Here is a 72,089-nt window from a genome sequence, read left to right as displayed (position 1 = left end):
TTTCTATTTGAACGTTATTAGTATAATGAAAAGAAAAATTTCACCCTAACATTTAATTATGTATTATTTAAATTTTCTTTTTTATATGGGTATGAAATAATAATATGAATAATAGCATTAACAATAATAATAATAATAATAATAGGACTTAAAGGTAAAAAATTCAAGCTAAAAATTGTTAAGAGTTTTTCATCTGAAAATATTATTCCATTTAGCTATAGCTAGTAAATGTTTAGTTGGAATACAGTAAAACTTCGACGAATTAATAGCATTGGGACCAAAGAAAATTATTATTTTAACGAAATTGTTAATTTATCGAGTTAAAATTTAGTTTATCCAAGCCTAGTTGGCATGGTTTTTAAAAGCATATGCTTTATGCTTCGCTTCAAATTTTTTTCAGAAACGCTCTGAAGCGTACCTATGAAGCGTTCTGACTGTGAAGCGTGTAGCCAATGATTTTGACCAAAGTCAAAAGCTCAAAATGGTCAAACATCAAGAAATAATGTTCTAAAAATTAAATGGTGGAATTCAAACCCACCACCTCATGTGTCGGATGTGAATACTCAACCACTGTTCTACATGGTTATTTAGGATAATATTTTGCTATATTTTATATTTATAAATATTTTCATACCTATTTATAATATATAAAATTTTATATTTTACGATTCACCGCCAATCATGAAGCACCCCTTTACGCTTCAACCTACGCATCGTTTCTTAATAATAGAAAACGAGTCACGCTCCATTTCACGCTTTCAATACCTTGCTAGTTGGAATCAGAAATTTTTATTATTTTAACGAAGTACTTAATTTATCGAGCATCAATTTATCGAAGTTGTACCGTAGTATTTATATTTGGCAACCATCATAACTCCCCTGTAGCATTTTGTAATTAATATTCTTAATACCCTTCCGAAAAACTGATATCCTAGTAGCAGCCTTGTTTATTTCAACATTATCCCTAAACAAACCAATAAAGATTAAATAAGAGCAGAGGGCAACACGATTTCAGAGGCCATAAGTACCCGTCTCATGATACATGAATGAGTGTGTCCTTTTCAAAGTCATGTATCTGGTTAGTTGGCTTTTCCTTATCTGACCCCTTTTGTGTAACTAGATTTTGATTGTCATGGCCACAAACAAGATGGAGAGAAGGAGAAACAGGGATATCTGGGGTGGTCAAACTGTAGAATGGCAGTAGTCAATGTTTTTCCAGAGAGAGAAAGGAATATCCCCATGGGATTAATAAGAGTAGGGTGGTTGGGTTAGAGAGAGAGCCTTATCCAGTTATCTTCCTGTCGGAGGGACCATATGAATGATATTTGGGATTAGGATCAATAACTTTCTTCTCTGACCGCTCACTTTCATAATCCCAAATACCATCAATTCTTCGTCAAAATAACTTCTATTCTCCCCAATGGAATCAAATTGGAAACTATTTTAAGGAAAAGAGGCCCGTTCAGTTGAGATTGCAGGCCACGTGGCATTATAGATGTTTCCTCTTTGCATGCATGTTGAGTTTTGCAGTATTATATACTCCAGAAAATAAATAAGAATAAAATGTACTGGTATTGTTACCTTTAAACCTCAAAGTGTATCAGTATCCTCCTATATCGAAATGGATGAACTCACTAAATCCTATCGACTATCCGGAAAGTCCTGGAAAAAGATGGTGTTTCTTCCTTTTTCTAGTCCCAGAAAAAGTGGGTGTTTTCATTTCTACGTGCCATTTTATACCTATTATTATCAATAATTAGAGGTGGGAACAGTTAAAAGCAAGTGTGTGCAACTCAAGCCTAAATTTACCTAATTTTTTTGAAATTTTGGAACCCTAAACCTATTTTCACTATCTTGCATCCCTAGACATACTTTGCTTCAGCTTAGTAGAGTTTCTAGCTCCGCCCATGTAAATAATGGTTAATTTATCCCCAATTTGATTGGTATTGATTATAGCGAATGACTAATTTAATTATGTTTAGTGTAAGGATATCAGGTCTCAACCCGTACCGTAACGACACAGATAAGTATATGTGTTTCAAATGTATCCATCGATTCATATATATCGTAATTGTCTGAGAAGAATCGAACCAATCGATCCAGGTCTAAATGTTTTGAGGAGTTGGTTAATAAACATGTCCTTATCCTCGAATCTTTTGATATTGTGTGTGTAAGTCATACAACCATTTGGGAGAAACATAGTTAATTGTTAGAGCAAATCCTATGGGTAGTAGAACATTACTTCGTTCACTACTTCAAAAAAATCATCAAAGGTCATTCTCCAAACTTGTAACAAAACTAAAAACACCTAAAATTACTTTAAAATCAATTAGATTAATCTTGCAAAAATTAGATTAATTTTTCTCTTTGATATAAATTGTTGGGTTCCCAATTTACATAGATTTGTGTTTATTCATTTTCCTAAAATTTATAATAATACTTAATTCTTGATCCATTTCTTTTCTTGTCTCTTTACCTATTTTCATGACAAAAACATAAATCATGACAAAAAAAGGAGAATAAAGAGAGATGTGGGAAACTGAATCGATTACAATTAATTCACGCTTAGCCTTGAGTAATCCCATGAAGTTGGAGAGAAATAATGACAGAAACAGAAACCATGACAAAAAAGGGGAATAAAGAGAAATGTGAGAAACTGAACCGATTACAATTAATTTTTGGTCAAATTATTTTATAGGTTTCATTTTTTGGTCAAATTGTTTTATAGGTTTCATTTTTTCTCCTTCCCCCTACTCGGCAAATCTTAAAATCACAACATCTTATTTTTTGGAAAAATCTAGCCTTTAAAAATTGTTTTAATTTAAATAAAAAAAAGTAATTTGAAAACTAAAATCAAATTAAAACAAAACAAAGAAAAATTAACCAAGGGTGACTAAATAATTTACCTATCTTATGACCCCTTTTCTCACCCCTACTACTACTTCTTCCACCGCGACATTATCGTCACCACTCCACCAGTCTCACCAATACCCACCACCATTATCCCCACCGCCGATCCACCACCACCACCCACCATCAAAACCACCATTAGTGCTTAATTTACCTATCTTAGAATCCTTTTTCTCACCCTACTACCACTACTTCTTCCACCACCACATTATCGTCACCACTCCACCAGTCTCATTAATATCCACCATCACAACCACCATTAATGCTTACTGATATAGTTATTATCAAATAAATTTATTATGTATCAACAAAAATATATTTATTTGATTAATTAAAGAAACATTTATTATGAAATATCAATTGAACGTTTATTATTAAATTTTAATTAAATGTGATCATTTATAGCGGTAGATTTATGTTCTGCAAGCATAAGTTGATCGTTCTTTATCTAGCCTAACTTGTCCAAACTTTGTTTCATATTCTGGAAATGTGATCAATTTTATTTTAATACTAAAAACCGTGATTTATTCGACCGGATACTATAAATTGCTAGGATCTCATTCGGGTGGCCCAGCGCTCATGATCATATTGTCTTATATAATTTAGTATCCTCCTCAAAATATTTGTGTCTTGTCCTTACCAGTTGTGCTAAAAATAGCCAACTACATCTATCACAATAAAATGTTGCCCATTTTGTCAACATTGCTAATAGGGGGTATCGAAAAGATATTTATTTTCTCTTCTATCTAAGCGTCGTCAGAATCTCATACTCTGTGTTATTGGTTAGGTCAAAGGAATATGACCCTTGAATCCAACAAACTGATAAGGTTTCATTATATCCTGAAAGTAATATTTCATTAACCAATTGTACTCGTCAATGTTTTTGGAAAAAGTCAAAATAATTACCGAAAAGAATCGCAACTCACGAAACCAGTGATACAACATTCTTTTCGTTCTCAGACTTTTCGACCACCAGTATCCAATTTCCAACGGATTAGAGGACTAAAATCCCATAATGGTAAGAATGAAGTATGCTGAGCATCATGCCAAGCAGGCAGCGCTGTAGAAACATCGGCAGGCATAGTAAAATTCCAATTAAGCTTACTTTTATTTGTCAAAGGGATTTCGTGATGCTTAAAGCAAAACAGTCGATAGCGATATCAATAAATTATGGCTGGAGGAGAAGTTTCTTGGTCCCACTTTTACATGATCCTGCATGTGTGGCCCATTGTCAATACCGACTTCACGTTAAAAATAAAAGTGGAAATAGAAGAAATGCCCGAAGGTTCGAACGATTAGCAAACGCTCACATCAAAATCAAATATGGGTGGTCACATGGTAACTACGTAGCTGTTGCTGTAGTAAGAGCAGTAATGTGAAGGCTCGCCGCATTCCAAAGGTCCCCCTGCTGCATGGAATTGGAGAAGGGGCGATTTGGAGGAAAAGATGAGGTATACTGTACTAAGATTTGCTTTTGTTCGGTTGTATCTAAGATAGATTATAAATCGAAAGCACTTTAATAATTTAGGAGTCTGTTAAAACTAATGCAAATTTTTTGTAAAAAGCAACTTATAGATAGATTATATTCTCTTTTCAATCTTTTTTTCTTCTTCTTTTTTCCTATTCGGTACATTTAAGATTATATAAAGAATATCTTTGCATGATAAATCTGATTTATATCGAAAGAGAATAGCATATGTTTTGACAAAAGTCATAACTAACGTGTTTAACTGGTTGGTATCTTTGGGTAGCTCTATTTTAGCTACTAAAAGGCTAACTGCTTTTGTAAGTTTGATCGTGGTTGAAGCATGCATGTTTCCACTAAATCCTGCTTTTGTTTGAATGAATGATAGTCATCTTAAGGCACATGACCTAATGAACCCACTAGAACTATTACTAGCATGGTTACAAAATTGGGACAATTCAAGATCATTGGACCTTTCCACAGGCTAAGAATAAAGATTTAGAAAGCTAGATAGATACAATATTTTTTGAAAAGTAAATTTTCTTCTTTGATACAAGTCGGATGGGAGGATATGACTAGTTAAAAGCAACACATTCCTCCAACTTGAGATTGAGTTCAGTTTTGAATTTGATTTGTCTTCAAATTAGTCACTAAATACAGATAAAATGTGGTCATTTTCATAATCACACAGGTTCAACTAATCAATCGACTCATATTATCCTTATCCAAATTAATGAATCTAATTAAAGAGGACTGTTTCTAGTGAAATTGACTTGATCAAATCTTAATATACATTAGTTTCAAATTCTTAAAGTATAGACCTACGGTTTTAAGAAAATTTAATTTTATTCTCTCGCCAAACACCATGGTGTGTCCCATTAGCTATAGCTTAATCGTGGTGAAATCCAACTGCTATTAATTTTTTCGCTTAGCTTTGATCGTTTGGCTTCGCTATAAAAAAGAATAAATTGCTCCTCGTTTAAGCTAAGCCATGCCTCGCGAAAACCCAGTTTCTGTGTTTTGATCAAAAAGGAAACTGAGTTCATCTGACGAATATCCAGCTCCAGTTTCCTATTTTCACTTTTTAACCAGCTTTTAGGTCGGTTTTTATGGGTGTGGAAAATCAATAGATCTTCCAGATTTGCACCCATTATGGAACTGCCAAACAAACAAACTGGCCTGGCTAAGTGGTAAATTTGCCACTTAGCCAGGTCAGGTCAAGTTTCCACCGACTCGACCGCTCAGTGTAGAGAAAACCGTAAGTTGTAGTTTTTACCGCCAACGGTCTAGACTCGACCGCTCATATCATCTCATTTAACGGTCACAATTTCATCATCCTATAAATACAATATCAAATTTCATTTCAACTCATACCATTTCTTCAATCCCCCATTCTTTCACTCCACAAATCCAATATGTCAGTTCGAGGTCGAGCTCGCAAATTTAGCATACTGAAGATGAATCCATTTACAGGCATTATGTTTTTGTTATGCAAGATATAGCCAATGATGGACAACATCAACATCAACAGATTGTATGGAGTCGCATATTTCATAGATTTTAAGAAGAAACATTGAACCTCAATAATCGAAATGCAAATGGATTGTGTCATCGCTTCGGAATAATCAACAAGAATGTGAAGTTGTTTGTTGCTGCACTTACTGAAGGCTATCTAAACCGACAAAATGGACAAAACGCGTTTGATGTGGAGCAAATATGTCGGCTCGAACGGCGCAACAGAGTCGGAAAAGATTTTCAATTTGATGGTTGTTATCTTATCTTGAGGGTGTTGCCCAAATATGATCAGTTTAGATTAGCTGCCCAAATATGATGCATCTATCATTTGTATCAAATTTTAATTTTAAGATATTATTAATATAAAACTAGTGCATCTTTCTTTAAAGGTTTAGAATTTTAATTTACATTAGTGCCTCTTTCATTCATCTTGATAATGGCATAACTTACAAAATTTGGGACGATGTTCTTCATCTTGTTTATCTTCTCCATTTCACCAAAGTTCAAATCAATCCGCTCATGAACGGAGTCTCCTTTGTTTATCTTCTTCTTTACCTTCAGATTTTCCTTCCCTTGAACTTTTCTTTGTCTTTTCTTAGTTGGAGGTTTGATTTGGTTAATATCCCAAACTTGTAGACTTCTTTAGTTTTTACCTATTTCTTTATAACCTTCACATATCTTATTAAGGGTGGCTTCAAGCACCACTCCAGAAAAATCAAATTGGGTAGCCAAGTCAAGTTGGGATTCAAACTTTGTCATTTTGAAAGATAAGATAGATAAAGATAGAAATTTTTTGTGTAAAAAAATTTGAGTGATTTTTGTGTGAATTTTTGCCATTTTTATAGCGTTGGAGAAAGAGCCGTTGGAGGTTTGAAATCAACCGAACGGTCGAGACTATACCGCTAGCGGTGGAGACTCGATCGCTTATCTTTTCTAGCGTAGTAGCGCCGGTTAGCCACCCCCAATAGGAACTAGCCTTACTCTTAATATTCTCTTTTAACTCATTTTATTTATTAAAGTTCTTTTTTATTTATTTATTATATCTTCTTTTTTTTGTCTTAGATATTTTTTAATCCATAACAAGCATTTATCCTAATTTAATTGGGGGCCATAAATATGGGGGCCATGACATTTTATTTATACCCCAAAATTTTCAGGGCGTATTAATCCGATCGTGAATATATTGTTTTATCCTTGGTTAATATTCTTTTTTTCCAAACAACGACCCTTCATAGACATTAACGACAGTTTAGAGTCGTCACTGAAAAAATTCCAATACCATGACGACTCTAAACTGTCGTACATTTCCACCATTAACGATGAAGATAACGACTTTTCTAAGAGACTAACGACTGTCTGTAACGACACTTCTAAAACATTAACGATTGTTTACGGTCGTCATACACGTAATCAAAACAATAACGACTCTTCCAAAGGGTCGTCAGGAAATTGATTATGTTTATGACGACTCAAAACTGTCGTACATTTATGCCATTAAAGAATCTTCGACAGTTTAGAGCCGTCACTGAAACAGTCGAAACATTAACGACTGTTTAGGGTCGTCACTGAAATTTTTTTATACCATAAGGACTTTTCATACAGATCTGGGCAAAAAAAAAATCAGTCAAAAAATTGCCGACAAAAAATCTGGATAAAAAAAAGAATTAATCTCTAATTAAATAAAATTATCACTAATTATTTAGGGGCATTTCAGCCATTTATAAAAAAAATTTATAAAGGATGACCCAAATTAGGGTGGGGTGATCTTTTTATCCTCTAGCACATGCCCCCATTTAATTTTTATGGCCCCCAATTAAATCAGGGTATTTATCCGTATTAGTTGGAGAAACTTTTTTCTAAAAAGAAGAAGAGGACGAAAACTCAGTTTCCATATTACACTATTTATATGGAAACACATTTTACTTCTCTATAAGCGACTGAAGTCTCTCAAAGTAAAGTGCACTTTCACTCTCACTTCGCTAGGTTATATTTAAGTTATAGCGAAATAAAGCACCCAACCATAATTCTTGGCCTCATAGGTACAGTATAAAAACAGTGAGGTTAAAATAAGTAGCTTTAACCTGGTTAGTTTGGGACATATTCCAATTATTTGGAGCCAAAAACTAACCGAAAATAAGTCGATACGAAGTAAACTCAGAATCTCTTAGCTGACTATAATGGCTAATTTATCTCTAATTAATTAGTGTTAATTCGTCAATCACTTTGATGTTAAATCTCATTAACTCAAACATCAACTAATGTTAATTAATCACGAAAACATGAATTTCTTTGATTCTTTTGTAAAACTATAAGCCAAGAATCCGTTGATGCTAGGAAAACATCTACTAAACCCTCTGATGGCCGGCTTATATTGGATAATGCCGTAAGCCTGTATTACACTAGGATGTAACCTGAAGGTTCACATCTGTCTAGTGGAATAATTGATGTCGCTGCAATAAATTCCTTTGGTTAGGTACACTTCTTGGAGATTGGAGCTTGGAAGTTATGTGTTAGTTGATGAAATAACAGGGTAACTGAAACAGAAGTTAAGGACATGCCACGTATAGTTAAACCGTATTTTGGATTTAAAGGAGAAGGTCGGTCTTATAGTTACTATGTGGGCCCCTCGTTCTCATGGGATTGGGATACAAAGGATAGATGCCCCATTTATAATGTTGGACTTTGATGGTAAGTGCCAGAATGACTACCACACGTGATGGACGTAGAGAAGACGGAGTTTCGAAGAAAGGATAGAAAATTTTGCTCCCACACTGGAGTATTTTTTGATCTAACAACGTCTATACCAACCATTGGAGAATATTTTTGATCTAACAACGTAAGTACCAACCATTCGATATATTGATAGTTGTAGTAATATATAAGTTAGAAAACTTGATAATTTAAGAAATTATCTAAGAACTAGAACTATGGTGCGCAATGCAGCTTCAACTAAACTCGTTTTACAGGTAAACATCAATTGAATCTATACAAATCATATTCAATCTGTTGGCAACAAATATAAATCATGTTCAGATGGGAGGAGTACAATAAAACCAATATTGAATAGAAAACAAGCCCTTTATATTTCGTGCAAAAAAGCAAGGCACACCTTCAACATCCAAAGGGTAGTTTTTTCTGTATACTTTATATAAATCCCAGACCGGATATTCCAGAGTCCCTAACTGGCCAGGTAAAGGTCAAACTTTGACTGGAGGCCAGCTACTCCAGTATTTAGTCAGCCGGAGAGGGCCAAGGCTTGTCTTAGAAGGGAGTAAAAAGTGGGAAAAGCACAGAACACAGTAGTTAAACACACCAGCAAGAAAACCTAAGCCAACAGACGACAATAATTATATGGAAAGTTGGCGACAATAATTTCGTGAACAGATTTATATATGTACAAAAGAGTAGATATATAACAGTTTCACTGACAAGCTCTAGTGCTCTCACACAAGGCAGGAGATATAATACATAACCAGAAAACAGACTTTACAGTAGCCTGTTTGTAACATGAAATAACTTATATGTTCTACAGAAAAAAGTTTAAAGAAAAACCAGAACACTAAACTATCAATCATTTGCAGAAGTTTTTGATCGGCTCGTTATACATTCTCGGATTGTCTGACCTCATCACCTCGAAAGGTTTCACGTTTATATATAATCCGGATCTCCGAAAGGTGCTAGATCAGGATGTGGTCCGGAAGGCCTCCTTGGGTTCCTAAACAGGTTTTCAAAAATAAGAAGTCAGTAAGCTAGAAGCTCATAGGAAACACCAAAAACTAAAAGATACATGTAATGAGCAGGAAGAATTCATACCCTCCAAAACGATTAGGTTCAAATCCTGGAACTTCAGGAGGACCATAGGGGTCGAACCGTGCACCTGGCGGAATCCCACTGTTTCAAAGAAATGTTTGACATTAGAATCTCTATTTATCAAGTAATCATGTTGTTTAATAAAAAAATTAGAGGGGTGAATTTACTCACAGAGGGCCAAGAAGATCAGGACGATCAGGATGTCCACCAGCAGGGCGAAACCAGCGTGGATCATTTGGTCCTGTCCATAAGAAATAATGTGAGCCAAACAGGAGATATAATTATGCCAAAAAGTTAAACGTAAAATAGACCGTCTAACAGACCTATAAGCATGGGGCCACCACCAATATCTGGATGCCTGATATGAATATATACGAAAATAGTTAGATAAAGAACTGCATATTATTCTTTTAACTGATAAACAACTGGAAAGTGAACACTGAAACGTAGATGTTTAGATGTAGATTAGAACCTGGGGTAGAATCCAGCTCCAGGACCGGGTAAACGATCATCGAATATACCAGGAGCAACAGGAGGGCCAATATACCCAACACGATCATCGACAATACCAGAAGCAACAGGAGGGACAGTAGAACTAGCAGATCAAGCAATAAAACACCAGTTCAATGTTACACATTATGGCTAAGATAAAACCTATTCTATCCCAATTCTGAACTGCTTGTGTGAACCATCTCTACACAGTTAAACACCAAGTCAAATACAGCTTGGCTGTCACAGATAATTGTGCCTACATGTATTTTGTCCCAACCATGAATGAGTTAAGTCTGGCATATATGTACACCAAATAATCCTTTGGAGCTTCTCACTGATATCATTAGTGCAATTGTTATGTGGATACAGGTCTTCGTGGATGGTCTACCATCAAGATTACTCGTATACATTAGATATATATTCACTTGCTGGATAAATCATTTGGGACTAACTTTATCCCCTGATTGACAAGTGGTTAAAGTTAAAGCTTCATGTTAGTGACACGTCGGTGTCACATCTTTGTTTTAGCATGTCATGCACGATCAAGTCTATAAATAGACCCTTCATATATTCAGTATCCAATTATCCGTATTCTTTGAAAACAATTACAGAAACTAATAAAACTCCCTTTCCACCCGAGTTTGCTACAACAGCTTTAATTAGACCATTGATGTACCAGCCAACATGATATGTATTATAAGCAGATAAACCATGTCATATGTATCCACTGAAGCTTAATCGAGCCTTGTACGGTTTTAAATGATATTCTAGAAGTGAAATCTTACAAATATTGGGATATGTGAACAATCTTAGATGCCCATGAGTTAGCATTAGAAAGCAAACTCTGAATTTGCTAGACTTGCCGAGACAACATGATATGTTAGTAGTATTAGTGACTCAGTGGAATTAGTTTAGCTAATACGTGCACTACTACTAGTTTTGTAAGATTAGCTAATATGTACTACTACCTTTGTAAGAGTAATCAGCTATTTATGAATTCTCAACTCAACATTTTTTTAATACAGATGAAGGCAGTAAAAACCATAGCAGGTACGCTTAAATCATGGTTGTCCGGAACTACCATTCTGCGGCAAGGCTACATACACATAAAGAAAGAAAGAATTGTATTTCTGATGACATACCTTGGAGGGGATGATGAACTATTCCCAGTTGGTTTGGGTGTATCTTCAAGCTTACTCAATATCTCCAGATTCAACTTCTTTACAAGCTCATCGAAATTCTTAAACTGGCTAGCAAAATTTGTCCTTTCGTCTCCTCCATTGTAATCATTAACACTATTAAAAGAATCCACAAAATCACATAAGAAGATGAAAATCAACAAACTAGGGCAACATCCAGAACTTGATTAACTGAACTTCATTAGTAACGAAAATTGAAAAGAAACGAAAGAGCATTTACTTGATTTGAAGACTGAGAGGTTCCTTATCTGGGTATTTACTACTCATAGAATCAATCACCAGAAAATCCCCCATGACCAAGCACTTCACTAATACTGTGTACTTCACACCCTTATCAGTGTTCAAGTAGACAAAACCATATGAATCCTCACTCTGATTCCACCCCTCAATCCCAACCTCATCTGTGATCATTAAGAAAAAAACCTAATTCAAACCTTAAATATCAATTTACCCAAAACCCTACAAAGATAGATAGAGAGATACATACCTGAAGGTGGAGAAGTCAGAATAGTATCAGAAAAAGCTTGCGATCCCGTCGCAGTTAGAAGATACCCAGCATTCAAGAACATCGCGTGTACTGCAAACGCAACTTTGTCATGAGCATTACGAAAATTCGGCCGCGTAGCTCTGATTACAGCCATAACACCTTCTCCAGAGGCCATTGGTGCTCGAACTTTCTATGAATTTGAAGTCTTTTACAGTTTGACACTTTTGATAAGAAATTTTGATCAATTTGAAACCCTAATTTAGGTTTGATAGATATCAGAGCGGAGCTTTTTTTAGTCGATTCAGATTTCAGACAACTTACGCGAGCGTACTACCCGTCAACTATTTAAGGGTCAAAGAGTCAAACGGTAGACTGAGCAATCACCCACATCCGATCCGATTTGAAATTTGGTGGGCGGACACCCGATCCGCCTTTTGGTGAATTAAAAGCGGACTGAGTTTGCTCAAATATGCTAGTTGGTGGATCGGACGCAGATGCAACATATTACATACTTAAACTCCTACTTTCAATATAACAAAAAATAAATATATATATATATATATATATAACAAACTAGGTATCACGCCGGCGCAGGTCGGCGCTCAATCTCTTGTTGATTTTTGAAAAAATGTTATAACTTCTTATCGATTTTCCATGTTCCATCGAGGTTTAACTTTTTTAGATTTTTGTTTATTGTTTGGTCGGTCGATCAGTATATTCCCATAGAATTTTAGTCTGTCTATAATAGTCGGGAGCATATTTAGTCAGTTGGGTCATAACATAACGTGGCCTAATATTTATTTGGTCATGTCATATTATAGTGTGTTAGTTAGTTGGATCATAGTAGTCGGAGAGACCGGGTCATACGACCCGGCGGTCGAGAAAATTTAAAAGCAGATGTTGTGCCCACATATAAAATTAGTGTGTTAGTTGGTCCTGTCTATAATAGTCAAGGGCGTATTTAGTTAGTCGGGTCATAGTTGAACGGTCCCAATATTTTGTTGGTCGTGTCATATTATAGTATGTTAGTTAGTCGGGTCAGTGTAGCGTGTTTAAAATTAGTCCACAACATAACCGCCATATTTATTCATAATATGACGCACAATATCATATTCTTCTACTCATTTCACCTTTGGATACAAAACAGTGGTTGGGCACGTTATCTGTAGGCCTTAAAATAGGTAAATCTCATAAAATCTGCAACTGCAATATTTTGTGGAAAAAATATAAACATTACTATTATAGCTATCGATTCTTTAAGCTATAATAGTACTGGGTACTGAATAGAATTACACTTGGGGTTTCGTAGAGTAGTCCTAAAAATCATCACTCAGTCAATGATACTCCATGGAGAATAAACAAACTGAGCAGCCTTTTGGTCTCGGGAAAAGCAGACTGAAATCATTATGAAGAGAGTTTGTCAAACTTTAATTCTGAAGGAATTTCTCTGATTAGCTTTTGAAGAGTATTATTCTAAGAATGAATGCAAAGTAGTATACCGAGGCCCAAATGGTAAACCGATATAGGATGCAGGTAGTATAATGATATCTACAAAGGGTCCAATGAATTAACATATCACATCGCACCAGTGCGAATACTATATGTATAGAGTTTGGATTCATCTGGTGTATGAACCAATAGACAACAAATGACACGATCAGTTAAATTTTAAAACAATTTTTTCCTGCAAAACGGAAATCCTAGTGCGCATTTTTGAAAGGCATTTTCCCCTACTTTTCTTAACCTATCCAATTTATTTGCATCCATTTTTTGTTTTTCAAACAACAAAATTAACAATTTCTACCAATATTATTAACAAACTTCAGGTACCCAAACCACCATGTCATCCATTCCAGTACACTTTCTCCTCTAGACACTGTCCTATTTTTCATCAACAGGCCACACTGTGACTAATTAAGCTAAATCATTCCAGTAGAGAACTCATTTACTGTAAAGAACCCAATTGTGATCCTAAATCATTCTCCTTCACTTATTTTCTTGATGATTCTACTGGTTCATCAATGCCCCAATATTTCCGTCTACGGGAATCGAACCCACACCCTCGTTGCAGAATGCCACGCGCTCTACTAATTGGTTGGATCATATTAGCCGGATAGGGCGACGGTGGAGAAAATTTAAAAACAGATGTAATGCCTACGTTAAAATTAGTGTGTTAGTTGGTCCTGTCTATAATAATCGGGAGCATATTTAGTTAGTCGGGTCATAGCAGAACAGTCACAATATTTAATTGGTCGTGTCATATTATAATGTGTTAGTTAGTCGGGTTACAGTAGCGTGTTTAATTAGTTGGATCATAATAGTCGGATTGGGTCGGCGCTTACGGCCCCGACGATAGATAAAATTTAAAGGTAGATAGTAGGGAGCATATTTAGTTAGTTGGATCATAACAGAATAGTCTCAATATTTAGTTGGTCGTGTCATATTAAAATGTGTTAGTTAGATGGGATCACAATAACGTATTTTATTAGTTGGATCACAGTAGCTGGATAGGTCACGACGGTGGAAAAAATATTTAAAGGCAGATTTGATTAGGAGTGGATCCCTTCCATCTTATCGGTTTAACTATCTCTTCGTGGAAATACCACAACTTAAATTTGCTAGTAGCTCTACAGAACCGTAGGTGTGCTCACTATTAACAATAATAATTAAGAATGAAATTGCTGCTACATTTTAAAAGAAATTAATTGCCCTCCCGTGGTTGCATTGATTCGTATACTGTGGAAGTGGACTGTGATAGCAACAACTCTTCTCCACATGACATTATTTTTCTCTATAAACAAAATTAAATCAATTCTAAAACTCTATGCAGATGTTCAAGTAGCCGAGCAAAAAAAAATGTAGACGTGCAAGTCTGCACATTCATCGTTGTATATGTACCCCGCACGTTTCTACAATAGACCAAAGGTCCAAAACAGCCTACTTCGATATTATCTCAAATAACTTTTCACGCAGCTTCAAACCTCATTCAGGCATTTATACAAACAGCTTGTGTGCCCGTTGCTGGTGATGAAGGGATGAGTTTAATTTGATTCTTATGCTTGAACACAGCTCCTTCCGGGTGCAAATCCGAGTTTATCGCATGGCGCAATCCTGGCCGCGAGAAGTCCCCAGTCGTTCTTTATTGTCTTTGCAATATCTTTATATATGTCTATCCGTGGTAAAGCATAGAATCTTCTGTTCCCAGGAGCAATTCCCCTGAATCAATCTTTTCTTGGACAATGCGCTTCATACCATTGCACTCACTGGTAGGGTGATGGATAAATATGTGATAGTGGAAATATCTTGAATCTAACATCTCTTGATCATTTGGTGGGCGCCATACCGGGGGTAGTTGGACCGCTCCTTCTCGCACCCAAACTTCCATTAATTCCAGAATTCTTCTTATAGGCAATGGGAAGTGTGGATACTTTCAGTCTAGCTTCTTTCGTGTCAGGGGATGTGGTGGTGGATATTCTTGTAGGCTTTGATATGAAGCTCTTTTCGAGGAAGGAATCGATGCTTGAGCGGCCATTGATTCGTAAGCGGGTCGTTTTCTTCTGCCATATTGCTGAAAGGTAATTTATCTTGAGGGGCCTGCCTCAATGACGGCTATGCGAAGTGGATGGGCTGGATATTGTTTGTTGGCGTAGCGCTCATCTCCATAGGCATCTTGGCAGGTTTCCCCTTTTTCAGGTTCCTCCCTCTTCAGTAAAGCAGTTGTGGCTGCGGACTGTTGGACAACTCTTTGAACTTCTGCAAGGGTTTGGAGATAAAGGTTTTCCAACAAAGCTTCATAGGTCGGCTCCTTACTTTTGTCTTGTAGAAATTGTAGCGCACCTGGCAAGTATCCTCCCCTGGCTTTGTGAAACTGTCTTGGCTCTTCGTCATCGACATAATTTAATTTGTAGCTTATCTTCTGCTCTTGCATGACACAACTACGTGTTTTGTCGGCATCCTTATTGGTAGAGGCACATACCTTAGCCAAAGATTCAATTTTTTTTGCATCATCTCTGAAATCAGTAGGATCCTTCGGGAAAGTGTTCGTTGATTCTTTTCACAATCGGCTTATCATACTCTTCAGGATACAAAGCGTCTCATTTTTCCGCTTGATAATATCAACTTGGTTTGCGGCCATTTCCTCTAGCATTTTTGTCATACCTTCCATGGTAGTTGGTTCCCGGAGATTCGTAGCTTTGGAAGGGTTTGGATGACCAAGATACGTATGGAAAAGTTGGAATTGGTGATTGAAATGAATTTCAGTGAGTGATTGAATTAGGCCTAAGACCAACTAGAATGGAAATGTTTTTGAACGGATTTTTTGTGACTGAAAGATTAATCTCCCACTGTGGTCGCCAGTTGTTTTGGGATAAAAACTGTTTCAGCTGGTTTTGGTAAATTTGGGAGTGTTGTTGAGAAACTTATTTAGACCAAAATAAATGCACTGCACGGGAGTACTTTAGGTTCGAGAGATCAATCTGTACAATCCTGGCCTAAACCAAGAAATGGTCGTTCCATTCTTGCTTCGGCCACAAAGTGAAGGAGAAGGGTTGGTCTTAGGGAGGGAAGCGAAGAAGGTGTTGAGACCAGAATGGTTAATTCTGAAAGTGTGGCTATTTTGTGACTTGTATCAGAATATGGAACTGGCTTGCGGAATGTAAGCTATCAGTTCTTTGGTGTTTTTCTGGATACTTGTGTTGTTGTTAACCAAAAACTCTATTGTTCGGTCGAAATAGGTAGAAACCTATTTACACGAATCATAATTGAACGCAACCTGATCTTGTAGAAAATGGGAGTGGTTGCGTGATGGAGAAGTGGGTTAATGTGTAAGTGCCAGAAACCACGCTCCCACTATGGAGAAAACAGTTTGCTTACACCCACTACTTCTTGACGCCACTAACTGCCCTGCTTTCCTGACACTTTCTTATAATGGGCGTGTTGCACGCCGCACGCTGTAAACTACCAGACCAATACCCTGATGAGCATCCCCCAGTTTGCGACATGTTTGATGTCTCGAGTATTTTCGTGGAAAATATGCAGCAGATCGCTGAGTGGGTCTTTTATGCAAGACCTAATTGTTCTGATCAATCGTGCGCCATCTGGGTGGCGGATGATCATGTTGTGGCAAGTCAAGTCATGGGACTTGTCGTGGGAAAATGGCGTGTGAAGCTGAGACTTGCCATAGGCCGGCCAATTCTGTGGCGAATTTGGACGACTGAGATTGTAATTCATGAGAGAGGGTGGTCATTGATTATGGCCACATTCCGTTGGCACCTGATAATAGAATAGTGGCGCCATTGGCACATGCCAGTGGCACAGCGGCATGGTTGGAAAATGCCAGTGGCATAGCAGCGCAAATAGCGCATGGCCTAGCTGTGGCCGCTATATTTTGGCATATTGGTGTTAATCCCAAATATGGCTTGGAAATCGTAGTTCCAGTTGCCATATCAATCTTAATTCCCTAGGTAGCATCACTTTGCTTGGTTGGCATAGCAACCTTACCTAAATTAGGGTTTCGCATACTAAAACCCTAATTAACGCGTGTGGCATGTGGTCGCGGCACGATGACGCTTTTTGTGCAAACGGTACCATGGCCGCTTCAAATGTGCTATGGCAGGTCCATAACTTGGGGAAGGCCATAGAAGCAAGTGTAGCTATGAGTGGACATAGCATGACGCCATTTTTAGGGTTTCCTGGGCCCACATGGCTCGTGGCATATTGTGGGGCCTAAAGTGGCGTAATTTGAGCCAAGACCAAAATTAGGGTTTCAACTAATGCCACTAAAGCAAAATCGTGTTCTAGTTGGGATACCCTGACTGGAATCTGTTATGGCGTTGGCCACAAACGAAAAGTGAGTTAGCACGTAAGCACGCTATTTGTGGCGGAATGGCACGTTTGGCATGATGATGTGGCATGTTGCCATGCCAATAGCATGTTCCCGCGGTTTGGCATGTTGACGCGGTTTGGCACGTTTGGCATGTCATTAGCATGTTGGCGCGGTTTGGAAAGATAATTGGCATTGCGACCATCCGGTATAATTTGCCTCTTTTAATATTGTGGCAGGTTTAGAGCAACCTAATTGGTCAATAGAAAAGGGGGTCGTCCAAACATAGGGCGTGGCCATAACTTCTAGTGCGCGTGGCGGGGTTAAAGCTACCTGATTGGCCGATAGGAAAGAGGGTCGGAAATTATGGGCCTGGACACAACTCATGTGCATGTGGCGGATTTAGAGCGACCTGATTGGTCGATAGAAAATAGGAGGGCCGGCAAGCAGCATGGGGGCGTGGCCATCTGCAGGTGGCGTCGGCTGGCCTATGGCACGGCCACACCTCCCTTTGTTGCTGCTCCTATTTTCCGAGGCTCCTCTTTTTTTCCTTGTTTTCTGATTTTGGATAAGACATTGCACCTACTAATCCATGGCGATCAATTTCCTAGTTTGCCTAGGTTTAGTTTCGACCAGCAAGGTCTGATATAATGCGTAGGGCGCAAAAAACCTAATTTTTGCAAATTAATTAGGTTGGTATTTGAATCTTGTGAATTGTCACAAAAATTGATTGAATTGTGCATGTTGACACAGAGTTCTTTAAATTTATTGCCAGAGAACAACACACTTTCCGATTGAGTACTTTTATGCAAACCTTAGCCTTGATATTTCGGGAAATTCATTCTACTCAGCTTGCGAGTGAACATTAATTTTCATGCCAGATCAATATTAAGGGTTCATCCAGGGAACATAGCACATAAATTATTTAATGAGCCTTATATTAATGAATAATACATGCAAGGTGTTGAAATTTACAGAATATATGGGATTGTTGCTACATGCACCATTCTGGATAAATTTCATGTAAACATATTGAATTGCTCAATTAATGCGCCAATGAAGAGGTTGTGTACTCATCACTTTTACATGGCTCTGTCTCTTTGCAGAATGACAGCACATTAAATGCAGGGTTGTACAATTTTAGCCCTGAACTAAAAACCACCATCAACAAGATTACACAAGATGTGTCTTGCAAATTTTGATATCGAAACTATTGTGGTGTACTTGGTACCTTCTTCATTTCTGAATATTTAAAATCATACATGTACAACATGCAACTTTGGAATGCTCTAAAACTATCGGAGCATTGAGTGGACACAGTAACATTTGAATTGAAGTAAATTTCATAGTGTTTGTTCTGGAATGTGGATTTCTTGGGGTAAGTTTGACAGTGGTCGCTTACGTATTCTACTTTAAACTTTGAATCACGCTTAATGAATGAAATGGTTTTAGTTTACACTTTATTTAATTATATTTCTTTCGTAGTTCAACGATCACAAATCTAAATGTCAGAAACCAGGGCTAATTTGACAATGTGGAATATATGGAGAACACTAATTATATGGAAAATATACATATTATTTTGACCACATCGATTCTGACTCAAACAATGTGTAACTTCTATAGAGTCGGTATTATCGACGGATTCTACAATATCGACTCAACCCTGGTTTTTGACATCTAGTTTTGTGATCAGTGAACTAACATATAAACAAACCCAAGGATACATAGTCGTCATTATTTAACCCAGTTATAGACAACGCCAACTCCTTCATAAAATTACAGGAAATTTTGGTGTGAGTACACATATCTTAATTATTTAACCACAATGTCGATTCTTACTCTTGAGGCGGAGAATTCTGAGACGAGCCAACATAGTTTAATCAGTTATTAACTACTTCGACTAATACTCAAATTAGGGCAAATAATTTAGGTGTGAGTCGATATAGTTTAATTATTTAAGAAACTAACCATTACGGTGATTCTTACTCCAATCGGTAAAGAGAACTTTCGTGCGAGTTGGAATAGTTTAATCAGTTAAAGTCTGCCCCACCATTTAAGTTATGGCAAACAAAACTTGGATTTTTCAAAGGGAATCGACAATGCCAAATTTGAAATGACAATGATACCAAGTACACCACAATATTTTCGATATCAACCCTACTACCACCTTGTGTAACCCTTAAAAAAAATAACTGCCAAAATATTACTTCAACAAGATGTTAGCTTCGAAACCAAACACAACAATGAGATCAATTTCTAAGATACACTCGAGTTCCCATACTAATTAAGGTGCAGTCGCGTTCCTTACGCCTCTTGAACTACGCGGGATTCTGCGCACTTGATTCCCTTAGTTGATCTCACCCACAACTAAGAGTTGCTACGACCCAAAGTCGAAGACTTGATAAACAAATCTATCTCACACAAAAAAGTCTATTGAATAGATAAATATGTCTCCCACAGAAATACCTACGATTTTTGTTCTGTCTTTTGATAAATCAAGGTGAACATGAACCAATTGATACACCGGTCTTATATTCCCGAAGAAAAACCTAGTAATATCAATCACTTCACAGTAATCTTAATTGTATGGAAGCGAAACAATATATTGTGGAATCACAAACGATGAGACGAAGATGTTTGTGACTACTTTTTATCTTACCTATCGGAGATTAAATCTCGAGCAAATCTTAGAGAAGATAGTACTTAACACGATAGAACAAAGTAAGATCAGAACACGCAACTATAGAGAAAATAGTTGGGTCTGGCTTTAAAATCCCAATGAAGTTTTTAAGTCGTTAACCTATAATGGTTTTAGGAAAAACCTAGGTTAAAGGAGAATCGACTCTAGTAGAAACTAGTATCACACAAGAGGAGTGGGGACTAGGTTTCCCAGTTGCTAGAGTTCTCCCTTATATATTCTTCAAATCAGGATTTGTAATCAATGCTACCTTGGTAACAAAGCATTCAGTATTCACCATTAGATGAAAACCTGATTAGAGTCAAGCTAATATCTTTCAACCGTTAGATCGAACTTAGCTTGTTATACACAAATGAAATGTGACATCATTAGGTATGAGTAACTGTACCCAAATGTGTGCACATAGTTGGCACAACAGTAGCTAACCTAAGTTATCCACATGAACACTTTCATGTCAACCTTGTTCATCTTATCACAACTAGTTCAAATGACTCAAATGAAACTTGTTAGAGCACTGCTCGGTCGAACTCGCATGCATTTCTATCTCAAGCATATTTGTAAATGTTAGTGATCAAAACTATAGGTCTTGATTTCTAGCCTATTTATAGATGTCTCGGACTAGGACATAGATTGTGTAGTTGATCTTAGTTTCACGGCGTTCATCACTTGAAGACGAAGAACTACTAAGGGGAACTTGTGGAACTTCATCGACAAAAGGTATGTGGAGACTTAAACTCATCTATCACTTGGAAAGTCTATTTCTACTTTATCTCCTATATTGAGACATAAGTCGTATTACGATATAGTTTTTTATATACACATTTGAGATTTCGAGTTGATTTTAACTCACTTACATATTTCTCGAAATATGTGTTGGCAAGCTTTCGCTTCGACCAAGTTCATCTTATATCATGTGAAATTTGCCGAGTAACATCTTACATGGTTTGTGTGATACAATCATTTGGTGTTGTCTTGGAATGTTTCGTAATGATTATTTCAATAACTTAAAAATTGCTTTGATGCTAATAGTGTGTGAAAACGGATATTGTCATCCTCTAAGAAAGTTTCAATGATTGAAATAAGATTTTAAAACACTTAACCATTGTTGGATATGTCATGTTGTGCACTCTTGCACATATGTAATCCATGTCCGGGAACCATAGTATGCGCACCCGTTTGCGTACCTGTTGGTTTGAGAAATCCGGGAACCTAAGTGTGCGTACCCATTTGCGTACTGGCGTACAGGTTCATGTCCGAGAATTTCTACTGGGATTTGAAGTTTGCGTACCCGTTTGCGTACTGGCGTAACTCAATCTTAGTCAGAGTATTTCAAGTATGCGTACCCGTTTGCATACTTGAATGTTAAAGTTCTAAAATCGGTTTTAAACATGAACATAAACATTTATATAATAAGGAATGCAACCATGGCTATAACGTTCATGATTGATTCGAGTGAATCAAACCGATTTTGCTTCAATTGTGTTCTTGTATAATTCTATGAGAATATATCAATTGAACAACTCTTTAACTAGTTTCAGTTGAGTCATTTGAACTAGTTATGGTTGAGATGAATAAGGTTGGTATGAGAGTAATCATAAGGCTAACCTCGGTTAACTATTTGTGAACCAACATGGTGTATACGTTTAGGTACGGTTACATAACCCTAAATGAGGGTACATTTTTTTTTTGCTTAATCACATATATTTATATTAATTGAATAGCCAAAATACAAAAAGTTTTACATCAAAAAACTAGCAAAGCAGACTAAATAAATCGTACCAAATCAGAAAAATCAGAAGAACATACTAACTAAATCGATAATAGACAATATTGGGCATTTCAATTCTTTTCAAGAAACCGGGCCTTTCATTGTGAATTATTCTTTCACCAGCTCTTAGTCCCGCACCTCTTTTGGCTAAATCATCAGCAGAGAAATTCACTCCACGAAAGTTATGCTGAAATACAATGTATTCCAGGTTTTGATGTGCATTAAGCCATCTTGTCCGGAACATCCAAGGAATGCAATCATTGCAGAAATTACTAACAACTGCTTTTGAGCCTGATATGATTATTACCTTATTGGCTTTTAACACAAAGGCCCACTTAAGTGCACAAATCACAACAAGAATTTCTGAAATATAATTTGTTGCAATGCCTACTCCCCCTGACATTGTTCCAATAACTTCACATTAAGAATTCCTGGCAATAATGCCAAGTCCAGCTGCAACTGGATTACCAAATGAAGAGCCATCACAACAAAATACAACAAATCCCTGATATGGAGCTTCCCAATAACATTCTCTGATTTGACTGGTTTGATGTATCTAACACCAAGTTGAAAGAGATCAATAATATTCTGATCATAACTCTTTTCCCATTTTGTGCCCTTCATTCTGAAACCACCCTCATGCACAGATTGCCATATTTTCCTTTTAAATTCATGGAATTGAGGAGATTTTTCTTCAAACAACTTCTTGTTCTTTTGAAACCACAGTTCCTTGATGATTGTGCAAGCAGTAGTCATCCAAATTTCCTTAATCAAGGGACTTTTGTGCTGAGCTACTTTGCAGACATCATTGAAAGATTGAGGAGTCTCAAAGTCAAAGATTGAACAAATCCAATCCCATGCATTCAAGCTCAAATCACATCTCCACAAAGTATGATCCATACAGTCTTGCTCTGTAGTGCATATGCAACATCTGGATACAATTTCAAAGCCATTTTTCTTCATTACTTCATCATCCACATAAATTTGGTGTTGAAGCTTCCATATATTGCTTGCAGTAGCTGGGTGAAGAAATGGTTTCCATATATAAGCAGACCAGTTTACTTTGGGTTCTATTGATCTTACTCTTTCCATAGCTGCAGATGTTGAGAATTTTCCTTTTAGACCACCACTCCACACCATAGTATCCTGTCCACCACTAACTTCAGGAAGAGTAACAGAGCTAAAATAGTCTATCAGTTCACCAGGGATGTTCCAGTTTTTTCCATCAAGTAATTCATTAACCTTCATGTCTATATCTCTTTTAACAAAATCATTAAAGCCAATGTCATTTATTATAGGCTTTTCCCCTAACCAGTTATCAAACTATACTGATATGCTTGAACCATCACCAATGCACCATCTGACATCATCTTGCAATGAAGACCAAGCCCATTTTAGCCCAGGCCAAACTAAGGATTGCTTCCAATTTGTATTCCACTGACCATTTTTGTCTTACATATTTTGCAATAAAGAATAAAGCCCATTCCTCTTTTGAGTTTGGTATTTTCCACATCATTTTCATTAGCAGAGACTTATTCACTGTATCCAATCTTCTTATGCCTAGACCTCCTTCATTGAATGCAATGCACACTTTTTTCCATGACAATGTCTTGAATTTTCTTACATCACCATCCGCAGACCATAAGAAGTTTCTAATGATTCTATCACATATTTTAGTTACTGAAGCAGGCCACTTATAAATTGCCATGTTATATAAAAGGAACACTACTCAGTACTTATTTGATTAAGACCAGTTTGTCTTGAAAATATAACATTTTGCCCTTCCACACAGCTAATTTCTCTTGAAACATGAGGGTACATTTCATTTGTGTGTAACAAGCAAAATTCGATCTAACGGTTGAAAGAGATTAGCTTGGTTGAATCAGGTTTTTCATTTAACGATGAATATTGAATGCTTTGTTACCAAGGTAACTTGGATTGCAAACCCTAATTTGAAAATTATATAAAGGAGAACTCTAGCAACTGGGAAACCTAATCCCCACACCTCATATGTGTTACTAGTTGCATAAAATAGAGTAGAATCTCCTTTAACCTTAGGTTTCTATCGAAATCATGTAGGTTAACGACTTCAAAGATTTCATTGGGATTGTGAATCCAGACCCAACTATTTTCTTTGTAGTTGCGTGATCTTATCTTGCCCGATTCTATCGTATTGAGTACAATTGAAATAATTGACTCGAGATTAATTTCTCCGATATGCAAGATAAAAGTAATCACAATATCTTGTTTCGCTATTCGATTAAGATTATTGTGAGGTGATTGATAATACTAGGTTGTTCGTCGGGAATATAAGTCCAATTTATCAATTGGTTCCTGTTCACCCTGATTTATCAAAAGACGGAACAAAAACTGTTGGGTATTTTTGTGGGAGACAGATTTATTCAATCTATAGACTTTTCTGTGTGAGACAGATTTGTTTATCAAGTCTTTGACTTTGGGTCATAGAAACTCTTGGTTGTGGGTGAGATCAACTAAGGGAATCAAGTGCGTAGTATCCTGCTGGGATCAAAGACATAAGGAACGCAACTGCACCTTGAATCAATGTGAGATTGATAAGGGTTCAACTACAGTCAAGTCCGAAGTTAATTGGCAGTAGGATAGAGTCTGTAGCGGTTTAATACAGTGTGGTGTTCAATCCGGACTAGGTCCCGGGAGTTTTCTGCATTTGCGATTTCCTCGTTAACAAAATTCTGGTGTCTGTATTATTTCTTTTCCGCATTATATTTTGTTATATAATTGAAATATCACAGGTTGTGTGTTAAGATCAATCAATTAGAATATCCAACCTTTGTTTGTTGATTTACATTGATTAACACTTGAACATTGGTCTTTGGTATTGTTCAAGTAATTTCTCTTATATTCAATCGGGGTCGCATATTTCTATTTGCTGATAGCGGATTGAATTAAGAGTTAGAGATATTAAGCTCTTTGATATACTTTACTCTAGAATGAGTCTGACTGTCTAGTTGATTCTCTAGAAAGTATATTGGATTAAGTCCTCTCAGATTACCAAATGAATTGTTGGGTGTGGTTGTTAGACCCCCGCATTTTCAATTGGTATCAGAGCAGGCAAACACATTAAAGACCTCATAAGTCTGTGTTTGTAGCGATCTGATATGGACAGAGGTGTTATCTCCATAAACGTACCACCAGTCTTCGATGGCTCAAATTACTTGTGGTGGAAAATTGTTATGTGTGTCTTTCTTCAAGCGCGTTATTTTCAATCATGGGTTTATGTAGTTATTGGATATGATGCTCCTGTTGTGGCAGTAGGGAATGCGACAGTTCCAAAGGATATTGGTGCATATGACGCTGCTGAGATTCTTGCTGCAAAGCAAAACTCCGACGGTTTGAACGCCATCATACATGCCATTACCCTAGATCTTCAGCACCATGTGATTATGTGCACTCGGTCTAAATATGCTTGGGATATCTTAGAAACTGTAATCGAAGGGAATACCAGTGAAAAGGAAGCTAGGCTTCAAAACCTTAATTCTGATTGGGAAAACCTTCGTATGGAAGATGAAGATTCATTTGATGAGTTTAATCACAAAGTGTCTGAAATTGTTAATGCATATTTTTCATTGGGTAAGACTATTCCTGAAAAGGACATTGTGATGAAAATTCTCAGATCGCTGCCATCTAGATACGATTCTAAGAAACATGCCATCGTTGAAGCAAATAACCTTGATGCTCTTTCCATAAACACGCTGGTTGGAAAGCTAAAGATCTTTGATCATGAGCATACATCAAAAATTGGAAAGGATGTTGCCTTCAAAGCGCAAAAGAACACTAAATTACTTGACAAAAGTAAAAGTGTTCATGTCTCTGAGGATGATCTTTCTGAGGCTGATTCATTATATGAAGATCTTGACAAGTCAGTCTCTTTGATCACAAGACAATTTAGATATCTCTTATTAAATAGAAGTAAACGGTTTACCAGAGACAAACCTAGGTCACCAGTTAAACCTCACAATATCATTCCTACTAAAAAGAGCGATGCTGATGAGGCTGATGACGAGGATATGCCACAGTGCTTTAAGTGTAAAGGTTTTGGTCATTTTGCAAATGAGTGTCCAAACCGTAGAAAATACACTGGGAACAAAGGTCTTGCTGCAACTCTTGATGAAATGTCTGATCACTATGATTCTAATGAAGGCGAAAGATCAAGTGTTGCACTTCTTAGTGAAGATACTGATTTTGATAATTGTAGCAATACATACATCAATCTCGATATTCTTTCAGAAGAAGACTCAACCAATCTGGAAGAAAATATTAACCTTTTTCTGTTGGAAACTCTCTATCTGATTTTTCAGGTTCTACCTTGTGTTTAGCAGCTTGCACATCTCGTGCGTCTGAATCATCTTATCCATTGACATGCTCTTATTGTTCACTCAAAGGTTATGAACTTTCAAAGTGTTTCAAGTACAAACACAAGATGAGATATGTCAATAAACTTCAACGAATAGCAAATCGTCCAGCAAACAAGCTTAAACTTGTTCAAAAAACCGTTGAGGCATGTAAGATTTTATCCTCTTCAAAGAAGTTGGTTTCCAAAGATAGGTCAAGACCACTAGAGAAAAGAGTATGGTCTAAACATTTTGATAGACAAGGTTCTCTTTCAAAAAGGTTATGGTGGACAAATTGTTGTTCACCACATCACAACTTAATTGTGTTGTATTGGTGCATCTTGTCTCATGTGCCTGATTAAAGGAGACAAGATTGTACATACCTCAGGCCTTAAGATTTTTTTTTTGTTTTTTTTTTAGATTTTCCATGTGTTTTGTGAAATTGGAATTCTTTCATATTTGAAGGGACTTCCATGTTTACCAATAAAAGAGGGTTATTCTCGACAATTCGACTCTCTCTAGAGTTGTGAATTGTGCGTGTGTAAACCTGTGCAGTTAAAGGTTCTGTAACCCTATATTCGTTTTCCTTCTTTGAAACTCTTTTTATCTTAAGACTGCTTGTTGAGATTAAATTCTGATTTCTTCTCACAACCCATACACACGTGGAAACTCCAAGCATCATGTCTTCTGATGGAAAAGATGTTAATATGATTGTTAAGCCATCAATCATGAAGGAAAAAGAGAAATCTCCAAATACCTCCAAATTTGAAAAGAAAAAGAAGGAATGTGAGGAAGCCAAGAGTTTTTCCTTCAAATTCTCAGAAGTTTTCTGGTGTTCTTGAAGAGTTGAAGGAAACAAGGAAGGATCAGATTCAGCAAATAAAGGCTTTTGTTTTGAGAACTCTCGAAATTCAGAAGGCCCTGGTTCGACATCATCATCCTAGACGGTTTGTTGGAATTGACTCCTTTCTCCATGAACCTTATGTTCCTATGGTTGTTGACGACAAGGAGTTCGGGGACGATAAACAATTCTTCAGAGGTCTCACTGTCTAGTAAATATTCTTATGAGAATTTATTTCTTGTGTTTTTAGAAGAATAATTAGGGTTTGGAATAGCCATTATTGTGAGTACACATAACTATGTCCAACATTTTCATCTTCGTGTTTTAGATTTATTTATTTAAATTCTAAAGTTTTTGGAAGATGATTTTTCCAATTTTAATCTTTATAATTTTATATATTACAAATTGTTATGGGATATGTTATTCACGTCCGTGAACTTGTGATTGTCTTATACTTGTTCAAAAGTTATCTCTATTATGTCGGTATGAAAGTATTGATAAAAGATAGAATGAACTTTTGACTTACAAAAGTTAAAGCCTTTTATGTCATTATTTGATGGAAGAAAGGATAAAACTTTTGTTTATAAGGATTATGTCTATTGTATGTCATTGTGCAAATAGTGATGGAAAATAGAATGAATCCTTATGTATTTTGCATTATTGGTCGATCTCCGATCCACATTTTTGTGCATATACTGTGTTGCTCCGTAAGTTCTCTTATGTCGAACATGACCAATTGAGTTGATCATTTTTGTGGTTGATTCAATTGAGATTTTTGGATACAAATTCATGTTTTCATGTGATTTGGTTATGTCCAAAGAAATCCTTCTTTTCTTGTAAAAGCAAGGTCGCTTTTGTTGTTCTTTCGGGAATGACATTTTATGGGGGAGAGTTCTTTTTGAACTTGTGCTTAAGTGCCAAATATTTGTGGGGAGTGCGGCTGTGAAATATTTTAGGGGTTATCTTGTATCTTTATAAACTCCTTGATGAATGCATTTAGCTTCGGCTTTATGATTACATCTAAATTAGTTGGTATGCTATTCACTTTTGGTCATGAAGTATCTCTATGAAAATTTCATGAGGATCCCACTAGTTTTCGTACCTTTGCCAATTTATATTGACAAAAAGGGGAAGAACTAATGTGTAGTTTCATACTACAAATACATATGGTTTACAAATCATTATGTAAGGGGGAGTGGTTTTCATGTTGAGATGAAGTATTGACTAAGGGGGAGTGATACATATCACCATAGTATTGTTGTCAAAGTTGTGTTACAATTGAACTTTGATGCTGTGTAATAATACTATGACACTGTATAACAATGATTGAGAGCATTTTTTTTCTCATTGTTATCGCTACGGATCTTCAACAACTATGATGCTAAGTTGAACACGTTTAGAATCATGGAGTACTTGGAAGTGACGAAGTTTTCGAGTCGTGTTGAAGATTCCATGGAGATCAAGCATTTGGATGAGAAGCTAAATTTATTTATTTATTTTGTAATCCATATGTATTGATAGTTTTGTCACTAAAATTGACAAAGGGGGAGATTTTTAGAGGACTGCTCGGTCGAACTCGTATGCGTTGCTATCTCAAGCATGTTTGTCAATGTTAGTGATCAAAACTATAAGTCCTGATTTTTAGCCTATTTATATATGTCTCGGACTAGGACATAGATTGTGCAGTTGAGCTTAGTTTTCAGCACGTTCATCATTTGAAGACGAAGAACTACTAAGGGGAGCTTGTGGAACTTCATCGACAAAAGGTATGTCGAGACTTAAACTCATCTATCACTTGGAAAGTCTATTTCTACTCTATCTCCTATATTGGGACATAAGTCGTATTACAATATAGTTTTCTATATACACATTTGAGATTTCGAGCTGAGTTTAACTCGCTTACATATTTCTCGAAATATGTGTTGGCAAGCTTTCGCTTCGACCAAGTTCATTTTATATCATGTGAAAATTACCGAGTAACATCTTATATGGTTTGTGTGATACAATCATTTGGTGTTGTCTTGGAATGTTTCGTAATGATTATTTCAATAACTTGAAAATTGCTTTGATGCTAATAGTGTGTGAAAACGACTATTGTCATCCTCTAAGAAAGTTTTAATGATTGAAACAAGAGTTTAGAACACTTAACCATTATTGGATATGTCATTTTGTGCACTCTTGTACATATGTAATCCATGTCCGGGAACCATAGTACGCGCACCCGTTTGCGTACCTGTTGGTTTGAGAAATCCGGGAACCTAAGTATGCATACCCGTTTGCGTACTGGCGTACAGGTTCATGTCCGAGAATTTCTGCTGGGATTTGAAGTTTGCGTACCCGTTTGCGTACTGGCGTAACTCAATCTTAGTCCGAGTATTTCAAGTATGCATACCCGTTTGCATACTTGAATGTTAATCGGTTTTAAACATGAACATATACATTTATATAATAAGGAATGCAACCGTGGCTATAATGTTCATGATTGATTCGAGTGAATCAAACCGATTTTGCTTCAATTGTGTTCTTGTATAATTCTATGAAAATATAGCAATTGAAAAACTCTTTATCTAGTTTCATTTGAGTCATTTGAACTAGTTATGGTTAAGATGAATAAGGTTGATATCAGAGTAATCATATGGCTAACCTCGGTTAACTATTTGTGAACCAACATGGTGTACACATTTAGGTACGGTTACATAAACCTAGACGGGGGTACATTTCATTTGTGTGTAACAAGCTAAATTCGATTTAACGGTTGAAAGAGATTAGCTTGGTTGAATCAGGTTTTTCATCTAACGGTGAATATTGGATGCTTTGTTACCAAGGTAACTTGGATTGAAAACCTTGATTTGAAAACTATATAAAGGAGAACTCTAGCAACTGGGAAACCTAATCCCCACACCTCATGTATGTTACTAGTTGCATAAACTAGAGTAGATTCTCCTTTAACCTCAGGTTTCTATCGAGACCCTGTATGTTAACGACTTCAAAGACTTCATTGGGATTGTGAAGCCAGACCCAACTATTTTCTTTGTAGTTGCGTGTTCTGATCTTTCCCGATTCTATCGTATTGAGTACAATTGAAATAATTGACTCGAGATTAATTTCTCCGATAGGCAAGATAAAACTAATCACAAAGATCTTCGTCTCATCGTTTGTGATTCCATAATATATTGTTTCGCTAATCGATTAAGATTATTGTGAGGTGATTGATAATACTAGGTTTTTCTTCGGGAATATAAGTCCGGTTTATCAATTGATTCATGTTTACCTTGATTTATCAAAAGACGGAAAAAAAAACTCTTGGGTATTTCTTTGGGAGACAGATTTATTCAATCTATAGACTTTTCTGTGTGAGACAAATTTATTTATCAAGTCTTCGACTTTGGTTCGTAACAACTCTTGGTTGTGGGTGAGATCAACTAAGGGAATCAAATGCGTAGTATCCTGCTGGGATCAGAGACGTAAGGAACGCAACAGTACCTTGAATTAGTGTGAGATTGATTAGGGTTCAACTACAGTCAAGTCCGAAGTTAATTGGTAGTAGGATAGAGTCTGTAGCGGCTTAATACAGTGTGGTGTTCAATCCGGACTAGGTCCCGGGGGTTTCCGCATTTGCGGTTTCCTCGTTAACAAAATTCTGGTATATGTGTTATTTCTTTTCCGCATTATATTTTGTTATATAATTGAAATATCACAGGTTGTGCGTTAAGATTAATCAATTAGAATATCCAACCTTTGGTTGTTGATTTACATTGATTGACACTTGATAATTGGTCTTTGGTACCGTTCAAGTAACTCCTCTTATATTTAATCGGGCTCGCAGATTTCTATTTTCTGATTGCGGATTGAATTAAGAGTTAGAGATATTAAGCTCTTTGATATACTTTATTCTAGATTGAGTCTGACTGTCTAGTTGATTCTCTAGAAAGTATATTGGAGTAAGTCCTCTCAGATTGCCAAACGAATTGTTGGGTGTGGTTGTTAGATTCCCGTATTTTCAAAACTAGTTATGGAGTTGTTCGATTTTTTATATTCTCATTGAAGTATACATGACACAATTGAAGAAAAATCGATTTTGATTCACTTGAATCAATTTATGCATATTATATCCACGGTTTGCAAAAGATTGCATTCCTTAATATATAAATGTATTAGTTCATGAACAAACTGATTTTAGAACTTAACCCACTCAAGTATGCAAACAGGGACGCATACTTAGAGTTCCGAACTTGGTCTAGGTTCGCCAGTATGCGAACGGGTACGCATGCTGTCGTACACCACCAAATTCAGTTGAATTCCCCGACTTGAATTTTTCAGCCGGTATGCATACGGGTATGCATACTAAGTTCCCGGACTTCAACTTCCAAACCAGTACGCATACGGGTATGCATATTATGGTTCCCGGACTTTGAATAACTTGCAACAGTTAGCATACAAGTACGCATATTGTTTTATATTCAATCAATGGTTAATCGTTCTAAACTCCATCTTAATTATTGAAACATTCTTGGAAGACGGGAATAGCTGTCTCACACAAACTATTAGCTTCAAACCATTTTTCAAGTGATCAATATATTAATACAAAACATTCCGAGACTACATCAAATGACTGTCTCATACAAATCATGTAAGATGTTACCAGGCGATTTTCATATGATCATCTTTTAACTTTCGTCGAGAATAAAGATGAACTTGGTTAAAGCGAAAGCTTACCAACACATATTTCGAGAAATATGTAAGCGAGTTAAACTCAGCTCGAAATATCAAATGTTTATAATTTAAAGTCTATATATCTATGCGACTTTTGTCTCAATAGGAGAGAGAATAGAAATAGACTTCTGAGTGATAGACGAGTTCAAGTATCCACATACCTTTTGTGGATAAAGTTCCACAAGCTCCCCGTTGTAGTTCTTTCGTCTTCAATCGATGAACACTGTGAAGTCTAAAGCTCAACTACACATTCTATCCTAATCCGAGACATAGTTATAAGTAGACTAAAAATCAAAACTTATAGTTTTGGCAACTAAACTTGACATAACAACGCTTGCGAGTTTGACTGGGAAGTGCTTTCACAGTATTACTTAGTATGGAGAAATTACTCCTAAAGAATTGTTTGTTAAGAAATGTTTGCATGACTTGCGGATTTCCGGAAAAGCTATGAGATTAAAACAGGATTCATCCAACGTTTCTTGTCCACAAACCTGTTCATTCTGCGAGAAAAGAGACCATAATGCTCTACATTGTTTTCTATAAAGAAACAAATTTCGGATCTTCAAAATTTACGTTTTTTTACAGTCGACGGAGTAAATTTTCTGATGACATCTACAATGGATTTCATTCATGCAGAAAACCAGAACTCTCATAAAAGAGGTTTCTAAGGTCACTCATCTAGAAACCTCTACAGGAATGTCCATGACAATAAGTCTGGCAGATTTAAGTCTAGAGATGGAATTCTCATAATTCTTATCCTCTGGAATGGATCTCAAGAGGTCCTAGACTTAATCCTTAGAAAAATCCTTATGTTGGATATTATAAAAGGTTTATGTCTAATACTTATAGATATAATCGAAGGAAGGTAGGGGATACAAGGCACAAACACTCAGATGGTATTTACAACTCGTCTCTCAATAATCATAGTTGGATGACATCTCACTCTGCTACCTAGTTCTAAGTGATTTCATCCTTGTATCTAACTTGAGAGATGCAAGGATTATATTTGTGGGATGCTCAAGTTCGTTGTATGTTATCATCTGATCTTGTGTTTGAAATAAAGTTGTTTTTTTTATTTGTGAATGTTGAGTCATATCTTGACTCCTACTAACTAATGCATCTTGTTGACTTTGTTTCATGTGCTCTAATTTGAAGCTAATCCTCTAAATTACCGAGCTGTGAAAAGATACGAGATAACTGAAAACAAAGTGCACTTCCTTATTTTGGATCTCTTCTGATCCATCAACTTTCTATAACCGGTCCACGAACGTCCGTGTCTTCTTCTTTAGAGTTTTTAGGGTTTCCATAACAAGGGTTTCCTTCTCTTGTTCACAAAAGTATATATATATTGTTTTCTCCATCCCTATTACAAAATATGGAGAACTCTTCAAGATCTCAAGAAGTAGTAAATCTTGATATGGAAGAAGATATCAAAGGATGCAGTTCGGTTCAAGAACTTGTCTTGAAGAAGATGATTGCAAGGAAATAGCACAGCTTCTGGATTGCTAAATCAGTCAAGGATTTAATTCATTTTCAGAATGATTCAAAGGTCGAATTTTCAAACCTACAACTGCAAATAAATCATCTCATTGATGGTCAGATCAAAATACTTGAAAATCAAAAGGTCCCGATACGGAAACAGAAGAAGCTCATCTCTAATTGCATCAAGGCCATGAAACTTGCTCGCATTGTTGATCGAAAGATGAATGTTCTAACTCATGAACATGGAGTTTCTACGGTCAAAATAATCAAGGATATCGATAATACTTTTTATGATGGAGTCATGGAGAGGTATGAAGTTATCAAAGAAGTCTGAACTTCTTATATGTCTAGGAAACTTCTTATGAAAATTTATTCTTGTGTTAAGAAGGATAACTAGGGTTTGGAATAGCAAATATTGTGATTACACATAGCTATTGCCAATGATTTTCATCTTGCAACGTTTTTAGATTTATTTATTTAAATTCTAAGTTATTTGGAAGATGATTTTGCAATATTAATCTTTATTGGTTTTATATATTGCAAAAATATTATATGGGATATGCGTGTTTACGTCCGTGAACTATGATTATCTCATATATGCTCAAAAGTTAAGTCTATTATGTCTTTATGTAAATATTGATAAAAGATATAATGAACTTTTGAATATTCCGCAGTATTGATCTTTCCCTGATCCACTTCTATGTGAAAGTACTGTATGGCTCCGTAAGTTTTCTTATGTTGAGCATTTCTGACTAAATTAATCTATAAGATTTTCTTGTGATTAATCTATTCGAGTTTTCTGGATACAAATTCATGTTTCATGTAATTCGTTAATGTCCAAATAAATCCTTCTTTTCTTGTAAAAGTAAGGTCGCTCTTGTTGTTCTTTCGGGAATGACATATTATGGGGGAGAGTTCTTAATTGAACTTGTTCTTAATTGTCAAATCTTTGTGGGAAGTGCGGCTGTGGAATATTGTAGGAGTTTTCTTGTATCTTTATAAACTCCTTGATGAATACAATAAGTTTCGAATATGTGAAATCATCGAAACAAAGTTGATATGTTCTCTTTTAGTCATGAATTATCTCTTTGATAATTTCATTATGATCCCGTATTTTTCGTACATTTGCCAATTTATATTGACAAAAGGGGGGGGGATTATTTGGTAGTTCACATTACATACATATAGTTTACAGATCATTATGTAAGGGGGAGTGGTTTCCATTGTGAGATGGAAATATTAACTAAGAGGGAGTGATACATATCACCGTATTGTGATGCAATTGGACTTTTATGTTGTGTAATAATATTATGACATTGTATAAAAATAAGAAAACAACTTGTTGATTATTATTATGGCCACGAATATTCAACAACAATGATGCTGAGTTGAACACGTTCAGAATCGCTGGATTACTTGGAGTAATGAAGAATTCAAGGAATGTTGAAGAACCAAGGAAATCAAGCATGATGGATGAGAAGATACACAGTTTATTTTTCCATATGTGTTGATAGTTTTGTCACTGACAAAGGGGGAGATTGTTAGAGCATTGCTCGGTCGAACTCGCAAGCGTTGTGATCTCAAGCTTGTTTTTCAAGTTTAATTTATCAATATTATAGTCTTGATTTCTAGTCTACTTATAGCTATGTCTCAGATTAGGATAGATAGTGCAGTTGAGTTTTAGATTTCACAACGTTCATCGATCGAAGACGAAGATCTACTGAGGAAAGCTTGGAGGAACTTCATCAACAAAAGGTATGTGGAGACTAAAACTTATCTATCACTCAGAAGTCTATTATATTCTATCTCCTAATGAGACTAGTCGTATAGCTATATAGACTTTTATATTATGCACATTTGATATTTTGAGCTGAGTTTAACTTACTTATCTATTTATCGAAATATGTGTTGGAAGATTTTTGCTTTAACTACATTCATCATATTCTTGACGAGTTTAGTTGGAAACAATATATTTGTTGGAAACTAAATATTAAGTCAAAAGATGATCACGTGGAAATTTCCTTGAAACATCTTACATGATTTGTGTGAAATAATCATTTGATGTCGACATCAAATGTTTCGTATTGATCATTCGATCACTTGAAAATTACTTATAAGCTAATAGTTTGTGTGAGACAACTATTGTCGTCTTCTAAGGATGTTTCAATGATTTAAATGGGAGTTTAAAACAAAAACCTTTGTCTGGATACAACACAATATGCCTACCTAGGATGCAAACTGTTTTGGTATGATTCGGGTTCGAGAACCTTGTTTGCACACCTAGTATGCGAATGGTTTTAATTGTTAAAGTCCGGGAACCTTGTTTGCATACTAGTATGCAAACGGTTCTACCTGAGTTAGGTCCAAGACGGCTGTTTGCATACCCGTTTGCAAACGGCTGGACAAGACCAAAGTCCAGAATCCATAGTTTGCGTACCTATTTGCAAACTTAGTGGTTTAAGTTCTAAAAATCAGTTAAGTATGTTTTTCATACTCATGAACAAATACATTTATGAATTAAGGAATGCAATCTTTATCGTGGCTTAATATTCATGAATTGATTCTTAAGAATCAATCCGATTTTGATTCAATTGGTTCATATATATTTCTATGAGATAAAGAACAATTGAACAACTCTATTGAAACACAATTAGATTCATTTATTTATCTTTCATGATTGAGATCATCATAGTTGATCTAGATGTGTTAGATGAATGTGGTTAAGATAAAAGTGCTCATATGGCTAACTTCAGTTAACTGTTATTGAGGCAACTCAATATACACGTTTAGGTAATGTTACCCATATCTAAATGAAGATATATTTCATTTATGTGTAACAAGCTAAGACCATCTAACGGTGGAGAGATATTGCTTTGGTTTTAAGTAGACTTAGCTTGAATCTTAAATCAAGTTTTTATCTAACGGTGAATATTGAATGCTTTGTTACTAAGCTATCTTAGCTTTGATTAAAAGCAAACCCTGATTTGAAAGAATATATAAGGGAGAACTCTAGCAACTGGAAAAATCTAATCCCGACACTTTCTTTTGTCCTAGTTGAGACTAGAGTCGATTCTCCTTTAACCTAGGTTTTTCCAAAACCATTATAGGTTAACGACTTGAAGACTTCATTTGGGATTTGTGAAGCCAGATCTAACTATTTTCTCCGTAGTTAGGTATTCTGATCTTACTTGTTCTATCGTATTGAGTACTATCTTCTCTAAGATTTGCTCGAGATTCATCTCCGATAGGTTAGATATAAAAATTAATCACAAAGCTCTTCGTATCATTCTTTGTGATTCCGCGATAACTTCTTTTACTACCATATAGTTAAGTTATCGTGAGGTGATTGATATTTCTAGGCTGCTCTTCGGGAGTATAAGACCGGAGTATCATTTGGTTCTTGTCCACCTTGATTTATCAAAAGACAGAACAAAAACTTCATATGTAATTCTGTGGGAAACAAATTTATCTATCAGAATAGACTTATCTGTGGGAGACACATTTGTTTATTAATCTTCGACTTTGGGTCGTAGAAACTCTTAGTTGTGGGTGAGATCAGCTAAGGGAATCAAGTGCGTAGAATCTAGCGTGGTTCTAGAGGTGTAAGGAACGCGACTGTAACTTAATCGGTGTGAGACTTGGTTATGGCTCAACTATATTCCAGTCCGAAGTTAACTTGTAGTAGGATAGTGTCTGTAGCGGCTTAACACAATGTGTTGTTCAAATCTGGACTAGGTCCTGAGGTTTTTCTGCATTTGCGGTTTCCTCGTTAACAAAATTTCTGGTGTCTGTATTATTTCTATTCCGCATTATATTTGTTTATATAATTGAAATATCACAGGTTGTGCGTAGTTTAATCAATTGGTAAATCCGACCTTGATTGTTGGATTGGAATTGATTGGCACTTGGGCGTTGGTCTTTGGTACCGTCCAAATTATTTCTTAAATTCCATCGGGATCACATATTGCTATCTGTTCGATTGTAGATTGTATTGAGAAATTGAGATTAAGCTTTTTGATATATCTCTTGATTGAGCTCGTTTTTAAGTTGGTGCTCTCATAATTATATTGGAGTTAGTCCATATAGATTGCCGAACGAATTATTGGTTGTGGTTGTTATACCCCCGCTTTTTCACATATATTCATAATTATGTTTCATTTCAGTAATTGAATACATCCAGGAACTGATCTTTCAGCTTTCAGAGAGTGTTTTTATCTAGCATTGAAGAATCCTTATATTCTTCGGTTCCATAGATTTGTATGAAGTAGAATTCCGGTTAATAAAATTCATACCAATCGGTAGGTGAATTTTTCATAGTTTAGACTTTCGTGCAGGTGGGAACTTATCCAGGACAAGTATAATTTTGGCCGTTAAAAGTGTTCCACGCAAACTATATTGACTAGAATTGAATCGATAATGAAGTCAGACAACAAAATCTTCATCTATGAGTTTAAAAAGTTCAGAAGATTCACTCTTATTTAGGAACATATCTTTCTCATGATGATGAAAAAAACTGATTAGATTATATTTCCAAAAAAAAAAAATTGTTGTTTTTCTGGTTCAATCGATTCGTATTCATATTTATATAGTGCAAATTTTTGCGCCACCTAAAAATCGGGGTGCACAAGTACGTCTCTTCTCAATGGATGTTAGAGTTTCAAAGTCATTATCTCTCCTATTTGGGTTTTAAATTAGTTAACCAATAATAACTTATACTATTCCATAAGCTTTAGGAGGAATAAATTTGGATTCATATTTGTATTTGTTCTTCATCTACGTTTATTCTCTTTTTCCGGTTGGGATTTTTGGTATTTTCGTATGTTTTTCTTTATTTACTTGTCCGTAGGGTTCACGGGTGGGGACAAGAGTATGCTTGACGTATACAAAAAAAATAAAAAAATACTTGTTCGTAGTAACCTTCGTTGACCATTAACCTTTTTTTTGTTTTTTAAAGTTACTTGTTAAATAAATAAAAAATAAAAAATTAAAGAAGATGGGTTTGATAGCTTTCGCATGTGAGCTTGTCTCTGGTGGGCAATGTGGAAATCCTGTAACAAGGCTGTATTCGAGAAAGCGGCCATCAATGTTCTGGGTGTGGTGAAGGATGGTTTGTTTGATAAACACATTTTTGTGCCCGATTTGTCTCGATTCTATATATTGTTAGGGCTCATTTTTGTACTTATTATGGTGTTTTATTTATTTGTAGGTATTTTTGGCCAATAAACATTTTTGGAAAAAAATGGCTCGAAAAGTTATCGGAAAGCACCTGGAGGACACTTACTATTCGGACCCCCGATTTGGATAAGGGGCACCCCCAGGACACCCCTTAAGACAGCTGCTAAAGGAACCCCTACTCTGGTTAGGGGGACACCATTTTCATAGTTTGAACACACGGGTTTTCGCGAGAAATTTTCTTCTTTTCCTGCGTAATTCTCTGGCAGGATTTTCATCGAGTTTTAATTGGAGATTTTCATGGGATTTACTTGGTACTAGCTGGTGGAGATAAAACAGGAATGATAAGTGTTTTATATTCGAAGAATTAGGGATTTACGCGGAGTTTAAACGAAACAGGGGAAAATAGCTTTTGACGGGTTTGTTTGGATTTTTGAGATGTTTCTATGAAGATTCAATCGCTGATTTTTATCAGGATGGACTGGATTGGGCCAAACAATGTTGGTATAGGTGATCAAATGGAACGAACTGGGCTAGATATTGATTTGAAGCAAAACAGGGGTTACGTGAAACATGGAAATTAGAAAGTTTATCGAGATAGTTTGGTTGTAAATTACGTGCAAGTTTGGAGAGGATATTTTGTTTGGATTCTTCCAGGGTTAATTACCGGATTTAGAAGAGTTTGGACAAAATCAAAACACGCGTGAAGGAAGAGATAAAAAAGGAAAAAACTCCGTAACTTTTGGTGAAAGGAAGGGGAGATTTTATCGAGTATTTTTGGTCCTGTTTCCTATATATAGGTTGAGAAGGAGTCATAACAGGGGGTTGGGCAGTTTGGGGCCTTTACCTAGTTTTAGAGGAGGCTCTGGTACGAAGAAATCACGCTGCAGAGAAAGTTGCAGCAGCAGGAGGAAGAAGACGAAGCTGAAGAACATTGGACAGACAAAGACAGTCGCAGAGACAAATTTTTTCAAACAGCATAACAGAAGTATCGTTGTTCAACAATAATAGAATGGAACTATATTGGGTGATGGCTTTGTCATTGTGGACACCACAATCCCTATAGTACCTGAAGTGAACAGCTTTCTCCTGGATTTTACTTTATCCAAACGTCTGAACTTCCACAATATCATAGTTGAATGCGACTGTCAACAAGTAGTACACATCTTTCAAAGGAAGAACCATTATGTTCCTTGGAGAATTCGTCATTTTATTGACGAAATTGGTGGCAGAACTAGTGACATGAACTCTGTTGAGTTCAACCATGTTCCGAAAAGAGTCAATTCAATGGCTCATGACCTCGCAGCGTTCACGAAACAACACAATGTCCAACCTTGGTAGGCATCTTCTCAAATCCCCTCTTTTATAATCCAGCAAGTTAACTCTTCGATTGGATAAGTTTCTATAGCTTTTTATTTTTTCAGTTTGTTGCTTTGCTGCTCTTCCAGGAAGACGTCCAAAAAAATATGGAAAAATGAATTTATATCATCGTCAAGATGCTCGTATCTGATTCCTAATATTAATACGACTATATTTCATCATCACCCTATCTTCTCAACCTTTAAATTAATGTCTTTGTTCTAGAATTAAATTTTTGTAAATAATAATGGCTTCCCTACCCGAACCCAGTCTCTCTTTTCATTTTATCATATTAATTTATCTTATTAAATGCTCTCTCCGTCCCAAATTAATTGAGTTATTTGTAATTTGCTCAATTATTAAGGCAAAGAGAAAAGGGGAGAATGTTTAAGTATATTTTATAATTATACCCTTGTGGATAATAACTAGTATAACTTTGAAATGATTTATCTCTTAAACTACACCACGGTTTTCGTAAACTTTATACCATTGAAAAGCATTTTAAAACACCTACATAACGAAATATAAACATGGCTATCAAATTATATATATTTCTTATAGTAACAATCAATTAAAAGGGTAGTTTTAGAAATATCCCCTTGATTAGCGAGATAGCTCATTTATTTGTGGGACAAAATTTAAAACCAATTAACTCAATTAGTTTGGGACGGAGGGAGTACCAATTAACAACTTTTATTTAATTTAAAACCAATTAGTATTAACTATTAAGAACCTCTATTAACACAAAACTCTCTATTTCTCTCTCATTATGTGCTTTAAGATCATACTCGTGGCTTGATCAAGCCACGAATATATGTAATTCAACTATGTCAATCGTCTTAGTCCCACATATTGATGAACCAAACTCGAATTGATTATGCATAAATGATTTGTTTATCATGTTGATGTATCCATTTAAACTATCTTTTCAATTCCATATTCATGATAACCATCATATTGAAATTGGTGTTAAGTAAAAGTAGGAAAGTTATGAATACCAAAAAAAAAAAGTAAAACGAAAAAAACTCTGTAAAATGCTAAGCATAATTAAAACAGTCTAGTAACATTGCAGAGCCACTATTAGATTTGAAGAATGAATAGTAACGAGCCTAGTTTTTCCTTGATTTTTGGTTGTTCTCGGTGTTATAACTCCTAAGAAATCAAGCAAAAAAGAACCTTTGCACTATGGGCATTTAAGATTATCCTCTTTTAACATAACATACAGGTAGAAATTGAGGCACCCTACCAACGCCATATTAGACAGCATCGTCGTAGTTTCTCCAGGGTTCATACTTCATATTACTATCACTGCATGAATAATTCATGTCTATTGTAACACATGAACTTGTAGGTGATGATGCTGGTGATGATGCTGGTGAATTTGCTGCAGTTGTTATTATCAGTTGATCAAGCACTGGTGGAGACAGGTTTAGCTTCAAATCAAGCTTTGCTAACGTAGAATTATTTTCACTTTTTGCGTCTGTTCGGCTCATTTTCTTCGGTTCCAGTTCTTGTATTTCCTCCTTCTTATAAGATATTTGACCTGTCTGTACATAATCAGGAAAAAACTAAATTAACATGTAGTTTTTGAAAGCAAGATTTACATACTATTAATAAAAAAACATTAAATGAGTTTTTCAATACTAGAATATGTACCTTAATATCAAGGAATCTTTGGAAACCAAAAGGGACAGGCTTATTCAGTTCTTCTAATTGAATAAAATGAGATGAATAGAGATTTTGATCGGCAGTAGTAGCGGCAGAACCAAAAGCACCACCACTACCCAAATATAGTTTTTGTTGATGGCTTTGATCCTTTGAGCCCATTTTACACTGAAGGAATTCTAAAGATAGAGAGAGAGGTCAGGATATGGTGTTAAAATTACTCCCTATTTATAAATTAAATTAAAAGGGAAGACAAAGAAAATTGTATTAAATGAGGAACAACTGAGAGGAGGAATTGGTGTAAATATATGTGTACTTGGGATTACAAGTGTTGAGAGAGAGTTGTGCTCTTCATATATGGAGTATTACATTCATTGCTACATTAATGATCAAATAGTCGGTGTGAGTGTGAGTTACGCTTTCTGAGTTTTAGGTTCAGCGGGATCAGAGAAATTCTAAACAACCTTTCCTATAATACTCATCATAAATACAACGGTTAAACCAAAGTATTATTGCTATTAATACCCGCTAATTTGAAGAAAACTACAAATCAAATTAATTAAGAAAAATTTGTTCGAAAACGGTTAGGCGGTTATCTTGTACATGTAATACTATTTAGAAATCCAACCATGGCAGTATGTGCCTAAGGAATTAGTAATGGCTTTGGAAAAAATTGCAAGATTTGTCTACGCGAGGGATTTTTTTGGTGGTTTCATGGTTTATAAACTAAAATGGTTGCGATTATGCACGTATGACTAATCATCTAATAATTTTTTTAAAAAAACTAACTATTATATCACGTACAATTTTTGATACTAAAGGCTCTAGACTTTTACATCATGGCATTCACTTAAGTAAGTCATTAATCTTAAAGATCTAAGGCTTGCAGATAATAAGAATATTATAATCAGTATAACACTTACAAGCACGGTAAAAAAAATGAAAATAAATAAGAATATCAGATAGTAAAAAATAAATAAAGCTCTCAATAACCTTTTTAAGAAACTAGGTTGCACCCGTGTTCCGTACCTACCGCAGAGTAGTTTTCATTAAATTTTTGTTTCGATAACCACGTTAAAAGTATACGATACACATGACGCCATCCATATCAAATTGACTATAGAAGACATAATATAACATCTATCAAAGAACTAACAGCTGAGACTTTACATTTATTTAATTTTTAAACTTTGCTTGTTTGAAAAATTGAATTTGATGTGTTTTGATTGTTTTAGTATTTATTTTAAGTTTGAATTGTCGAATGAGATTTATAGCGAAAAAATTAAGAAATATGGTAAAAAAAAATGAAGGTTGAAGTTGAATGATGCATATAAAAATCTGGCAGAAATTCTTCTTGCAGACGATTCTAATCGGGTCGGCCGTCTTGGGCTGGCGTTCCATAAATTTTTTAATTACTGAATTGCCAGTTCAAAACCAAAACGATTTCATTGAAATAGTAAAAACCGTTATTGGCAGTTCGGTGGTCGGTATTGGTAAAGACCAACACTGACCGACTGAGGTCCAACCCTAGATATTAGGATCTAGCACATATTCAAATCACTATGTTACACTTATGAACATTTCCAGTTTAACTCGTATACATCTACTAGAGCATTGCTCGGTTGAACTCACCAAGCACGAGTATGTCAAGTTTGGTTGTCAATTTTAGTTCTGAAACTCGAGGTCACTCGATATGAATACTAGAGTCAACTTCGTTAGGTTAAACTAGAAACATAGAAATATTGAGACTTGCTTTTGTTATTCATGAAGAACCTTAAGACATGCTTGACTTGTTCCATTTATATCTTTTGTTCTTTCATATCGATATTTATTGAAAACATAACATACGAAGTAAAGTTTGTTTACAGTGACGTTAGTATCGGTGACTTGGTCATTATATTATGGTAAAAGTATCAAGAAATGATATATAGTTGTTCTATGCAACTTAAGTATATGGAGTTACGAAGTATGATTTATCTATGGACTTCGTAGGATCGATATAACACTAACAGGTAATTTCTTATTATTTAATGTTTCGAAATATGATTTTCCAAAATCATTATAGGTTAACGACTTGAAAACTTCATTTGGGATTTGTGAAGCCAGATCTAACTATTTTCTATGTAGTTAGGTATTCTGATCTTATTTGTTCTATCGTATTGAGTACTATCTTCTCTAAGATTTGCTCGAGATTCATCTCTGATAGGTTAGATATAAAAAGTAATCACAAATCTCTTCGTATCATTCTTTGTGATTCCGCGATAACTTCTTCTACTACCATATAGTTAAGTTATTGTGAGGTGACTGATATTTCTAGGCTGCTCTTCGGGAGTATAAGACCGGATTATCAGTTGGTTCCTGTCCACCTTGATTTATCAAAAGACAGAAAAAAACTTCATATGTAATTCTGTGGGAAACAGATTTATCTATCAGAATAGACTTATCTGTGGGAGACACATTTGTTTATTAATCTTCGACTTTGGGTCGTAGAAACTCTTAGTTATGGGTGAGATCAGCTAAGAGAATCAAGTGCATAGAATCCGGCATGGTTCTAGAGGTGTAAGGAACGCGACTGTACCTTAATCGGTGTGAGACTTGGTTAGGGCTCAACTACATTCCAGTCCGAAGTTAACTTGTAGTAGGATAGTGTCTGTAGCGGCTTAACACAATGTGTTGTTCAAATCTGGACTAGGTCCTGAGGTTTTTCTGCATTTGCGGTTTCCTCGTTAACAAAATTTCTGGTGTCTGTATTATTTCTATTCCGCATTATATTTGTTTATATAATTGAAATATCACAGGTTGTGCGTAGTTTAATCAATTGGTTAATCCGACCTTGAGTGTTGGATTGGAATTGATTGGCACTTGGGCGTTGGTCTTTGGTACCGTCCAAGTTATTTCTTAAATTCCATCGGGATCACATATTGCTATCTGTTCGATTGCAGATTGTATTGAGAAATTGAGATTAAGCTTTTTGATATATCTCTTGATTGAGCTCGTTTTTAAGTTGGTGTTCTCATAACTATATTGGAATTAGTCCATATAGATTGCAGAACGAATTATTGGTTGTGGTTGTTATACCCCCGCTTTTTCAAATATATTCATAATTATGTTTCATTTCAGTAATTGAATACATTCAGGAACTGATCTTTCAGCTTTCAGAGAGTGTTTTTATCTAGCATGTAAGAATCCTTATATTCTTCGGTTCCATAGATTTGTATGAAGTAAAATTCCGGTTAATAAAATTCAGACCAACCGGTAGGTGAATTTGTCATAGTTAAGCCTTTCGTGCAGGTGGGAACTTATCCAGGACAAGTATAATTTTGGCCGTTAAAAGTGTTCCGCGCAAACTATATTGACTAGAATTGAATCGATAATGAACTCAGACGACAAAATATTCATCCATGAGTTTAAAAAGTTCAGAAGATTCACTCTTATTTAGGAACATATATTTCTCATGATGACGAAAAAAATTGATTAGATTATATTTCCAAAAAAAAAATGTTGCTTTTCTGGTTCAATCGATTCGTATTCATATTTATATAGTGCAAATTTTTGCGCCACCTAAAAATCGGGGTGCACAAGTACGTCTCTTCTCAATGGATGTTAGAGTTTCAAAGTCATTATCTCTCCTATTTGGGTTTTAAATTAGTTAACCAATAATAACTTATACTATTCCATAAGCTTTAGGAGGAATAAATTTGGATTCATATTTGTATTTGTTCTTCATCTACGTTTATTCTCTTTTTCCGGTTGGGATTTTTGGTATTTTCGTATGTTTTTCTTTATTTACTTGTCCGTAGGGTTCACGGGTGGGGACAAGAGTATGCTTGACGTATACAAAAAAATAAAAAAAATACTTGTTCGTAGTAACCTTCGATGACCATTAACCTTTTTTTTTTGTTTTTTAAAGTTACTTGTTAAATAAATAAAAAATAAAAAATTAAAGAGGATGTGTTTGATAGCTTTCGCATGTGAGCTTGTCTCTGGTGGGCAATGTGGAAAGCCTGTAACAAGGCTGTATTCGAGAAAACGGCCATCAATGTTTTGGGTGTGGTGAAGGATGGTTTGTTTGATAGACACATTTTTGTGCCGGTTTGTCTCGATTCTATATATTGTTATGGCTCATTTTTGTACTTATTATGGTGTTTTATTTATTTTTAGGTATTTTTGGCCAATAAACATTTTTGGAAAAAATTGGCTCGAAAAGTTGTCGGAAAGCACCCGGAGGACACTTACTATTCGGACCCCCGGTTTGGATAAGAGGCACCCCCAGGACACCCCTTAAGACAGCTGCTAAAGGAACCCCTACTCTGGTTAGGGGGACACCATTTTCATAGTTTGAACACGCAGGTTTTGGCGCGAAATTTTCTTCCTTTCCTGCGTAATTCTCTGGCAGGATTTTCATCGAGTTTTAATTGGAGATTTTCATGGGATTTACTTGGTACTAGCTGGTGGAGATAAAACAGGAATGATAAGTGTTTTATATTCGAAGAATTAGGGATTTACGCGGAGTTTAAACGAAACAGGGGAAAATAGCTTTTGACGGGTTTGTTTGGATTTTTGAGATGTTTCTATGAAGATTCAATCGCTGATTTTTATCAGGATGGACTGGATTGGGCCAAACAATGTTGGTATAGGTGATCAAATGGAACGAACTGGGCTAGATATTGATTTGAAGCAAAACAGGGGTTACGTGAAACATGGAAATAAGAAAGTTTATCGAGATAGTTTGGTTGTAAATTACGTGCAAGTTTGGAGAGGATATTTTGTTTGGATTATTCCAGGGTTAATTACCGGATTTAGAAGAGTTTGGACAAAATCAAAACACGCGTGAAGGAAGAGATAAAAAAGGAAAAAACTCCGTAACTTTTGGTGAAAGGAAGGGGAGATTTTATCGAGTATTTTTGGTCTTGTTTCCTATATATAGGTTGAGAAGGAGTCATAACAGGGGGTTGGGAAGTTTGGGGCCTTTACGTAGTTTTAGAGGAGGCTCTGGTACGAAGAAATCACGCTGCAGAGAAAGTTGCAGCAGCAGGAGGAAGAAGACGAAGCTGAAGAACATTGGACAGACAAAGACAGTCGCAGAGACAGTTTTTTTCAAACAGCATAACTGAAGTATCGTTGTTCAACAATAATAGATAACATATATCATAAGCTTGTCATCTTTTCTCTGTAACAGTTCAACCCGTTGTAACAGTTGTTTGTAACACCGTTGCAGCGTTGCAAACTGTCTGCTTTATTAGTTTTCTCTTGTTTTTCACCTATTTGAGATATGAACAACTATTTTGAGCACGTGAAAAATATGAGGAGCTAAATCCTTTTGCTGAGGCGGCGGAGGAAGCCATTTTCCCAATTACTATGTGGTAATTTCTATTTAATTAATTTTTACAATATCTTTTATGATTATTTGCACTGAACTGAAATTGAATATATGATTCTGATTAAGTGGTTGTGTTCTGAATTGACGGGTCATGCTTAGGTTAGTCTTTTGATGGTCCATGCTTTCGATTTACAACTATTGTTTTCAGAATTTACTTGTCTAGGTGAAATTATTAGAATCACTTTAAACGTAAAGAGTTGCATAAATATTGATTAGATTAAATCACATAGAAATTGGAGGTTGGTGGAATCCGAGTCTCAGTGCTTTTAAAATCTTGAAAACAACTTCATCTTGAGTTTTTATTTTAAGTCTAAAACAAATCTTCACAAGTCTTTAAACGAACCACTTTTCTTACCACTTGAAAAACTACATCAGGTTCAACTCTTACAAAGAATGCGAGGATGCCGGCTTGGAAGTGCAGTTCCCTCGCGCAGATGACCAGCATAATCATCTTAATGATCATTGGATTCCTCCCCTACCAATGTCATTAAAGTGAATGTGGACGAAGCTGTTGCTACTGATTGCTCCCGCGCAGCTGCTATTGCTAGGGATATGAATGGAACTATATTGAGTGATGGCTTTGTCATTGTGGACACCACAATACCTATAGTACCTGAAGTGAACAGCTTTCTCCTGGCTTTTACTTTATCAAAACGTCTGAACTTCCACAATATCATAGTTGAATGCGACTGTCAGTAGTACACATCTTTCAAAGAAAGAACCATTCTGTTCCTTGGAGAATTCGTCATTTTATTGACGAAATTGGTGGCAGAACTAGTGACATGAACTCTGTTGAGTTCAACCATGTTCCGAAAAGATTCAATTCAATGGCTCATGACCTCGCAGCGTTCACGAAACAACACAATGTCCAAACTTGGTAAGCATTTTCTCAAATCCCCTCTTTTATAACCCAGCAAGTTAACTCTTCGATTGGATAAGTTTCTGTAGCTTTTTATTTTTTCAGTTTGTTGCTTTGCTGCTCTGCCAGGAAGACGTCCAAAAAAAATATGGAAAAATGAATTTATATCATCGTCAAGATGCTCGTATCTGATTCCTAATATTAATACGACTACATTTCATCATCACCCTATCTTCTCAACCTTTAAATTAATTTCTTTGTTCTAGAATTAAATTTTTGTAAATAGTAATGGCTTCCCTACCCGAACCCAGTCTCTCTTTTCATTTTATCATATTAATTTATCTTATTAAATGCTCTCTCCGTCCCAAATTAATTGAGTTATTTGTAATTTGCTCAATTATTAAGGCAAAGAGAAAAGGGGAGAATGTTTAAGTATATTTTATAATTATACCCTTGTGGATAATAACTAGTATAACTTTGAAATGATTTATCTCTTAAACTACACCACGGTTTTCGTAAACTTTATACCATTGAAAAGCATTTTAAAACACCTACATAACGAAATATAAACATGGCTATCAAATTATATATATTTCTTATAGTAACAATCAATTAAAAGGGTAGTTTTAGAAATATCCCCTTGATTAACGAGATAGCTCATTTATTTGTGGGACAAAATTTAAAACCAATTAACTCAATTAGTTTGGGACGGAGGGAGTACCAATTAACAACTTTTATTTAATTTAAAACCAATTAGTATTAACTATTAAGAACCTCTATTAACACAAAACTCTCTATTTCTCTCTCATTATGTGCTTTAAGATTAGACTCGTGGCTTGATCAAGCCACGAATATATGTAATTCAACTATGTCAATCGTCTTAGTCCCACATATTGATGAACCAAACTCGAATTGATTATGTATAAATGATTTGTTTATCATGTTGATGTATCCATTTAAACTATCTTTTCAATTCCATATTCATGATAACCATCATATTGAAATTGGTGTTAAGTAAAAGTAGGAAAGTTATGAATACCAAAAAAAAAAGTAAAACGAAAAAAACTCTGTAAAATGCTAAGCATAATTAAAACAGTCTAGTAACATTGCAGAGCCACTATTAGATTTGAAGAATGAATAGTAACGAGCCTAGTTTTTCCTTGATTTTTGGTTGTTCTCGGTGTTATAACTCCTAAGAAATCAAGCAAAAAAGAACCTTTGCACTATGGGCATTTAAGATTATCCTCTTTTAACATAACACAGGTAGAAATTGAGGCACCCTACCAACGCCATATTAGACAGCACCGTCGTAGTTTCTCCAGGGTTCATACTTCATATTACTATCACTGCATGAATAATTCATGTCTATTGTAACACATGAACTTGTAGGTGATGCTGATGAATTTGCTGCAGTTGTTATTATCAGTTGATCAAGCACTGGTGGAGACAGGTTTAGCTTCAAATCAAGCTTTGCTAACGTAGAATTATTTTCACTTTTTGCGTCTGTTCGGCTCATTTTCTTCGGTTCCAGTTCTTGTATTTCCTCCTTCTTATAAGAGATTTGACCTGTCTGTACATAATCAGGAAAAAACTAAATTAACATGTAGTTTTTGAAAGCAAGATTTACATACTATTAATAAAAAAACATTAAATGAGTTTTTCAATACTAGAATATGTACCTTAATATCAAGGAATCTTTGGAAACCAAAAGGGACAGGCTTATTCAGTTCTTCTAATTGAATAAAATGAGATGAATAAAGATTTTGATCGGCAGTAGTAGCGGCAGAACCAAAAGCATCACCACTACCCAAATATAGTTTTTGTTGATGGCTTTGATCCTTTGAGTCCATTTTACACTGAAGGAATTCTAAAGATAGAGAGAGAGGTCAGGATATGGTGTTAAAATTACTCCCTATTTATAACTTAAATTAAAAGGGAAGACAAAGAAAATTGTATTAAATGAGGAACAACTGAGAGGAGGAATTGGTGTAAATATATGTGTACTTGGGATTACAAGTGTTGAGAGAGAGTTGTGCTCTTCATATATGGAGTATTACATTCATTGCTACATTAATGATCAAATAGTCGGTGTGAGTGTGAGTTACGCTTTCTGAGTTTTAGGTTCAGCGGGATCAGAGAAATTCTAAACAACCTTTCCTATAATACTCATCATAAATACAACGGTTAAACCAAAGTATTATTGCTATTAATACCCGCTAATTTGAAGAAAACTACAAATCAAATTAATTAAGAAAAATTTGTTCGAAAACGGTTAGGCGGTTATCTTGTACATGTAATACTATTTAGAAATCCAACCATGGCAGTATGTGCCTAAGGAATTAGTAATGGCTTTGGAAAAAATTGCAAGATTTGTCTACGCGAGGGATTTTTTTGGTGGTTTCAGGGTTTATAAACTAAAATGGTTGCGATTATGCACGTATGACTAATCATTTAATAATTTTTTTAAAAAACTAACTATTATATCACGTACAATTTTTGATACTAAAGGCTCTAGACTTATACATCATGGCATTCACTTAAGTAAGTCATCAATCTTACTTAAGAATATTATAATCAGTATAACACTTACAAGCACGGTAAAAAAAAATGAAAATAAATAAGAATATCAGATAGTAAAAAATAAATAAAGCTCTCAATAACCTTTTTAAGAAATTAGATTGCACCCGTGTTCCGTACCTACCGCAGAGTAGTTTTCATTAAATTTTTGTTTCGATAACCACGTTAAAAGTATACGATACACATGACGCCATCCATATCAAATTGACTATAAAAGAGATAATATAACATCTATCAAAGAACTAACAGCTGAAGACTTTACATTTATTTAAATTTTAAACTTTGCTTGTTTGAAAAATTGAATTTGATGTGTTTTGATTGTTTTAGTATTTAATTTAAGTTTGAATTGTCGAATGAGATTTATAACGAAAAAATTAAGAAATATGGTAAAAAAAAAATGAAGGTTGAAGTTGAATGATGCATATAAAAATTTGGCAGAAATTCTTCTTGCAGACGATTCTAATCGGGTCGGCCGTTTTGGGCTGGCGTTCCATAATTTTTTTAATTAGTGAATTGTCAGTTCAAAACCAAAACGATTTCATTGAAATAGTAAAAACCGTTATTGGCAGTTCGGTGGTCGGTATTGGTAAAGACCAACACTGACCGACTGATGTCCAACCCTAGATATTAGGATCTAGCACATATTCAAATCACTATGTTACACTTATGAACATTTCCAGTTTAACTCGTATATATCTACTAGAGCATTGCTCGGTTGAACTCACCAAGCACGAGTATGTCAAGTTTGGTTGTCAATTTTAGTTCTGAAACTCGAGGTTACTCGATATGAATACTAGAGTCAACTTCGTTAGGTTAAACTAGAAACATAGAAATATTGAGACTTGCTTTTGTTATTCATGAAGAACCTTAAGACATGCTTGACTTGTTCCATTTATATCTTTTGTTCTTTCATATCGATATTTATTGAAAACATAACATACGAAGTAAAGTTTGTTTACAGTGACGTTAGTATCGGTGACTTGGTCATTATATTATGGTAAAAGTATCAAGAAATGATATATAGTTGTCCTATGCAACTTAAGTATATGGAGTTACGAAGTATGATTTATCTATGGACTTCGTAGGATCGATATAACACTAATAGGTAATTTCTTATTATTTAATGTTTCGAACTTCCAGATGTATCCATACTTCAGATTGTGTTTTGCTACATAGTTTAAGGGAGTAGACTTGTGAAACTTATTTTGTAGTTGAAAGGTGATTCAAATATCTCTACTAGGACTAATTTCTAATAAGGATCTCAACTAGAACCGATCCCGATCGAGGATTTATGTCAGGGTTGATCCTTTGCAAGGATGTGTGTCAGGTTTGATCCCCAACAAGGATTTAAGTCAGGACCAATCCTAATGTCTGACCAAAAGTTACATTTTCGGCATGTCTATTATCAGTTGACATGCACATACACATCGATCGATCCTGAATATATCTAGAAAATAAAATAAAATCTTCAAAAAAATTCAATTTTAGATGATGAAATTTAATATATTTGATTTAAGTTTTTATACTGAACATAACTTAATACGTTTACCTTTTTGAGACACCCCTTATCCATCTCATCTAGTTGGGCAAAGAAATGACACATACACATTGGCCGATCCTGGATAAATCTTAAAAAAAGGAAAATCCCCGAAAAATTTCAATTTTAAATGTACGAGTCGATCAAAAACCAAATAAGAAGAATAGGTTGATATAAAAGTACCATACATGATGGAATTTAATAGATATGTTATGTTCTATTAGCGGATACTCTTTCACCCTTCTGAGGGCCCATTAAGAAACTCAACCCCGTGCACACTCTCCGCATCCATCTGTACGAAAGTCCGTCCAATTCTTATACACTAAAAATGAATCAGTCTTCCACCAAAAGGTTAGTGTCGACATCGACATTATGTTTGTCCCCAAGTTTTTCCATTCAAAAAATCTCTTAGGAGTAGATGAAATATTCTTAATCTTTGGTAATAATATAGGATAATATTTAGAAATTTAAGAATAATATTCTTGAAATTAGGTAAACAAATTTAGGTTATTCATTTGAACCATAAGATTTTTAAGTTATTAATCCTACTGTAGTAATGGAGGAAAATGAGGTATAAATAAGGAACTGATTCTTGTAAGAGAAATATATTTTGGACACAAAAAATTAGAGCGACACTGCAGTTGGTTTTCGGATTCGATTTGTGGTATTATTTGGATTCATCATTTCAATTTAAGTAAGATCTTTTGCGAGAAATAGGTAGTCTCGATCTCGATCTGTTTAATTGATTGGATGTTGTTTTGTTGCTTGTGATTACTAATAAAAGTTGTTTGTTAGTTCTCCTAATCTAATTACACCTTCTCCTGATCTAATGCTCCTGGATTATTCGGTATTTAACACGGGTGAAATTTGACTTGAATTAAGCTTGGGCATATAACTACATGTAATGGTAGCCATAACCAACAGTACATGCTAAGTCGATAATCCTGTAATTAATATAAGTACAGTTAGTTTGGATATTGTTATTCATGCATAAGAAATTCATGAAAAATATCTCTTGTCACAGGAAATAATATATTGAAATCTGGATTGCTTTTTTGTGTTTGTTTGATATGAGTGTTGTATTGGTCTTGATTTGATAAGCATAAACATAAAATTGCATCGTTGTCGTTCTTATGTCTTGCAAATGCACCTAGGACTAATGAGAATATCCATTAATGATAATTAATTATTTCTATTCATAATTTTCCATAATAATAATAATAATAATTTCCATTAATAATAATATTTTTCTTTTGCTTTCTTCTTACCGGATTTAGTTCTTATTTCCCATTTGCTCGATAATTAAATTAGTGATTATTTGTGTACTTATTTTTATTATATGTTCAGTGTAAATTAATAACCCAAAACCTAATTATAAGGTAAAGGCTCATTTTCTAATTGGACGGGAGCCTCACACTTTCCTAGTCCGTATCTTAATTCCCGCACCTAGTTCTAGTTCTGTTAGTTAGCCTAGTGTCTAAAATGGGTCCCAACTCCATAAATTGTATGCCGGCTTTGCGTTAACAATTTTCTACGTGGCTTGTTACCCATGAATGAGGCGAAATAAGGTTTTCGAGCAGAAACTTAAAAACAAGATGAGGAGGAAAAAAATCACGTCATCACCCATAAAAGCCCTACTAAGCCTACTACACCAACCTCTTCTTCAGTGAAAAAGAATCTTGTCTCAGAATCCAAAAGCACACTGAGCAATCAACAAGTAAAACACTGAAACTCGAAGATATATCATCATATAACAACGACGAAGGGGTATCATCATCATTATCTGATGGTCTATCTTCGACTTTTCGTTTTTTTTGATTTTCACACAACGACGACAACGATGATGATGACTTTGAAACTATCAACAACATGAAGAAGACTAAAAGGAAACTAAAATGAAAAGCTTCATAATCCCATACCTCAGTTTGAGGCTAAAGTCTATTCATTTGTTTAAGTCTCATATAGGTGAGACCAAGTAAACACTCATTCGTCACTCAATATCTTCTTGCATCTACATGATGTGCTTATGGTAGTTTTAAGTCCTTCTAGAGTTTTTTCTTTTCTACCAAGCTTTACAAAAAAGAATATCAGTAGCTTTAGCATTTTCGCCTTTTATGAATAAGATAACTCTGACAAATCCAACAGTAATATCCATGTATCAGGGATATAATAATTTAGTCAATTTATGCACAATGTCTAGGTCATAATTGTAAATTGTTACATGAGGATTTGATAAATAACTGTTCATGGAAGTTGATTTCAAACATTATTTGATGAAATCGGTCATTGAAATTTCTCAATGGTTTTTATTTGAAATGCGCCTTTAAAAGTTGTGACATGTAAAAGAATAATGAATGTGCCTTTCAAAGTTGTGACATGTAAAAGCATAATTACACGACTCAAACATAGACAACAGTTATTGTGGTACTACTATGTCATCCTAGAGGAATAATTAAACTTCAGATAAGGGTAAGGGTACACTCATACTTTTATTTTTTATTTTTTTTGGTCAATCAACAAATTTCAATTCATTCAAATCAAAATAGTGATTACATGTTCGCTTACAAGATTAACAGAAACATCAAAATACATAAAAAAAACATCAAGATAATCAAAACCCAAATACAAATAAAGATATCAACTACAAGTAGATCGTGAAGCGAAAGGGCAATAAACAACAGATATACCCAATTTTTGATTATGTATAAGGGAGAGATGATGGTATATTCCGAAAATAATTCCGACCATTTGATTTGATTGTATTTTTCCATGATAAGAGATGTTCCTGAAAGGAAGGAATATTTTTCCCATAGACTTGTAGATCCAAACGAACTTGGATGCCCTAAATCCATAGAGTATCGATTCAAAGCGATTTCTTGTTGAATCGTCGATGTTTTTGAATTGAGAGTAGCAAGCCACAAACCAGCCATCAAAGATCGAAGAACTCTCCCCACAACGACGAAGAAAAATCGCTCCAAAACGGGGAAGAAACATGTCGAAAGACGCAAAAAAATATGTCGAAACATCTTAATCAATAAACTATTACCAAAAACTAGAAAAGAAAAAGAAATCCTTGATCATATCTAGTACAAAAAGACCACATCCGAGCAAGAAAGATGAAAGGACTCTAGGGTTTTTTTCGAAAAGAAGAGAAAATAAAGAAGAGAGGGAATAAATATCACCTCATACTTTTATTCTCACGCTATCCGTGTTTTGAACGCATTTTTTTTAAATAAAATATAAACAGTGACGGCTTTGAACCTAATATTTTGGGGATATATTTCTCTTACAAGACTCTACGTTCTTACAGAAAATGAGCACATTCCTAGAGGTACAACATCATCATTTACTACTTTGAAAATCAGCATTATAAATCAACAAAATTTTCAACCATTGAAATTAAAATTGGTAGATAATGAAGTTTCGAATCTCAGAACGCGCTGATTTTTGATAGGTATATAGGTCATTTCAAAGAAGAATACATCCCTAAATCATTAGTATGAATCCATAACCATCTGGATTTTATTAAAAGATAACTGTCTGGTTAATTAATTTCATTCCCAATGCGAGATAGCGTGAAAATAAAACTGCACATGAATAATAACCTGGTAACATACTACCATCACATAATTAAGAAAGAAGAAGAATCCATGGACACTCTTAGATAGACACTATCATACATGATTTGCGTTATTTTTTGCCGTAAAACTCAAACGAAAATGAATTTATATCTAATATTTTGGTGATAAGTTCCTCTTGTAAGACTCTACATTCCTACTAATAATGAGCACAATTCAAGATACCAAACTTTTAATTGTTGATATTTAAAAGGGTAGATGGTGATGTTATACGCCTCAAATTGTACTCATTTTTGGTAAAAATGTAAAGTCTTTTGAGATGAACGTATCACCAAAATATTAGATTTAAAATCACTATCGTTTGAGTTTTACGGTAAAAATGACATAAATCATATACGATAATGTCCATCTAAAAGTGTCTATGAATCATTCGTCATTAAAAAAATAAGAGTGTCGATGAATTTTTCCTCGTTAAGAAAAAGATGATTAAGAAAAGATGATTACAGATGTGATAACGCAAAACAAAAATCACAACTTAACTAATGTAGAATATACTACCACATATGTATAAATGTATAATCAACCAAAGAATTTGGAAAATAAGAAAAGAATTATTTTTAGTAAGATTTTGGATAAGAAGAAAATCATCGACTCTTTCTTTACTCTTGACCAATCACTGACCATAATAACACGTGCAGATAACAAAATGATAACACGTGTACCGTTAAATTAAACCCAACCCCAACCTCAACCGATCAATATTCCGACGCTCTGAAAACAAACAAGCTTTTGAGAGTCCATCGGATCGTATAACATCAGAATAAGAAGAATAAGAGTAAGAAAATTAGGGCAAAGAATTAGGGTTCATCATGGGAGGAGGAGGAGCAATATGGAGAAGTACAGCAAAAGTAGGAATAGGTGCAATCGGTAATCATTACAGAGGTTTACCATCTTCACCTGTTCCGTTAGCTGACCGTGTTGTTAATGCTCGTAATTCAGCTATACCTCCGTCAAATCCTAATCCTAAACTCATTAATCTTGCATCACTTCATAATAATAATAAGAACCCATCTTCTTCGTATTCTTATGAAGTCAATGATTGGGAGTTTATTATAAATGAGAGTAATAATGGCGAAAGAATTATTGTTGATCTTAATAAAATGTGCGGTGCTGCTGCCGTTGATCATTCAACATATTCTTGTACTACTACTGGTAGCGGTGATTTCATTTTTGGATCTGTTCCGAGTCTTGATGAAGCAAAATCGGCCACTTCTGATCTTAAAGATGCCTTGGGAAAGTATGTATTATTTTTTTTTACTTTTTACCATCACCTTTTTACCATTTTTGTTCTTGTTTCATTTCATTTGATTTTGGATTATCTTGATTCAATATGGTGGAAAGGTTGGGCTGAGATTCGTTACTAACCTCAAATAGGTGGGGGATAGCTTGGTTAAGTTGTCTTGTGTTTCTTGTTTCAAACTTCCCCAAAGTGAAAACTAGGGGGAATTTCTTTACTCTTCATCAAGAAGTTTGTGCATACAGATTAAGTGAAAATATTATAACAGGGATGCTAGTCTGAAGGTTTTGTTTGTTTTTTAGACCAAGACTTGTTGAAACAATGTTTTGAAGCATAACTATTCCAGTGCTCCCATGTTTTCCCACTAGAGAGTAATAGGAGAGTTAACACTGCATCCTTCACAAAATTCTACAGGATAGCATGAGCTTCAGCCTGCCGTGTGCCTGTGTCCTGCATGATAAACAGTACTTATGTTATACCATAACCTGCAACTGTAGTTTTAGGGTACATTGCAGCATCCACGGAGATTAAAGCAGGCACTGTCGCTCGAAACGGATTTCATTTACATCCTGCAGTTCTGTTTGCTATGGTCTTAGTTTGGGGTGTTGTTTGTACAACATTGGATGCCGTACTGTTTGAATGAGGTGTATTGTTGTGATGAGTCTTTTATAGGCTGCTTTATACCTCGCTTTCCATATATGCAGCCAAATAATTGCTGCTGGGTTCACATCTTGTTTATGTTATGAGTAGTGGAAATTAATATACTGGAGTTTATTTTGTTTCTGAATTGTTTTGTTTCACATGTCTGTTTAGGATATATTTCACTCCTGGTGAAAGAACAGCGGGGTTTCATTCACAGCCAAATCAAGCTTTCCAAGCTTTTGCTTTGTTGCAAGATAGCCCTGAAGTCCAGGTACTCACTTCTTAACATAACTAGAGTAAAACCTGTGTGAGGAGATAACTTCGAGGAATTCACACACATTCTCATAGAGTTGGATTTGCATTTCACTTTTTTTTTTCCCCATTTTGGTAGAATGTGGTTGCTGCCCTAGCATCTGATAAAAATGTTTGGGAAGCTGTGATGAAGAATGAGGAGCTAATGGAATTTTACCGAAGTAAGATAATTTGATTTAGGCCTGTACGAGTTAAATATTTTTTTTAGTACCCATTGTTGAAAATTTTAATAATGTCTGATTTTGGTTATGTCGTGTGCTTAAACAGAAGCAAACATGAATGAATATGTTCCAGATGTTGTTGGGGTTGAAAGGAAACATGATGATGGAGTATCATTTGGAAATGCGACAAATGGGCTGATTAGTTTAATTGATATGATTAAAGAACAGGTGTTGGCTATGGTTAGCAGTTTAACTGAGTTCTTTCAGCACATTTTCAGGACTGCAGTAGAAGGAATCAACAACACTGACTCTGCCAACAACTCTATATGGAAATGCACTTCTGCTAAAGGTGCTCCATTCATGGCGCTGACAATTGCTGCAATAATGGTGGTTATGGTGAAGCGAGCTTAGAACAAGTGAAGATTGTAGGAATGGAAAAACAAAGATCCTCTAAATTCCTAATATGTGGACTTTGAACCTTAGTATGCTATGGTGATAGGGAAGGAGCAATGTGCATGCATGCTTTAGAGCAACTATGACTATGCTGTGTGTTAATACTGGGATCAACTAGTTTATTTTTCTTATTATTCTAGGATTTGGTATTCCACTCCATGTATATACAGTATTAGATGCCAAACTATAGATTATCATCAAAATAATCCTCTGCATTAATTACATATGTTACATGATCACAGTCAACAATTTTATTTGACAGAGCAAAATAATCCTCTGCATTAATTACTAGCATTAATTTCATTTATTTCTAGATATTCAACAATTTTAGTGCAAAACAGATGACAGCAAATACCAAGGAATTCAGGTTGTCACGAGTTGATTTCTGGTGATGTGAAAACTTAGGCAGCCAGTCCTTGAATTAAAATAAAAAATAACTACAAAAATGAAAACCCCAACAAGAGCCCCAACTTAACTATAGCACAAACATACATTCTTGCAGGCCTAGGAGATTTCCCTTTGGTAGCGGAACAGATATTACGCCGCCGGATATAATTCTTTTCTCTATTAACGAGGCAGGAGGCAGGCTTTGTAGCATCTCTGCCTCCCAAAAAAGCATGATATTCCATTGTTCCCATGTCGCAGGACCGCCACCGTTTGTTGCCAAGAAATTTTAACATCATAATCGCACAATTAGAGCCAAACTGACTCCCTCATGCATGTTTAGCTCACTGAGTACTGCAACCATGTCCATCTTCAACAATCCCGAAACCTGAGTTTTCAATAACCAAGTTAGCTGAAAGCACACCCGACAACACTCACCTCAACTCAGTGCTAATCCCCTATCCAACCTCACATGCAACACACGTAGTTGACATAATAACAAAACAGATGACACCAAATACAAAAGAATTTAACTTGCACTAGATATTCAACAGTTTTTGTGCAAAACAAATGACACCAAATACAATGGAATAAGTTGGCACGAGTTTTGTAATGAAACAAAGTGATGCTTCCGGTGATGATGTGATCCATTTTAAACTTACGCAGCTTTAATCCTTGAACTGAAGTGGAAAAACAAAAAAAAACGACCGCGAAAATGAACATGCTTGATGCTGGCTGAAACGCCAACTTAACTAGCAGCTTTAATCCACAACCATATATTCTTGCAGAGAGCAAGTTCAGTCATAGGACAGGTTCTGCTTTCTCCAGGCAGATTTATTGGTAGGTTTTGGAGTGGGATATAATTCTTTTTGTTACCCTTATACAAGACGGATTTCATGGTACAAAGACAGGATTTTTGGTTTCAAGTTTACAAAGGTAGATTTTGGGTTCGGTACAGATTTCTCTAGTGACGAGGCAGACTTTGTAGCTAATCTCTGCCCAAAAAGGAGGAGAATCCATTGTCCCCATGTTGCAGGACCGTCGCACCATTTGTTACCAAGAAATTTTAACATCATAATTGCACCATTAGAGCCCAACTGACTCCCTCTTGCATGTTCCACTGAGAACTGCAACCTTGTCCAACTTCAACAACCCGAAAACTGAGTTTTCAATAGTCAAGTTAGCTGAAAGCACACCAGACATAACACCCACCTTTACTCTGTGTTAATCCCTTGCCAACCTCACATGCAAGATAGGTAGACACAACAAGCGGTTGTTTCAGAACTATCACAGAAACAAACACCACTTATATATCTATAAGAGCAAAGATCATCCAACTTTGTAGTTCAAGACCACATATAAGTCAACATCAAGCTAGAAGATCTGCAACACAATTTATATATCTAAGAAGCTCACCTTAAGCACTTCAACTTTAGTAACTGGTCTGGTAGCACCCTCGTAACTTGTATGATCCCCAACAAGTATATCTAAAAGCCGCATCATCCCAAAATCACAAACCACACTAAGTTTTACATTTATAAAGTTAAAGTTGATTCACATCATCATTCTAAACGTGGAAACAGAATTTTCTCAACGTAATACATAATTTAGACTAATAACATAACAACTTAATAAATCAAAACCTCTCGAAAACCAAAATTTCTCTAACACAGTCAGAATAAGTCAACAGGCTTTACTGCAATATCTTTGATTTTCCCTTTCTGTAAAATGAATCCTTAAAAACAATAACAATATAAGAATACAGCAAAAGGAATGGGCATGGGGCAAAACATGGCAAAATATAAATGGTACATACCTAAAGCTGAGTAATTTGGGTTTTCAGCTGGCTTCCCTAGATGATGGTCATTGTACAAGCAATAACAGACCTTGTGTCTCCAAATGCTCGGCCAACACTTTCCTTTTAAGGAACAAACACATAGGGCACATTCTGCCAGAACCAAAGCACGTATCAGTTATCTGGCTTACAAATTTAATATCTTTAACCTAAAATGCTTAACCAAGGCAAAAGAAATAAAAAGCTACCAACCACTACTTGTTGCATAGGTTTTACCCCGACAAGGCATACCCTAAAAAAACATAAATCAACAAATACATGATTTCAGTATTGAAACATGTAAAACACTCATCCCGGTATCATTTAGCAGTATTAAACATTACAAACTGTGAAAGCGAGACATCAGTAAATAGCTCACATACACGCGGTTGAGGCAACTCCATGGACATCAGATGCATCTCGAAAAACAAGTCAACAAAGAAGCAAAACAGATGCCTTTACCACGCATTTTCTGATAAGATGTTCATAAACAACTACATCATGTTAGTTTTAATTAAACACATATTACACTCTTCTCTTCTATGCTTGACTTTGCAGGATTGAACATCGTAAACTATAAAATGAAACATCCATTAATAATCCATCCACAAGCAGTTGAGGACCTCCACGAAAAGACAGATGCATTTGGACTATAACAATTAGATCATGCTTAGTAACATCAAGAGCAGATCTACAAGAACTTATTAGCAATATGTTAAAGACCTAATCCACTTCAGAGAAACAAGCTTCAATTAGGAGAATTTACATAACCAGAGCTCATTTACATATAACAGATAAATATCTAACAGGCTCCCAGCTTCCTTTTACTTCATCCTGCAACATGTTACAAAAGGATTCTTATGTTCTATAATGTAAGTTACTTGATCATATAACACTGTAAAAATCCAAAACTCCATCAAGAGTTTCATCAAAGTCAAACCAAAAAACCAACCGAGAACCTTAACAACAACAACAATAACCAAGCCTTTAGCCCCAAACAAGTTGGAATAGGCTAGAAATGGAACCCATGTTGAAATTACCTAAATCAAATAAATAAAGTTGGGGTAGCAAAAAATCATAAGCTATCTATATTAACAAATTTTAGGGGCCAAAGCTCTAGGTCTTTGATCCCGGGTTGCTAGATAGAGCCCTAGCCTCCAAATGTTATCCTAAACAAATCTTAACCAAATTCCCTAGGTCATTGTTTGGGTACGTGGATCCCTAACTTCTACACATTTCTGTCTGAAGCCAGCTCTTTGGACACATTCCATTCCTTTCAGTCTCTTTTCAATGCTTCTTCCCATGTTAATTTTGGCCAACCTCTGCTTATCTTTGGTTTACGGTACGGCTTGCGATACCAGTGCACACTGGTGCCTCCGGAGGTCTCCGTTGGAGATGTCAAAACCATCTCAGCCCAATGAATGAGCCGCGCCAATCCAAGTTTATCGCATATATCATCATTTCTAGTTCGGTCATGTCTAGTATGTTCACAACTCCACCACAGCATATGCATCTCTACTACACTTATTTTCTGAATGTTTTGTCTTTTAGTAGCCAACATTCCGCACCACACAACATCGCAGGTTCGATCGCCGTCCTTTGAAACTTGCCTTTGAGCTTTTGCGGAACTTTTTTTGTCACACAGGATGCCGGTTGCCTGTCGTCATTTTCCCATCCTGCTCGAATCCTACGACCAATATCCTCATCAATCTTGCCATCACTCTGCAGCATCGATCCTAGACATCGAAAAGTATCCTTCCTAGGTATTACTTGTCCGTCTAAAGTGACATCGCCATACTTTACTCTAGCGTAGACAGTTTTAGTCCTATTAAGTTTAAAACCCTTGGACTCTTTTAGGGTTTGTCTCCACAGCTCCAGTTGTCTATTAACCCCCACCTTATTCTCGCCAATTAACACCACATTATCAGCAAAAGAGCATGCACCAGGGGATCTCCCCTAGTATGTCCATCACCAGGGCGAAAACATAAGGACTCAAAGCTGACCCTTGGTGCAATCCTATCCTAATAGGAAAGTCACTGGTCTAGATATCGCTAAACACAAGCAAATAAGTTACCATTGCTGCAATCCTATCCTAGTAGGAAAGTCACTAGTCTCACGATCGCAAAACACAAGAAAAATAACTTACGATCTCACAAGTCATGAAACAACACAAAACATAGAGAGCCTTAACCCTAACTATACAAACAACAACAATCAAGCATTTACTTCAGAACAAGTTGGGGTAGGCTTGAAATGATATTCATGTCGAAATTACCAAAAAAGCAGAAAGATAAAAAAAAAAAGCAACAGTAATGCTACCAATAATGCTAGAAATAATTCATATATCAAGTATACTAAAACATCCTAAGTGCCAAAGTCCTAAGCTTTACGTCCTTGATCCACGGCCACTATACAGAGACTGAGCCTCTAAAACTACCCCTAAACAAATCTTAACCAAACTCCCTAGGTCATGGTTCTGGCACGTGGATCGCTAACTTCCACACATTTCGGTCCAAAGCCAGTTTTTTAGATGCATTCATTCCTTTGAGTTTCTTTATCCTCTCATGTCAATCTTGGTCGACCTCTGCCCCTCATTGTGTTTACGACTATGATACCAGTGCGTACTGGCACCTCCGGAAGCCTCCGTTGGATATGTCCAAACCATCTCAGACGGTGTTGAATAAGCTTCTCTCAATTTGCATCACTCCAAGTTTATCGCGTATATCTTTCATTTCTAATTCGGTCATGCCTTGTGTGTCCACAACCCCACCGCAGCATATGCACCTATACTTATCTTCTGAATGTGCTGTCTTTTAGTAGCCCAACATTCAGCACCATACAACATCGCAGGTCTAATCGCCGTCTTATAGAGCTTACCTTTGAGCTTTTGGGGGACTTCTTTTGTATAGGTACCCTAACTATACAAACACGAAAATAATACTACAGATGGACAACGTGTCTAAGTTCAAAAGCCTTAAACCTGATACAGAAATACCTATATACCTTGTCTGTCAGCTAACAAAGGAAGACGAAGAAAGATTTCAGAAGTTCAGCATCACCCTTTGTTGCTACAAATTCTGAATACCTCTTTTTGAAGGTCTGATTTTCTATAAGCTATTGTTGTAAATGTTGGTAACATCTGATTTTGATTATGTTTTGTGTGCTAAAAGCCTAATACAGAAGCAAACACACTTGTATTTTTCCTGCATGTTGGGGTTGAAAGAAAGTATGATGACAGAGTACCATTTGGATGTGCGACATTTGGGTTAATTCGCTTAGACATGCTTAAAGAACAGATGTTGGCAACTGTTAGCAGTTTAACCAAGTTCTTTCTACACATTTTCAGAGATGTGGTAGAGGGAATTAACAACAATGACTCTGGAAACAACTCTACATGGATATGCATCCCTGCTAAAGGTGTTCGTGCCATTGAAAAATGCTGCAATATGGTGGTTATGCTAAAAAGAACTTAGAACAGATCAAAGAAGAAGATATGAAAACTAATGAATGAAACATAAGAAAAAGGATGCTATAAACTCTGATTCAGGTGAACTTTGAACTTCAGAAAGCGAATATTTTGTATTAGATGGAGAAGAACTACCTTTGTCCTATTCTTTTAGGAATTGGTATTCTACTCCATGTATATATTGGACCATGAATAATAGGACTATTGGTTGGTCCGTTACCAAAGTCATTTTATTATGTTATAGGATCAGAATAGCTTTAATCTATCTCTAGACACTCAAATGTTCTTATAAAACAAATGACTTGATTGAGACAACAAATACAAAAGTAAATCTAGTTGCATGGGTGTTGCAATGAAACAGAGTGATGCTTTGGAAAAATCTCCACTTGCATGATCTACTATGTACTTCTGCTGCTTCAGTGTCAGAAAATACATGCCAGTTCGTTGAAGGTATGGAGGTTCCTTCAACTAAAGTCAAAAAAGAAAGAGAACTTAATTAAGAATGAGTCTATCCTACAACATCAATTGTCAGTTTGAGCACAACTATGGTCAAAGACTCCACGACCAAATGCTAGGCCAAACACCAACTCGCCTAGCACCACCAAATAATTTCATGCGAGTGAATAGTCGCATCACCTAGTAGACCGTCTATAGTCCGTCTTAGTGGGCCTATGATCTCAGAGTTTTGTTGCTTTGTACGCGTCATCGTTAGTTAAGTAACGAAATTGTTGTACTCAAGTGTCTATGTATACCGAATAAAACAAGTAGCATAGGCCTGTCGCAAATCACAATACAATATACTAAGAAAACGCTGAAATTAATAAAATGAATTTATTGTATCCGTTCCTTTTTCGTTTCTCAAATGACAGACATCATAACAAGGGCCCAATTTTCCATGAATAAGGAATGAATTCTAAAATAAAGAAAAGCTTCAGGTAAAATGCTCGTATTAAAAGGTCTCCTAGACATGTTTGTAGTTAAAAGCTTGTAGAATAAGGTCGAGAGTAATGGTGGTGAGTTGAGCATCTGCACGTTGAGTGAGCTTATTGGTTCACAGAATCAGAAGTCATTATTGAGAGATTAAAGAAAGAGAGGGACTAGCTTCTTGTCTTTTTCTATGATATGTATCCTACACCAGGTATATATTAGACAGATGACAAATGATAGATTATGTATTTTTCTACGATCTGTATCCTACTCCAGGTATATATTAGATAGATGACAAATGATAGATTATGTTGGTAAATCAGTTACCAAAGTAATCCTGTCAGGTTACCATTCAACAGTATATGTAGAAAATAAAAGACTAGATACACTAACAAATACTAAGTAAATCAGGTTGGCACGAGTTTTGTACTGCAATAAGGTGATGCATTTCAAAAATCTCTGCTAGTTGCATGATCCATTTTATATTCCTGCAGCTTTGGTCTCAGTAGGTACATGTGAGTTGGGTGCGAAGGAGTCCAAAATCTAAAGTCAAAAACTAAAAGGAAAAAGAGAACCAATTTTCCAGCACAGCAGAACATTTCTGTGGAAGAACAGAACCCCACCACCTAATAGCGTCGTTTGCAGGTCATCATTAGGCTACTTGATCAATGATCTTGGGGAGTCTTCATGCATCATCTTGGCACTTAACCGATTTTCCCAGAACAACAAAACATTTCTGGGGGAGTGCAGAACCGCATCATCTAATGGTGTTGTTTGCTGGTCATCATTAGGCTAGTTGACCTATGATCTTGGGGACTCTTGACAGTTTTAATGCATTAACTTCATATGCTCAGGTGTTATCCATACTATTTATGTTTTTTTTTCCCTCAGCTCCATACTATTTATGCTACGTATCATCTTTGTTGTTATCTGACGAATTGGAAGACTCATGTGTTAACGGATGACGGGTAAACTAGTATGGATCTGCTGCAATTCACAATAAACTAAAATATATACCGAAATATAACTAGCAGATACGACTGAAAGCAACAATGAATTCCTTTCTCAAATGACAGGCATCAATACAAGGACCCGACGTTCCATGAACAAGGAATGAGTTCCAACATAACAAAGAAAAGCCTCAGGTAAAGTGCATGTAAGAGAAAGCTATAGACTATATCAATATATAAGCATGATAGTACCTCAACGCATTCCAAATATCTCTTCCGGAGGATCATACACATGTCTATCAGGAAATATTTCTTCAAAATCTTGCTTCACTTTGTTTCTCAAAAGAGGATGAGGTAAGAGACCCTTCATTAAAATCCTGAATGGTAATTCCTCTGGAGGCTCAGGAGACTTTTTCATGTCCTCGTATACATTCATAGCATCCCCTGGTGATCCATACCTTAAAAAACCTCGAATAACTTCAGCATAAGTTTGACAATCAGGATACAGACCCTCTTGTCTCATGCTTTCCCATACTTGTATTGCATCCTCCATTTTCTTATTCTTAGCCAACGCAATAATCAAGTCCTTGTACAGATACACATCAGGCTTGTACCAATCTTGCTTCTGAATAATCCTAAACATCTGGAAAAGAAAAAACATTTCATAAAATCCCAAAAATTAGTACTTTTTTCTACAGAATCAACAAGAAATGGTATGATAACTATCAAGATATCAAAACCCAGAACCAAAATGAAGATTCTAGCATCAAAATCTCACCTTTAGAGCCAAACCAACTTCATCTTGCCTCTCAAGCTCAGTGAGAACTGCAATCATATCCATCTTCAACAATCTCAAAACATGAGTTTTAATAAACTTTCCAAGCTTTTCTTCATCATCTTTGAATCTTTTGATGCCTAAAATCACAAATAAAGCTTCTTTACCAATCAATTTCTTACCTCTCCAGAGTGGTCCTCTTGGTCTACCATCATGGTAACACCTCACTGATGAGTTCATTTGATTAATTTCATTGATTGAGTTTTGAGGTATTATAAGAGTGGGTGACTCTGCAATAATTGGTACTATAAAGTCTCGCATAGTCGTTGAAGAAATCATAAACCTAGTTTTTGATCTCCAAAATGAACGAATCGCCATCGAAGAAGCTCAAATTCAGAAGTTCCTCTAAAACCCTGACTGGGAGAGAGCGATTACAAATAAAATAAAAATGACACCACGGTGCCACCAGGCCCACGGCCCACAACTAAATGCCTGACGGATTCTAAAAGCTTCTCAAATGCGTACAAAGAAAACGTCTAAAAGCTTCTCCAATAGAATGCGTGAGAATGAAAATGTCAAAATCAGAGTTGTTATATCGTTTTTGTTGAACATGAAAGTTATCATTTCAGAGTTGTTATGTCTAAATAGAATTCTAAAAGCTTCTCCAACTAAATTACTAAAAGTTTCTCTAATAAAATGCTTGCGAAGAAAATGTCTAAATCAGAGTTTTTATATTGTTTTTGTTGAACATGAAATTTATAGTGACTCTTTAAAATAGTTACGGGTAGAGTTTTTGTACATCAAAAGTATGATCACTTTGTTGTTCTACTCTTTTTTATTTAAACTCTCAACTTTCACAGATTAGTGATTATTTGTTTTTTAAATTTTCAATCCAATCGTATGTTGATGTTCTTTAATTTTATTTTATTTTAATGCAAAATAAGATTTTATTAAATAGTGGTAGAAACTGAGTCCTTACATAAATCTTGAACTATATAATTAGACGGGTTTTCAAGCCATTCTAGACTGGTACCAGAATTACGACCAAATTTAGCTAAAATATAAGCATAATTATTTGCGAGTCTATCAATGTGTTTAAAGAGGAAGGATCCGTTCACACTTTTTTTTTTATACTAACAGGAAAATATCATTAATAATGAGAAAAATCTACAGGGTTTTTGTCCTCCAAAATCGCAGTAACAATGAATATTGGAGGATGTGTTTCCCAGACTCTTAAGGTTTTGTAAACTCTTCCATGCCTGGCTAGTTTATCTTTCGGCTTATTACAGACTCTATTGATAGACTTGCAGCGCCATAAAGGATTGCTGCTTAACATAAACTTAATATCTAGAATAAAAGATTGGTTTTCCCATACAATGCCACGATGATCTCCATTGACAACATCAACTGCTAGCTTAGCGTCGAGTTCAAAGCATACAGACTGTACTCCATTATCCCTTGCCCATTCCATAGCTGATAGAAGACCACCACACTCCGTTCACACTTTTATTATCACATTACTCACACGTTAGACATTATTTTTGTGAATAGAAACCAAACCGTAACAGATTTGAAGCTAATATTTTGAGGATATGTTCCTTTTACCAAGTTCTACGTGCCTACCAAAAATGTGCACATTCCGAAGTATAAAACCTCACAATCTACCTGTCTTAATTTCGACTGCTAAAAATTCATTGATTTTCAACGGCTCATTTTCAAAGTAATAGATGGTGGTGTTATATGTCTCGGAATACGATCGTTTTCGGTAAAAACCTAGAGCTATGTGATGGTAACATATTTTCAGAATAATCAACTTCAAATTCATTACAGTTTCATTTTTATTCGCAAAAATGTCCAACGTGTGAGATAATGTGATAATAAAAGTGTGAGAGGATCCTCCTCATGTTTAAATCCCCATAAATCTAGTTTTTTTTTTAAGTGAAAGAGAATATATTCAACAATGCATCAACATATTCTCCTTTTCTATTGACAGCTTTAACGAGATTTTCACAACTCGACTCAAAAGTGACCTTATTGTATCCTTGTGTAAGTGCTCAGGTTACTGCTTGCTCAGCATCTACTACATCCTTTGCTCCATTGCATGTCACGCCTTTGAATTGACCTGAAAAATTTCTAGCTATTAGTCCAACTCCTCTAAGTTTAGTTTGTTTAACAAAAGAAACATTAACATTTATCTTAATGATATCATATTTTGGGGTTTCTAGATTTTAATCCTTGAATTCACTCACGACTTAGTTTTGACAGCCATAACCCGCTTCTCTTGAGCCCTTTCCGCATTCATCAAGAAGGTTTGGATTTTCTTAATAATGTCTTCAACGTATGATATACTATCCTCAAAAGTTGCACATCATCGTTCCTTCCAAATAAACCATGTTATAGTAGCAAGCTTTATACATGAACTATCTTCAAATTCATCATATTCTAGCCACTCCACAATCCATTCTCTTATTGTACTCCAATTTCCTTGTAATTTTCTCAATCCCATAGTCTTAAACCAAATATTTTTAGCTACTGGAAATCCAAAACTATATGCTTTGTAGTTTCCAAAGGGTGCTTACACCTAGCACAACTTGTATCTCCAATATGCATATTTCTGGCAAGTCTTTCTCTGCTTAGCAGAATTTCCTTAACACACTTCCAGATAAACATTTTGATCCTTGGAATCGTAGGTAAACTCCAGATTTTCTTCCATATGTTCGATGAACTATGTTGATAATTCTCATTTCGATGATATTTTATATTATATAAGGTTTGGTAAGCTGACTTTACTGGTGAAATTCCCATTATTGTTTTCTAGTCCAGATAAGTTTATCTGAACTGTTACATGAGATTCTCATAGCTAGAATCAGCTGGGAAGTTGAATCATCAAAATGAGACTTGATCAAGTCTTGTTTCCACCTATGAATAGTTGGATCAATAAGATCATCTACCAATTTTATAGATTCATAGATAAATGAGTTTTGTTTTGGAGTTGGAGGACCTTCTAGACCACAAACCCATTTATCTTTCCAAACCATTATTTGTTTTCCATCACCCAAGGACCAAAAACTGAATTCCTTGATCAAACTGAATTCACCTGAGATACTTTTCCATTACTAAGTGGAGTCTGTAGAACTTGTAGCGTGAAGAGGTAAGTAGTTGTGAAAGTACTTTGACCCGAGAGTATTAGACCAGAAGCTATATTTTTCAGTACAAATCCTCTAAGAAGATTTTAGTAGGAAATCATGATTGAAGTAACTCACGTCTCTCAAGTTAAACCACCATCTGCCGTATTCCTGCAGTTACCAGGCCAAGAAGTAAGAAAACAACCTTTCTTTGTTTTTCCGGCTTATTCCACCATTATCTCAGCTACAAAGAGTTAATTTTCTTCACCGTTTCTTCTGGAATTTTGAAGTTGCTCATCTGATGAAGGGGGGCATAATTGAGAACGTGTTTAATCATGAAAGTTCTTGCAGATTTGTTTAGAATTTTACCCCACCGTCTGCTCAATCTATTTCTCATGTTATCAATAAGATTGTTAAAGGAAAAATGCTTCTTCTTATTATTGAGGAATAAAAGAATACTTAGATATCTCTCAATCTTATCCATTTGTTTAAGACCAAGAATAGAAATAATATCGCTTCAAGCATGACCACATAAGTTTCTGCTGAAACTTATACCACTCTTCTGATAGTTTATTCTGACCGGAACAAGTGTTGAGTTGCTTCAAAATATCCTGCAAAACTCTGATATTTGTAAAATCTGCTTTCATAAAAATAAAGTAGTCGTCAGCGAAGAGAAAATGACTTATTTGAGGTGCTTGTGTTGCTATTTTAACTTCTTTGATTACTTTTCTTTCGTCAACCGCAACCATCGCCCTATAAAATGCTTCCATAGCGATAATAAAGAGATAAGGTGATATTGGATCACCTTTTCTAATTCCTTTAGTAGGTGAGAAGGAAGGAGATTACGCTTCATTAAGAATGATAGAAATAGAAGAAATGCTAATACATTGATATATCATGATTGAAAATCACGCGGTTGAAGAAAAACTCGCATAGCAATTTTCCACCATAAGTAACTAGAGCCATCGAAGACTGGTGGTACGTTTATAGTGATATCACCTTTGTCCATATCAGATCGCTACAAACACAGACTTATCAGGTCTTTAATGTGTCTGCCTGCTTTGATACCAATTGAAAATGCGGGGGTCTAACAACCACACCTAACAATTAGTTTGGCAATCTGAGAGGACTTACTCCAATACACTTTCTAGAGAATCAACTAGACAGTCAGACTTAATCTAGAATAAAGTATATCGAGGAGTGTAATATATCTAACTCTTAATTCAATATGCAATCAACAAATAAAAATATGCGAGCCCGATTGAATATAAGAGTAGTAAACTTGAACGGTACCAAAGACCAATATTCAAGTGTCAATCAATGTAAATCAACAACCAAAGGTTGGATATTCTAATTGATTAATTTTAACGCAAAACCTGTGATATTTCAATTATATAACAAAATATAATGCGGAAAAGAAATAACACAGACACCAAAATTTTGTTAACGAGGAAACCGCAAATGCAGAAAAACCCTGGGACCTAGTCCGGTTTGAACACCACACTGTATTAAGCCGCTACAGACACTAGCCTACTACCAATTAACTTCGGACTGGACTGTAGTTGAACCCTATTCAATCTCACACTAATTAAAGGCACAGTTGCGCTCCTTACGTCTCTGATCCCAGCAGGATACTACGTACTTGATTCCCTTAGCTGATCTCACCCACAACCAAGAGTTTCTACGATCCAAAGTCGAAGACTTGATAAAAAAATCTGTCTCACACAGAAAAGTCTATAGGATTGAATAAATCTGTCTCCCACAGAAATACCCAAGAGTTTTTTGTTCCGTCTTTGATAAATCAAGGTGAACATGAACCAATTGATAAACCAGACTTATATTCCCGAAGAACAGCTTAGTATTATCAATCACCTCACAATAATCTTAATCGACTAGATAAACAAGATATTGTGGAATCACAAACGATGAGACGAAGATGTTTGTGACTACTTTTCTATCTTTCCTATCGGAGAAATAAATCTCAAGCCAATTTTACAATTGTACTCGTACGATAGAAAAAGAAATATCAGATCACACAACTATAAGAGAAGTAGTATCGGTC

At 35.5% G+C, this 72,089-nt stretch overlaps 4 protein-coding genes across 13 annotated transcripts; 1 reads left to right on the top strand and 3 right to left on the bottom strand.

Annotated features, from left to right (window-relative positions):
• Positions 1-9,237: 9,237 nt before the first annotated feature.
• Positions 9,238-12,198, bottom strand: LOC113325388 (probable proteasome inhibitor). Its single transcript, XM_026573579.1, has 8 exons — positions 11,879-12,198; positions 11,612-11,792; positions 11,335-11,487; positions 10,173-10,295; positions 10,024-10,058; positions 9,872-9,941; positions 9,704-9,781; positions 9,238-9,605 (listed from the first exon to the last, which is right to left on the bottom strand). Exons 1-8 carry the CDS (start codon positions 12,051-12,053, stop codon positions 9,539-9,541), a joined length of 882 nt encoding a protein of 293 aa, XP_026429364.1. The 5' UTR covers positions 12,054-12,198; the 3' UTR covers positions 9,238-9,538.
• Positions 12,199-49,199: 37,001 nt separating this feature from the next.
• On the bottom strand, positions 49,200-49,859 carry LOC113322056. Its single transcript, XM_026570070.1, has 2 exons — positions 49,689-49,859; positions 49,200-49,579 (listed from the first exon to the last, which is right to left on the bottom strand). The coding sequence occupies exons 1-2, from the start codon at positions 49,857-49,859 to the stop codon at positions 49,304-49,306; spliced, it is 447 nt and encodes a 148-aa protein (XP_026425855.1). The 3' UTR covers positions 49,200-49,303.
• A 6,593-nt stretch (positions 49,860-56,452) lies between these two features.
• Positions 56,453-58,851, top strand: LOC113322135. The gene is made up of 4 exons (XM_026570159.1): positions 56,453-56,998; positions 57,812-57,911; positions 58,032-58,113; positions 58,220-58,851. The coding sequence occupies exons 1-4, from the start codon at positions 56,571-56,573 to the stop codon at positions 58,522-58,524; spliced, it is 915 nt and encodes a 304-aa protein (XP_026425944.1). The 5' UTR covers positions 56,453-56,570; the 3' UTR covers positions 58,525-58,851.
• Positions 58,852-59,309: 458 nt separating this feature from the next.
• On the bottom strand, positions 59,310-67,349 carry LOC113322136 (protein THYLAKOID ASSEMBLY 8-like, chloroplastic). 10 transcript variants are annotated; one of them, XR_003347040.1, is made up of 6 exons: positions 66,906-67,349; positions 66,380-66,770; positions 61,168-61,256; positions 60,998-61,037; positions 60,367-60,898; positions 59,310-59,338 (listed from the first exon to the last, which is right to left on the bottom strand). XR_003347040.1 is itself a non-coding variant. In XM_026570161.1 (3 exons), the coding sequence occupies exons 1-2, from the start codon at positions 67,278-67,280 to the stop codon at positions 66,381-66,383; spliced, it is 765 nt and encodes a 254-aa protein (XP_026425946.1). In that variant the 5' UTR covers positions 67,281-67,348; the 3' UTR covers positions 59,556-60,898; position 66,380. The 10 variants fall into 10 exon arrangements, 2 of the variants coding, with proteins under 2 accessions (XP_026425946.1, XP_026425945.1); XR_003347041.1 differs by lacking the exon at positions 59,310-59,338 and having other exon boundaries at positions 59,556-60,685; positions 60,767-60,898; XR_003347044.1 differs by lacking the exon at positions 59,310-59,338 and having other exon boundaries at positions 59,556-60,671; positions 60,767-60,898.
• Positions 67,350-72,089: the final 4,740 nt, after the last annotated feature.

The sequence above is a fragment of the Papaver somniferum genome, chromosome 11 (genome assembly GCF_003573695.1).
Source record: "Papaver somniferum cultivar HN1 chromosome 11, ASM357369v1, whole genome shotgun sequence".
In the NCBI taxonomy this organism is placed as follows: domain Eukaryota; kingdom Viridiplantae; phylum Streptophyta; class Magnoliopsida; order Ranunculales; family Papaveraceae; genus Papaver; species Papaver somniferum.
Note: the sequence above shows the minus strand (reverse complement) of the source record. Positions and strands in the feature narration are given on the sequence as shown.

Excerpts from the sequence above, each read along its gene's own strand:
- LOC113325388 (XM_026573579.1), bottom strand. The coding sequence starts at position 12,053 with ATGGCCTCTGGAGAAGGTGTTATGGCTGTAATCAGAGCTACGCGGCCG. Across the intron at positions 10,059-10,172 it reads GGAGCTGGATTCTACCCCAG|GCATCCAGATATTGGTGGTG; the intron begins GTTCTAATCTAC and ends TATTCATATCAG. Across the intron at positions 9,606-9,703 it reads GAACCTAATCGTTTTGGAGG|GAACCCAAGGAGGCCTTCCG; the intron begins GTATGAATTCTT and ends AAACCTGTTTAG.
- LOC113322056 (XM_026570070.1), bottom strand. The coding sequence starts at position 49,859 with ATGGACTCAAAGGATCAAAGCCATCAACAAAAACTATATTTGGGTAGT. Across the intron at positions 49,580-49,688 it reads AAAGATTCCTTGATATTAAG|ACAGGTCAAATCTCTTATAA; the intron begins GTACATATTCTA and ends GATTATGTACAG.
- LOC113322135 (XM_026570159.1), top strand. The coding sequence starts at position 56,571 with ATGGGAGGAGGAGGAGCAATATGGAGAAGTACAGCAAAAGTAGGAATA. Across the intron at positions 56,999-57,811 it reads CTTAAAGATGCCTTGGGAAA|GATATATTTCACTCCTGGTG; the intron begins GTATGTATTATT and ends ATGTCTGTTTAG. Across the intron at positions 57,912-58,031 it reads AAGATAGCCCTGAAGTCCAG|AATGTGGTTGCTGCCCTAGC; the intron begins GTACTCACTTCT and ends CCATTTTGGTAG.
- LOC113322136 (XM_026570161.1), bottom strand. The coding sequence starts at position 67,280 with ATGGCGATTCGTTCATTTTGGAGATCAAAAACTAGGTTTATGATTTCT. Across the intron at positions 66,771-66,905 it reads AAGTTGGTTTGGCTCTAAAG|ATGTTTAGGATTATTCAGAA; the intron begins GTGAGATTTTGA and ends TTTCTTTTCCAG.